The following is a 72,089-nucleotide window of genomic DNA, read 5'->3' on the forward strand; positions in this document are numbered from 1 at the left end:
GTCTGTTAAGCATATCACAGCGGACATACACGGAGGAAACATGGGATAGAATCAAACAGGCCACAGGCTTTGAGATAGGCTGGCTTCCCAAGCTATTGCCTCCACTTAGCCCGAATGTCATAGACCCCCCCACATCCTGACAGAAAGATGTATTTAGTTGTATTTTGTTATCAGGGTGATCGTCCGTTCGCAGGCCACTTTGGCCATATGGTGTAGTCAAACCGTCGCGGATGTTTACCCGAAACCGGGGCATCAAACAAAGAATAAGGATTCCTTGGACAACCCATTTCAAAATATGGCAGCAACAAACGGAGTGCCCAGTTATTTCAAATAAACCATGACGTTTTTTTAAAGTATTGAAGCACTTTTCTACCAATGTGAATAATAAAGTAAACATTTTAGACCAAAAAAAATCAACGAATAACGCTGGTAATTCGTTGTCAAAATGACCGTACGGCATTAGCCCAGAAGAGGGGTGGCAATTTGCATATGTGAAAGCCTATGTGAATGAGACACAGGTGCCAAACTTTTAATTAGAGTAGGGTGACCAGATAATCCATGTCAGGGAGGACACTCTGAGCTAGGACAGGAATTGTAAATTACCATTTCAATTAAACGGACCTGGATTTCACTTGAGCACTGAGTTCTTGCTGTGTGCTGATTGGTCAGTCTCCTATAATCATGCATGTGTCACTAATGTTAATGTGAAACAGCTGGATGAGTCTTTCAGTCAAGGAAATAAACCAGTCAAAGCACAAGAAGAGCTGAACTAATTAGCCGAGCACAGGAGCCTTTCAATTTGAAAGTAGTTTGTAAAACCTGAAGTAGCTCAAAGTGTCCTCCCTGACATGGATTATCTGGTCACCCTAAATTAGAGACACAATATTTAAGTAGAGGCATACCCAAGCGAAACAAGAGAAAATGTGAAACAAGCACAACTATTTTAGGGGTGAGGGTAAAATGCGGACCGTTTACAAACAGCGGATTCCGTGTTTAATGGTGTTGAGCCAATGTTTTCTAGCCATTTAAGAAAGGCAGCAAAAGTTTTTTTATACCTTTAAACATTAACAAAAACCGCTAATGTCTTTTCTTTAAAATTTTCAAGTCTATTTCTGTCTGGTTTTTCGCGATAAGTTGCGTGAACGCCTGAGTTAGTGTGTTTTTGGGGCTTGGATACACATCGAGGTCCTGACAGAAATAATTATGTCTGCTTTCACAAACCTAAAGTTAAACTTTAAAGCCCATCGGCGTGTGTGTGTGTGTGTGTGTGTGTGTGCTTGTGCACATGAGCACAAGCACATGGTTCAATGTAACTGTAGCAGCTTATTCCATTCATTCATTGTGCACATACACACATACACTCACCTAAAGGATTATTAGGAACACCATACTAATATGGTGTTTGACCCCCTTTCGCCTTCAGAACTGCCTTAATTCTACGTGGCATTGATTCAACAAGGTGCTGAAAGCATTCTTTAGAAATGTTGGCCCATATTGATAGGATAGCATCTTGCAGTTGATGGAGATTTGTGGGATGCACATCCAGGGCACGAAGCTCCCGTTCCACCACATCCCGAAGATGCTCTATTGGGTTGAGATCTGGTGACTGTTGGGGCCATTGTAGTACAGTGAACTCATTGTCATGTTCAAGAAACCAATTTGAAATGATTCGAGCTTTGTGACATGGTGCATTATCCTCCTGGAAGTAGCCATCAGAGGTTGGGTACATGGTGGTCATAAAGGGATGGACATGGTCAGAAACAATGCTCAGGTAGGCCGTGGCATTTAAACGATGCCCAATTGGCACTAAGGGGCCCAAAGTGTGCCAAGAAAACATCCCCCACACCATTACACCACCAGCAGCAGCCTGCACAGTGGTAACAAGGCATGATGGATCCATGTTCTCATTCTGTTTACGCCAAATTCTGACTCTACCATTTGAATGTCTCAACAGAAATCGAGACTCATCAGACCAGGCAACATTTTTCCAGTCTTCAACTGTCCAATTTTGGTGAGCTCGTGCAAATTGTAGCCTCTTTTTCCTATTTGTAGTGGAGATGAGTGGTACCCGGTGGGGTCTTCTGCTGTTGTAGCCCATCCACCTCAAGGTTGTGCGTGTTGTGGCTTCACAAGTGCTTTGCTGGATACCTCGGTTGTAACGAGTGGTTATTTCAGCCAAAGTTGCTCTTCTATCAGCTTGAATCAGTCGGACCATTCTCCTCTGACCTCTAGCATCAACAAGGCATTTTCGCCCACAGGACTGCCGCATACTGGATGTTTTTCCCTTTGCACACCATTCTTTGTAAACCCTAGAAATGGTTGTGCGTGAAAATCCCAGTAACTGAGCAGATTGTGAAATACTCAGACCGGCCCGTCTGGCACCAACAACCATGCCATTGTGCTTTTTCAGCGTTTCAATTCTAAATGTATTAGAACCAGTCACAAATGCACTACTGCCGGCCATGGTCTTCCCACACTCTTTACAGTAAATACAGTGCATTATATTATCGGCTTTACTGTATCTTAGCCAGGGAAACTGGTCAAGCCACTCTTTTCGAAATGTATACACTTTACCCCTTTTAATTTCAGTGGGCTCGGACTCGATCGTATGTGGCTCATTATCTAATGCCGTCTCCGGACCAGGGCTTGCTATAACTTGGGAGGTTGATGGCTCCGTGTCAGAGCATTGGTTATGATTTTCGGACGGATCAGGCCCTAACTTAACATTCTTAACGAAAAAGCTGTCAATCGTTCTTTTCATCTTCTCTCATAATCCGCGGCTACATCCACTGTTTACCTGATGGGATACTCACCTCTCTCTGTCTGACTACATCACATGCATTTTCAAACGTACACACACGTACAGGAATATCTGGACCACGGCCAATCAGAGGGGGGGCGGGATCCGCCCTTCACTATCTCTGATTGGTTTAGACCACGATATGGGCCTAATGTGTGTCTGTTGTTGAACAACAGGGAGACTTTAAGAGTCACGGAGTTTCGTTTTTTTTCCCCCTCGAATGGCTGGTCGCACCGGTGCAACCTTTGATTTTTTTTGTCACACCATTGAGAAATTAGGTCGCACTCTAGAGCCCTGTGATTAGATAATTGCATTAATGAGAAATTGAACAGGTGTTCCTAATAATCCTTTAGGTGAGTGTATATGCTATGTCGAGATCTCCTGGGGAAATCAAGAGTGTTGCCCACAAACATTGTTCAGCTTTTGGCCTAACATGGTCCTTACGTGTTTTAAAGTTGCGTGAAGTGGAGTGAGGAGCATTCTGAACATCAAACTATTTTAAGATAAATTGTCTATAACAGGAAATTTAGTTTCTCAATTTATTTCTTATATATTATTTTGTTAATTATTGAGTTCAAAGTTTTGTAGTAAATGGTGATATTGCCATCAATTTGGTGATAATGTGAGCCAAACATTTCTCGAAAATGACATTTGCATAAGTAAAACATTCTGAAATTATATTTCTATTTTATTCTGCTGCTGCTTAGATGTTAACATCTCTCTCTCTCTCTCTCTCTCTCACTCTCACTCTCTCCAGGACAGTGAAAGTATAGCTTACAAGCCGCTGTATCCTGGTGTACCTCTTTCAAAAGGAGAAAATACAGTATATTGATGTCCAGTCTGTTACGACATATTTTAACCAGTGAATCCCTGATTCACTTATTAGAAATGTTTAACATAATGTTGCCTGATCTTATCCCATCTTCACATTACCTTTTCCACGAAGAATTTGCAAGTTCATCAAAATGTAAAGTTCACTTTTATTGTGAAATCTGTCTAAAATACCTTGGCATTAGACTGTGGGCGCATCCGTTGTTCTGATTGGTCGAGGGATTTTTGGCCAATTGGTATCAAAGATGCTTATGCCACGTGTTGCCAAGTATACCTGGCTGCAGCCAGCAGGAGGGCCTACCCTACGTCACCCCACGAGTCTACCTGAGTGCTGCTGCTGACCGTGTCCATCCCTTTATGACCAGTCTACCTGAATGCTGCCGCTGACCATGTCCATCACATTATGACCGCAGCCTACCTGAGTGCTGCTGCTGACCGTGTCCATCCCTTTATGACCACAGTCTACCTGAGTGCTGCCGCTGACCATGTCCATCACATTATGACCGCAGCCTACCTGAGTGCTGCTGCTGACCGTGTCCATCACATTATGACCGCAGCCTACCTGAGTTCTGCCGCTGACCGTGTCCATCCCTTTATGACCACAGTCTACCTGAGTGCTGCCGCTGACCATGTCCATCACATTATGACCGCAGCCTACCTGAGTTCTGCCGCTGACCGTGTCCATCCCTTTATGACCACAGTCTACCTGAGTGCTGCCGCTGACCATGTCCATCACATTATGACCGCAGCCTACCTGAGTTCTGCCGCTGACCGTGTCCATCCCTTTATGACCACAGTCTACCTTAGTGCTGCCGCTGACCGTGTCCATCCCTTTATGACCAGTCTACCTGAGTGCTGCCGCTGACCGTGTCCATCCCTTTATGACCACAGTCTACCTGAGTGCTGCCGCTGACCATGTCCATCACATTATGACCGCAGCCTACCTGAGTGCTGCTGCTGACCGTGTCCATCACATTATGACCGCAGCCTACCTGAGTTCTGCCGCTGACCGTGTCCATCCCTTTATGACCACAGTCTACCTGAGTGCTGCCGCTGACCATGTCCATCACATTATGACCGCAGCCTACCTGAGTTCTGCCGCTGACCGTGTCCATCCCTTTATGACCACAGTCTACCTTAGTGCTGCCGCTGACCGTGTCCATCCCTTTATGACCAGTCTACCTGAGTGCTGCCGCTGACCGTGTCCATCCCTTTATGACCACAGTCTACCTGAGTGCTGCTGCTGACCATGTCCATCCCTTTATGACCACAGTCTACCTGAGTTCTGCCGCTGACCGTGTCCATCCCTTTATGACCACAGTCTACCTTAGTGCTGCCGCTGACCGTGTCCATCCCTTTATGACCAGTCTACCTGAGTGCTGCCGCTGACCGTGTCCATCCCTTTATGACCACAGTCTACCTGAGTGCTGCCGCTGACCGTGTCCATCACATTATGACCGCAGCCTACCTGAGTGCTGCTGCTGACCATGTCCATCACATTATGACCGCAGCCTACCTGAGTTCTGCCACTGACCGTGTCCATCCCTTTATGACCACAGTCTACCTGAGTGCTGCCGCTGACCGTGTCCATCACATTATGACCGCAGCCTACCTGAGTTCTGCCGCTGACCGTGTCCATCCCTTTATGACCACAGTCTACCTGAGTTCTGCCACTGACCGTGTCCATCCCTTTATGACCACAGTCTACCTGAGTGCTGCCGCTGACCGTGTCCATCACATTATGACCGCAGCCTACCTGAGTTCTGCCACTGACCGTGTCCATCCCTTTATGACCACAGTCTACCTGAGTGCTGCCGCTGACCGTGTCCATCACATTATGACCGCAGCCTACCTGAGTTCTGCCGCTGACCGTGTCCATCCCTTTATGACCACAGTCTACCTGAGTTCTGCCACTGACCGTGTCCATCCCTTTATGACCACAGTCTACCTGAGTGCTGCCGCTGACCGTGTCCATCACATTATGACCGCAGCCTACCTGAGTTCTGCCACTGACCGTGTCCATCCCTTTATGACCACAGTCTACCTGAGTTCTGCCACTGACCGTGTCCATCCCTTTATGACCACAGCCTACCTGAGTGCTGCCGCTGACCGTGTCCATCCCTTTATGACCAGTCTACCTGAGTGCTGCCGCTGACCGTGTCCATCCCTTTATGACCGCAGTCTACCTGAGTGCTGCCGCTGACCGTATCCATCCCTTTATGACCCCAGTGTACCTGAGTTCTGCCGCTGACCGTGTCCATCCCTTTATGACCAGTCTACCTGAGTGCTGCCGCTGACCGTGTCCATCCCTTTATGACCGCAGCCTACCTGAGTGCTGCTGCTGACCATGTCCATCACATTATGACCGCAGCCTACCTGAGTGCTGCTGCTGACCATGTCCATCACATTATGACCGCAGCCTACCTGAGTGCTGCTGCTGACCATGTCCATCACATTATGACCGCAGCCTACCTGAGTGCTGCTGCTGACCATGTCCATCACATTATGACCGCAGCCTACCTGAGTTCTGCCGCTGACCGTGTCCATCCCTTTATGACCACAGTCTACCTGAGTGCTGCCGCTGACCGTGTCCATCCCTTTATGACCAGTCTACCTGAGTGCTGCCGCTGACCGTGTCCATCCCTTTATGACCGCAGTCTACCTGAGTGCTGCCGCTGACCGTATCCATCCCTTTATGACCCCAGTGTACCTGAGTTCTGCCGCTGACCGTGTCCATCCCTTTATGACCAGTCTACCTGAGTGCTGCCGCTGACCGTGTCCATCCCTTTATGACCGCAGCCTACCTGAGTGCTGCTGCTGACCGTGTCCATTACTTTATGACCAGTCTACCTGAGTGCTGCTGCTGACCGTGTCCATTACTTTATGACCAGTCTACCTGAGTGCTGCCGCTGACCGTGTCCATCCCTTTATGACCAGTCTACCTGAGTGCTGCCGCTGACCGTGTCCATCCCTTTATGACCAGTCTACCTGAGTGCTGCCGCTGACCGTGTCCATCCCTTTATGACCAGTCTACCTTAGTGCTGCCGCTGACCGTGTCCATCCCTTTATGACCGCAGTCTACCTTAGTGCTGCCGCTGACCGTGTCCATCCCTTTATGACCAGTCTACCTTAGTGCTGCCGCTGACCGTGTCCATCCCTTTATGACCGCAGTCTACCTTAGTGCTGCCGCTGACCGTGTCCATCCCTTTATGACCGCAGTCTACCTTAGTGCTGCCGCTGACCGTGTCCATCCCTTTATGACCGCAGCCTACCTGAGTGCTGCTGCTGACCGTGTCCATCCCTTTATGACCAGTCTACCTTAGTGCTGCCGCTGACCGTGTCCATCCCTTTATGACCGCAGCCTACCTGAGTGCTGCCGCTGACCGTGTCCATCCCTTTATGACCACAGTCTACCTGAGTGCTGCCGCTGACCGTGTCCATCCCTTTATGACCAGTCTACCTGAGTGCTGCCGCTGACCGTGTCCATCCCTTTATGACCAGTCTACCTTAGTGCTGCCGCTGACCGTGTCCATCCCTTTATGACCAGTCTACCTGAGTGCTGCTGCTGACCGTGTCCATCCCTTTATGACCAGTCTACCTTAGTGCTGCCGCTGACCGTGTCCATCCCTTTATGACCAGTCTACCTGAGTGCTGCCGCTGACCGTGTCCATCCCTTTATGACCGCAGTCTACCTTAGTGCTGCCGCTGACCGTGTCCATCCCTTTATGACCGCAGCCTACCTGAGTGCTGCTGCTGACCGTGTCCATCCCTTTATGACCAGTCTACCTTAGTGCTGCCGCTGACCGTGTCCATCCCTTTATGACCGCAGTCTACCTTAGTGCTGCCGCTGACCGTGTCCATCCCTTTATGACCGCAGCCTACCTGAGTGCTGCTGCTGACCGTGTCCATCCCTTTATGACCAGTCTACCTTAGTGCTGCCGCTGACCGTGTCCATCCCTTTATGACCGCAGCCTACCTGAGTGCTGCCGCTGACCGTGTCCATCCCTTTATGACCACAGTCTACCTGAGTGCTGCCGCTGACCGTGTCCATCCCTTTATGACCAGTCTACCTGAGTGCTGCCGCTGACCGTGTCCATCCCTTTATGACCAGTCTACCTTAGTGCTGCCGCTGACCGTGTCCATCCCTTTATGACCGCAGCCTACCTGAGTGCTGCCGCTGACCGTGTCCATCCCTTTATGACCAGTCTACCTGAGTGCTGCCGCTGACCGTGTCCATCCCTTTATGGACAGTCTACCTGAGTGCTGCCGCTGACCGTGTCCATCCCTTTATGACCAGTCTACCTGAGTGCTGCCGCTGACCGTGTCCATCTCTTTTTGACCACAGTCTACCTGAGTTCTGCCGCTGACCGTGTCCATCCCTTTATGACCACAGTCTACCTGAGTGCTGCCGCTGACCGTGTCCATCCCTTTATGACCAGTCTACCTGAGTGCTGCCGCTGACCGTGTCCATCCCTTTATGACCACAGCCTACCTGAGTGCTGCCGCTGACTATGTCCATCACATTATGACCGCAGCCTACCTGAGTGCTGCCGCTGACCGTGTCCATCTCTTTTTGACCACAGTCTACCTGAGTTCTGCCGCTGACCGTGTCCATCCCTTTATGACCACAGTCTACCTGAGTGCTGCCGCTGACCGTGTCCATCCCTTTATGACCAGTCTACCTGAGTTCTGCCGCTGACCGTGTCCATCCCTTTATGACCACAGTCTACCTTAGTGCTGCCGCTGACCGTGTCCATCCCTTTATGACCACAGTCTACCTGAGTGCTGCCGCTGACCGTGTCCATCCCTTTATGACCACAGTGTACCTGAGTTCTGCTGCTGACCGTGTCCATCCCATTATGACCATAAGAACATAAGAACATAAGAACATAAGAAATTTACAAACGAGAGGAGGCCATTCGGCCCATCAAGCTCGTTTGGGGAGAACTTAGCTAATATCTCAGAGTTGTTAAAATCTTATCTAGCTCTGATTTAAAGGAACCCATGGTTTTAGCTTCCACTACAATAGCAGGAAGACTATTCCATACTCTGACTACACGCTGTGTAGAAGTGCTTCCTCAAATTTGTTTTAAAATGTTCTCCCGCTAATTTCCACTTATGGCCACGAGTTCTAGTATTTAGACTAATATTGAAATAGTCATTTGGCTGAACAGCATCCAGACCCGTTAGAATCTTATAGACCTGAATCATATCCCCCCTTAGTCTCCTTTGCTCAAGGCTGAACAGATTCAGTTCCGCTAACCTCTCCTCGTAAGACATTCCTCTAAGACCAGGAATCATTCTCGTAGCTCTTCGTTGCACCTTTTCTAAGGCAGCAATGTCCTTCTTGAGGTATGGTGACCAAACCTGCACACAGTATTCTAGGTGGGGTCTTACCAAGGAATTATATAAGTGTAACATCACCTCCCTTGACTTAAACTCCACACATCTAGAGATATAACCCAACATTCTGTTCGCCTTTTTTATTGCTTCCCCACATTGGCGAGAGTGGGACATGGAAGCATCAACATACATACCGAGATCTTTCTCGTAATCAGCTACCTTTATTTCAGTGGAACCCATAAAATATCTGTACTGTATATTTCTGCTCCCTGCATGGATTACCTTACATTTATCTGTGTTAAATTTCATCTGCCAAGTATCAGCCCATTCGCTAATTAAATCCAGATCCCGTTGAAGCCTCTCTGCTGCTAGATTAGTATCTGCTACCCCGCCCACCTTAGTGTCGTCTGCAAATTTAACCAGTTTACTGTATGTATTCGTGTCAATATCATTAATGTAAATTAGGAACAATAGTGGTCCTAAAATTGAACCCTGCGGTACCCCACTATAAACGGAGGCCCACTGTGACATAGTGCCTCTAATAACTACTCGCTGCTTCCTATCAGTTAGCCAGTTTTTGATCCAAGCTGCCACAGTTCCTAAAATTCCTGCAGCTTTAAGCTTTAACAAGAGCCGTTTGTGGGGGACAACATCAAAGGCTTTCTGGAAATCTAAGTAAATCACATCATAGGCCTTTTTGTGATCAATTTCACTTGTAGCTTCCTCAAAGAACTCAAGCAGATTTGTTAAGCAGGATCTACCTCTCCTAAATCCATGTTGGCTATCCTTTATAATGTTATTTGCATCTAGGTAATCTACCATTTTCACTTGAATTATAGCTTCCATTATTTTTCCAGTAATGCTAGTTAAACTGATTGGCCTATAGTTTGCTGGATTACTTCTATCCCCTTTTTTGAATATGGGTGTTATATTAGCATGCTTCCAATCTGATGGTACCACACCCACAGATAACGATTTCTGGAATATTAAAGTCAAAGGTTGGCTAATAATATCCCTCATCTCTTTCAAGACTAAAGGTAAGATGCCATCAGGCCGCTGCGATTTATTTATTTTGAGTTTAGCTAGGCTTAGTATCACATCAACCTCAGTTATACATATATTGGTCATAGACGATGCTGTATTCGTATTAATTGGTAGTAAATTACTTGTGTTCTCTATTGTGAACACCCTTGAAAAATAATCATTAAACTCGTTTACCATATCAATTTCGTTATCAATTATAAGGCCCTTACTATCCTGCAAATTAGTGATTTCAGCTTTTAGTGCTCTCTTGGAGTTAAAATATTGGAAGAAACCTTTACTGTCATGCTTAGCCTCCAATGCAATTTTTCTTTCTACATCCCTCTTTGATAGCCTAATGTCATTTTTTAACTCTGCCTGTAGACTTAGATACTCCTGCTTGATTTTGAAATCATTAGTTATTTTCCAGTTGTGGAACAGAGCCCTTTTCCTCCTGACTTTATTCTTAATTTCCTTAGTAAACCACCTTGGTTGTCGTTTCCTAGATTTAGTTTTGCTGGAAACAGGTATGAAGTCCTCTTGCACTTGCAACAATGTGCTTTTGAAAAATTCCCATGCCTCTTCAACTGTTTTGCTATTTAACTCTGTCCAGTTTACAGTTTCTAATTTCCGTCTCATACCATTAAAGTTAGCCTTCCTAACAGTGTATACTTTTAATTTAGACTTTGCTCTTCGGACACTAAAATTAACCTCGAATTTAACCATGTTATGATCACTACCGTACAATGGGTCTAAAACCTCTAATTTTCCAATCCTATCCTGGTTATTACAAAAAACGAGATCAAGAAGGGCTTCTCCCCTGGTAGGAGTATTAACAAACTGAGTAAAAAAACAATCCTGTACTAATTCCACCATCTCAAGTTCATTTACAGAAGAGCCAGAGACTGTGTCCCACTGTATCCCAGGTAAATTAAAATCACCCATAACCACCACATCATTTTTATTACTCATAATCCTGATATCATCATATAATATTCTGCTTTCCTCTACAGCTACATTAGGTGCCCTATAACAAACCCCGACAATTAGGCCATTTGAATCTTTAGCATCAAGTTTGATCCATACAGCTTCTGAATTTTTATTTTTATCAGTGAGATCCCTTGCCTGCAAGTTTTCTTTTACGTATACTGCAACACCACCTCCCTTCTTGCCTATCCGGTCTCTACGGAACAACGTATAACCATCCATATTATATTCATCACCATCATTGTCACTCATCCATGTTTCAGTTATTCCTATAATGTCGTAATTGTCTGAAGAAATTAAAGCCTCTAAGTCATTAATTTTGTTTCTAATACTCCTAGCATTCAAATACAGACCACTAATGGTAGGCCTTTTACAGTGTCTACTTTTAATATTTATTTGGGCTTTCCGTCTCTCCCCACATAAATTCATAACTGACCTCCCTGCCCCCCCAGTCCCTAGTTTAAACATTCCTCAACTATTCTGCACATACGCCTCCCCAATACACTGGTTCCCCTATGGTTCAGATGCAACCCGTCCGGCTTGAACAGGTCCCACCTGTTCCAGAAGGTCTTCCAGTGCCCCATAAACCTGAACCCCTCTTTCCTACACCACCATTTTAGCCACGCATTTAATCCCCTTATCTCAGCTAATTTTGCCTGACTTGCACGTGGCACGGGAAGTATTCCAGAGAATACCACCGTGGATGTTCTGCTTCTAAGCTTATCCGCGACTTCTATAAATTTATCTTGCAGAACAGCCCTTCTGCCCTTTCCTATGTCATTGGTGCCAACATGCACCACGACCACTGGATCCACCCCGGCTGGGGCCAAAAGCCTGTCCACTCGATCTGGAAGGTCCCCTACCTGGGCACCAGGCAGGCAAGACACCGTACGGGACCCTCTATCACGGGTGCACACATAACTATCTACACCTCTTATAATTGAATCCCCTACTACCACAACCTCCCTCCTACTGGGGTTAGGTGGCTCCTTGGTGCCCAAGGGCCCACCTGCCTCCCCAGTCTCTTCCGGCTCTAAAGCTGGAAGCACCTGAAAGCGGTTAGAAACCGTTACTTCAGGTGATGCCGCCTCTGTGAACTGTGTACGCCCTTTTCTACGTCTACGACCGTCTGCCTGAGTGCTGCTGCTGACCGTGTCCATCCCTTTATGACCACAGCCTACCTGAGTGTGCTGCTGACCGTGTCCATCCCATTATGACCACAGTCTGCCTGAGTGCTGCCGCTGACCATGTCCATCTCTTTATGACCACAGTCTACCTGAGTGCTGCCGCTGACCGTGTCCATCCCTTTACGACCAGTCTACCTGAGTGCTGCCGCTGACCGTGTCCATCACATTATGACCGCAGCCTACCTGAGTTCTGCCGCTGACCGTGTCCATCCCTTTATGACCAGTCTACCTGAGTGCTGCCGCTGACCGTGTCCATCCCTTTATGACCGCAGTCTACCTGAGTGCTGCCGCTGACCGTATCCATCCCTTTATGACCGCAGCGTACCTGATTTCTGCCGCTGACCGTGTCCATCCCTTTATGACCGCAGCCTACCTGAGTGCTGCCGCTGACCGTGTCCATCCCTTTATGACCGCAGCCTACCTGAGTGCTGCCGCTGACCGTGTCCATCCCTTTATGACCGCAGCCTACCTGAATGCTGCCGCTGACCGTGTCCATCTCTTTTTCACCACAGTCTACCTGAGTTCTGCCGCTGACCGTGTCCATCCCTTTATGACCGCAGCCTACCTGAGTGCTGCCGCTGACCGTGTCCATCCCTTTATGACCGCAGCCTACCTGAATGCTGCCGCTGACTGTGTCCATCTCTTTTTGACCGCAGCCTACCTGAGTGCTGCCGCTGACCGTGTCCATCCCTTTATGACCGCAGCCTACCTGAGTGCTGCCGCTGACCGTATCCATCTCTTTATGACCACAGTCTACTTGAGTGCTGCCGCTGACCGTGTCCATCCCTTTATGACCACAGTCTACCTGAGTGCTGCCGCTGACCGTGTCCATCCCTTTATGACCAGTCTACCTGAGTGCTGCCGCTGACCGTGTCCATCACATTATGACCGCAGCCTACCTGAGTGCTGCTGCTGACCATGTCCATCACATTATGACCGCAGCCTACCTGAGTGCTGCCGCTGACCGTATCCATCCCTTTATGACCGCAGCGTACCTGATTTCTGCCGCTGACCGTGTCCATCCCTTTATGACCGCAGCCTACCTGAGTGCTGCCGCTGACCGTGTCCATCCCTTTATGACCGCAGCCTACCTGAGTGCTGCCGCTGACCGTATCCATCCCTTTATGACCGCAGCCTACCTGAATGCTGCCGCTGACCGTGTCCATCTCTTTTTGACCACAGTCTACCTGAGTTCTGCCGCTGACCGTGTCCATCCCTTTATGACCGCAGCCTACCTGAGTGCTGCCGCTGACCGTGTCCATCCCTTTATGACCGCAGCCTACCTGAATGCTGCCGCTGACTGTGTCCATCTCTTTTTGACCGCAGCCTACCTGAGTGCTGCCGCTGACCGTGTCCATCCCTTTATGACCGCAGCCTACCTGAGTGCTGCCGCTGACCGAATCCATCTCTTTATGACCACAGTCTACTTGAGTGCTGCCGCTGACCGTGTCCATCCCTTTATGACCACAGTCTACCTGAGTGCTGCCGCTGACCGTGTCCATCCCTTTATGACCAGTCTACCTGAGTGCTGCCGCTGACCGTGTCCATCACATTATGACCGCAGCCTACCTGAGTGCTGCTGCTGACCATGTCCATCACATTATGACCGCAGCCTACCTGAGTGCTGCCGCTGACCGTGTCCATCCCTTTATGACCACAGCCTACCTGAGTGCTGCTGCTGACCTTGTCCATCCCATTATGACCACAGTCTGCCTGAGTTCTGCTGCTGACCATGTCCATCTCTTTATGACCACAGTCTACCTGAGTGCTGCCGCTGACCGTGTCCATCCCTTTACGACCAGTCTACCTGAGTGCTGCCGCTGACCGTGTCCATCCCTTTATGACCACAGTCTACCTGAGTGCTGCCGCTGACCGTGTCCATCCCTTTATGACCACAGTCTACCTGAGTGCTGCTGCTGACCGTGTCCATCCCATTATGACCACAGTCTGCCTGAGTTCTGCTGCTGACCATGTCCATCTCTTTATGACCACAGTCTACCTGAGTTCTGCCGCTGACCGTGTCCATCCCTTTATGACCAGTCTACCTGAGTGCTGCCGCTGACCGTGTCCATCCCTTTATGACCGCAGTCTACCTGAGTGCTGCCGCTGACCGTATCCATCCCTTTATGACCGCAGTGTACCTGAGTTCTGCCGCTGACCGTGTCCATCCCTTTATGACCGCAGCCTACCTGAATGCTGCCGCTGACCGTGTCCATCCCTTTATGACCGCAGCCTACCTGAATGCTGTCGCTGACCGTGTCCATCCCTTTATGACCGCAGCCTACCTGAGTGCTGCCGCTGACCGTGTCCATCCCTTTATGACCGCAGCCTACCTGAGTGCTGCTGCTGACCGTATCCATCTCTTTATGACCACAGTCTACTTGAGTGCTGCCGCTGACCGTGTCCATCCATTTATGACCACAGTCTACCTGAGTGCTGCCGCTTACCGTGTCAATCTCTTTACGACCACAGTCTACCTGAGTGCTGCCGCTGACCGTGTCCATCCCTTTATGACCAGTCTACCTGAGTGCTGCCGCTGACCGTGTCCATCACATTATGACCGCAGCCTACCTGAGTGCTGCCGCTGACCGTGTCCATCCCTTTATGACCACAGCCTACCTGAGTGCTGCTGCTGACCGTGTCCATCCCATTATGACCACAGTCTGCCTGAGTTCTGCTGCTGACCATGTCCATCCCTTTATGACCACAGCCTACATGAGTGCTGCCGCTGACCGTGTCCATCCCTTTATGACCGCAGCCTACCTGAGTGCTGCCGCTGACCGTGTCCATCCCTTTATGACCAGTCTACCTGAGTGCTGCCGCTGACCGTGTCCATCCATTTATGACCGCAGCCTACCTGAGTTCTGCTGCTGACCGTGTCCATCCCTTTATGACCACAGCCTACCTGAGTGCGGCCGCTGACCGTGTCCATCCCTTTATGACCCCAGTGTACCTGAGTTCTGCTGCTGACCGTGTCCATCCCTTTATGACCACAGCCTACCTGAGTGCGGCCGCTGACCGTGTCCATCCCTTTATGACCGCAGCCTACCTGTGTGCTGCCGCTGACCGTGTCCATCCCTTTATGACCGCAGCCTACCTGAGTGCTGCCGCTGACCGTGTCCATCCCATTATGACCGCAGCCTACCTGAGTGCTGCCGCTGACCGTATCCATCTCTTTATGACCACAGCCTGCCTGAGTTCTGCCGCTGACCGTGTCCATCCCTTTATGACCACAGCCTGCCTGAGTTCTGCCGCTGACCGTGTCCATCCCTTTATGACCGCAGCCTACCTGAGTGCTGCCACTGACCGTGTCCATCCCTTTATGACCGCAGCCTGCATGAGTGCTGCCGCTGACCGTGTCCATCCCTTTATGACCGCAGTCTACCTGAGTGCTGCCGCTGACCGTGTCAATCTCTTTATGACCATAGTCTACCTGGCTGCTGCCGCTGACCGTGTCCATCCCTTTATGACCGCAGCCTACCTGAGTGCTGCCGCTGACCGTGTCCATCCCTTTATGACCGCAGCCTACCTGTGTGCTGCCGCTGACCGTGTCCATCCCTTTATGACCGCAGCCTACCTGAGTGCTGCCGCTAACCGTGTCCATCCCTTTATGACCGCAGCCTACCTGAGTGCTGCTGCTGACCGTATCCATCTCTTTATGACCACAGTCTACCTGAGTGCTGCCGCTGACCGTGTCCATCCCTTTATGACCGCAGTCTACCTGAGTGCTGCCGCTAACCGTGTCCATCCCTTTATGACCGCAGCCTACCTGAGTGCTGCCGCTGACCGTATCCATCTCTTTATGACCACAGTCTACCTGAGTGCTGCCGCTGACCGTGTCCATCCCTTTATGACCGCAGTCTACCTGAGTGCTGCCGCTGACCGTGTCCATCCCTTTATGACCACAGCCTGCCTGAGTTCTGCCGCTGACCGTGTCCATCCCTTTATGACCGCAGCCTACCTGAGTGCTGCCGCTGACCGTGTCCATCCCTTTATGACCGCAGCCTACCTGAGTGCTCCCGCTGACCGTGTCCATCCCTTTATGACCGCAGCCTACCTGAGTGCTGCCACTGACCGTGTCCATCCCTTTATGACCGCAGCCTACCTGAGTGCTGCCGCTGACCGTGTCCATCCCTTTATGACCGCAGTCTACCTGAGTGCTGCCGCTGACCGTGTCAATCTCTTTATGACCACAGTCTACCTGAGTGCTGCCGCTGACCGTGTCAATCTCTTTATGACCACAGTCTACCTGGCTGCTGCCGCTGACCGTGTCCATCCCTTTATGACAGCAGCCTACCTGAGTGCTGCTGCTGACCGTATCCATCTCTTTATGACCGCAGTCTACCTGAGTGCTGCCGCTGACCGTGTCAATCTCTTTATGACCACAGTCTACCTGGCTGCTGCCGCTGACCGTGTCCATCCCTTTATGACCACAGCCTACCTGAGTGCTGCTGCTGACCGTGTCCATCACATTATGACCGCAGCCTACCTGAGTTCTGCCGCTGACGGTGTCCATCCCTTTATGACCGCAGCCTACCTGAGTGCTGCCGCTGACCGTGTCCATCCCTTTATGACAGCAGCCTATCTGAGTGCTGCTGCTGACCGTATCCATCTCTTTATGACCACAGTCTACCTGAGTGCTGCCGCTGACCGTGTCAATCTCTTTATGACCACAGTCTACCTGGCTGCTGCCGCTGACCGTGTCCATCCCTTTATGACCACAGCCTACCTGAGTGCTGCTGCTGACCGTGTCCATCACATTATGACCGCAGCCTACCTGAGTTCTGCCGCTGACCGTGTCCATCCCTTTATGACCACAGTCTACCTGAGTGCTGCCGCTGACCGTGTCCATCCCTTTATGACCGCAGTCTACCTGAGTGCTGCCGCTGACCGTGTCAATCTCTTTATGACCACAGTCTACCTGAGTGCTGCCGCTGACCGTGTCAATCTCTTTATGACCACAGTCTACCTGGCTGCTGCCGCTGACCGTGTCCATCCCTTTATGACCGCAGCCTACCTGAGTGCTGCCGCTGACCGTATCCATCTCTTTATGACCACAGCCTGCCTGAGTTCTGCCGCTGACCGTGTCCATCCCTTTATGACCACAGCCTGCCTGAGTTCTGCCGCTGACCGTGTCCATCCCTTTATGACCGCAGCCTACCTGAGTGCTGCCACTGACCGTGTCCATCCCTTTATGACCGCAGCCTACATGAGTGCTGCCGCTGACCGTGTCCATCCCTTTATGACCGCAGTCTACCTGAGTGCTGCCGCTGACCGTGTCAATCTCTTTATGACCATAGTCTACCTGGCTGCTGCCGCTGACCGTGTCCATCCCTTTATGACCGCAGCCTACCTGAGTGCTGCCGCTGACCGTGTCCATCCCTTTATGACCGCAGCCTACCTGTGTGCTGCCGCTGACCGTGTCCATCCCTTTATGACCGCAGCCTACCTGAGTGCTGCCGCTAACCGTGTCCATCCCTTTATGACCGCAGCCTACCTGAGTGCTGCTGCTGACCTTATCCATCTCTTTATGACCACAGTCTACCTGAGTGCTGCCGCTGACCGTGTCCATCCCTTTATGACCGCAGTCTACCTGAGTGCTGCCGCTGACCGTGTCCATCCCTTTATGACCACAGCCTGCCTGAGTTCTGCTGCTGACCATGTCCATCCCTTTATGACCACAGCCTACATGAGTGCTGCCGCTGACCGTGTCCATCCCTTTATGACCAGTCTACCTTAGTGCTGCCGCTGACCATGTCCATCCATTTATGACCGCAGCCTACCTGAGTTCTGCTGCTGACCGTGTCCATCCCTTTATGACCACAGCCTACCTGAGTGCGGCCGCTGACCGTGTCCATCCCTTTATGACCCCAGTGTACCTGAGTTCTGCCGCTGACCGTGTCCATCCCTTTATGACCACAGCCTACCTGAGTGCGGCCGCTGACCGTGTCCATCCCTTTATGACCGCAGCCTACCTGTGTGCTGCCGCTGACCGTGTCCATCCCTTTATGACCGCAGCCTACCTGAGTGCTGCCGCTGACCGTGTCCATCCCATTATGACCGCAGCCTACCTGAGTGCTGCCGCTGACCGTGTCCATCCCTTTATGACCGCAGCCTACCTGAGTGCTGCCGCTAACCGTGTCCATCCCTTTATGACCGCAGCCTACCTGAGTGCTGCCGCTGACCGTATCCATCTCTTTATGACCACAGTCTACCTGAGTGCTGCCGCTGACCGTGTCCATCTCTTTATGACCACAGTCTACCTGGCTGCTGCCGCTGACCGTGTCCATCCCTTTATGACCACAGCCTACCTGAGTGCTGCTGCTGACCGTGTCCATCACATTATGACCGCAGCCTACCTGAGTTCTGCCGCTGACCGTGTCCATCCCTTTATGACCACAGTCTACCTGAGTGCTGCCGCTGACCGTGTCCATCCCTTTATGACCGCAGTCTACCTGAGTGCTGCCGCTGACCGTGTCAATCTCTTTATGACCACAGTCTACCTGAGTGCTGCCGCTGACCGTGTCAATCTCTTTATGACCACAGTCTACCTGGCTGCTGCCGCTGACCGTGTCCATCCCTTTATGACCGCAGCCTACCTGAGTGCTGCCGCTGACCGTATCCATCTCTTTATGACCACAGCCTGCCTGAGTTCTGCCGCTGACCGTGTCCATCCCTTTATGACCACAGCCTGCCTGAGTTCTGCCGCTGACCGTGTCCATCCCTTTATGACCGCAGCCTACCTGAGTGCTGCCACTGACCGTGTCCATCCCTTTATGACCGCAGCCTACATGAGTGCTGCCGCTGACCGTGTCCATCCCTTTATGACCGCAGTCTACCTGAGTGCTGCCGCTGACCGTGTCAATCTCTTTATGACCATAGTCTACCTGGCTGCTGCCGCTGACCGTGTCCATCCCTTTATGACCGCAGCCTACCTGAGTGCTGCCGCTGACCGTGTCCATCCCTTTATGACCGCAGCCTACCTGTGTGCTGCCGCTGACCGTGTCCATCCCTTTATGACCGCAGCCTACCTGAGTGCTGCCGCTAACCGTGTCCATCCCTTTATGACCGCAGCCTACCTGAGTGCTGCTGCTGACCGTATCCATCTCTTTATGACCACAGTCTACCTGAGTGCTGCCGCTGACCGTGTCCATCCCTTTATGACCGCAGTCTACCTGAGTGCTGCCGCTGACCGTGTCCATCCCTTTATGACCACAGCCTGCCTGAGTTCTGCTGCTGACCATGTCCATCCCTTTATGACCACAGCCTACATGAGTGCTGCCGCTGACCGTGTCCATCCCTTTATGACCAGTCTACCTTAGTGCTGCCGCTGACCGTGTCCATCCATTTATGACCGCAGCCTACCTGAGTTCTGCTGCTGACTGTGTCCATCCCTTTATGACCACAGCCTACCTGAGTGCGGCCGCTGACCGTGTCCATCCCTTTATGACCGCAGCCTACCTGTGTGCTGCCGCTGACCGTGTCCATCCCTTTATGACCGCAGCCTACCTGAGTGCTGCCGCTGACCGTGTCCATCCCATTATGACCGCAGCCTACCTGAGTGCTGCCGCTGACCGTATCCATCTCTTTATGACCACAGCCTGCCTGAGTTCTGCCGCTGACCGTGTCCATCCCTTTATGACCACAGCCTGCCTGAGTTCTGCCGCTGACCGTGTCCATCCCTTTATGACCGCAGCCTACCTGAGTGCTGCCACTGACCGTGTCCATCCCTTTATGACCGCAGCCTGCATGAGTGCTGCCGCTGACCGTGTCCATCCCTTTATGACCGCAGTCTACCTGAGTGCTGCCGCTGACCGTGTCAATCTCTTTATGACCATAGTCTACCTGGCTGCTGCCGCTGACCGTGTCCATCCCTTTATGACCGCAGCCTACCTGAGTGCTGCCGCTGACCGTGTCCATCCCTTTATGACCGCAGCCTACCTGTGTGCTGCCGCTGACCGTGTCCATCCCTTTATGACCGCAGCCTACCTGAGTGCTGCTGCTGACCGTATCCATCTCTTTATGACCACAGTCTACCTGAGTGCTGCCGCTGACCGTGTCCATCCCTTTATGACCGCAGTCTACCTGAGTGCTGCCGCTGACCGTGTCCATCCCTTTATGACCACAGCCTGCCTGAGTTCTGCCGCTGACCGTGTCCATCCCTTTATGACCGCAGCCTACCTGAGTGCTGCCGCTGACCGTGTCCATCCCTTTATGACCGCAGCCTACCTGAGTGCTCCCGCTGACCGTGTCCATCCCTTTATGACCACAGCCTACCTGAGTGCTGCTGCTGACCGTGTCCATCACATTATGACCGCAGCCTACCTGAGTTCTGCCGCTGACCGTGTCCATCCCTTTATGACCGCAGCCTACCTGAGTGCTGCCGCTGACCGTGTCCATCCCTTTATGACAGCAGCCTATCTGAGTGCTGCTGCTGACCGTATCCATCTCTTTATGACCACAGTCTACCTGAGTGCTGCCGCTGACCGTGTCAATCTCTTTATGACCACAGTCTACCTGGCTGCTGCCGCTGACCGTGTCCATCCCTTTATGACCACAGCCTACCTGAGTGCTGCTGCTGACCGTGTCCATCACATTATGACCGCAGCCTACCTGAGTTCTGCCGCTGACCGTGTCCATCCCTTTATGACCACAGTCTACCTGAGTGCTGCCGCTGACCGTGTCCATCCCTTTATGACCGCAGTCTACCTGAGTGCTGCCGCTGACCGTGTCAATCTCTTTATGACCACAGTCTACCTGAGTGCTGCCGCTGACCGTGTCAATCTCTTTATGACCACAGTCTACCTGGCTGCTGCCGCTGACCGTGTCCATCCCTTTATGACCGCAGCCTACCTGAGTGCTGCCGCTGACCGTATCCATCTCTTTATGACCACAGCCTGCCTGAGTTCTGCCGCTGACCGTGTCCATCCCTTTATGACCACAGCCTGCCTGAGTTCTGCCGCTGACCGTGTCCATCCCTTTATGACCGCAGCCTACCTGAGTGCTGCCACTGACCGTGTCCATCCCTTTATGACCGCAGCCTACATGAGTGCTGCCGCTGACCGTGTCCATCCCTTTATGACCGCAGTCTACCTGAGTGCTGCCGCTGACCGTGTCAATCTCTTTATGACCATAGTCTACCTGGCTGCTGCCGCTGACCGTGTCCATCCCTTTATGACCGCAGCCTACCTGAGTGCTGCCGCTGACCGTGTCCATCCCTTTATGACCGCAGCCTACCTGTGTGCTGCCGCTGACCGTGTCCATCCCTTTATGACCGCAGCCTACCTGAGTGCTGCCGCTAACCGTGTCCATCCCTTTATGACCGCAGCCTACCTGAGTGCTGCTGCTGACCGTATCCATCTCTTTATGACCACAGTCTACCTGAGTGCTGCCGCTGACCGTGTCCATCCCTTTATGACCGCAGTCTACCTGAGTGCTGCCGCTGACCGTGTCCATCCCTTTATGACCACAGCCTGCCTGAGTTCTGCCGCTGACCGTGTCCATCCCTTTATGACCGCAGCCTACCTGAGTGCTGCCGCTGACCGTGTCCATCCCTTTATGACCGCAGCCTACCTGAGTGCTCCCGCTGACCGTGTCCATCCCTTTATGACCGCAGCCTACCTGAGTGCTGCCACTGACCGTGTCCATCCCTTTATGACCGCAGCCTACCTGAGTGCTGCCGCTGACCGTGTCCATCCCTTTATGACCGCAGTCTACCTGAGTGCTGCCGCTGACCGTGTCAATCTCTTTATGACCACAGTCTACCTGAGTGCTGCCGCTGACCGTGTCAATCTCTTTATGACCACAGTCTACCTGGCTGCTGCCGCTGACCGTGTCCATCCCTTTATGACAGCAGCCTACCTGAGTGCTGCTGCTGACCGTATCCATCTCTTTATGACCGCAGTCTACCTGAGTGCTGCCGCTGACCGTGTCAATCTCTTTATGACCACAGTCTACCTGGCTGCTGCCGCTGACCGTGTCCATCCCTTTATGACCACAGCCTACCTGAGTGCTGCTGCTGACCGTGTCCATCACATTATGACCGCAGCCTACCTGAGTTCTGCCGCTGACCGTGTCCATCCCTTTATGACAGCAGCCTATCTGAGTGCTGCTGCTGACCGTATCCATCTCTTTATGACCACAGTCTACCTGAGTGCTGCCGCTGACCGTGTCAATCTCTTTATGACCACAGCCTACCTGAGTGCTGCTGCTGACCGTGTCCATCACATTATGACCGCAGCCTACCTGAGTTCTGCCGCTGACCGTGTCCATCCCTTTATGACCACAGTCTACCTGAGTGCTGCCGCTGACCGTGTCCATCCCTTTATGACCGCAGTCTACCTGAGTGCTGCCGCTGACCGTGTCAATCTCTTTATGACCACAGTCTACCTGAGTGCTGCCGCTGACCGTGTCAATCTCTTTATGACCACAGTCTACCTGGCTGCTGCCGCTGACCGTGTCCATCCCTTTATGACCGCAGCCTACCTGAGTGCTGCCGCTGACCGTGTCCATCCTTTTATGAGCGCAGCCTACCTGTGTGCTGCCGCTGACCGTGTCCATCCCTTTATGACAGCAGCCTACCTGAGTGCTGCTGCTGACCGTATCCATCTCTTTATGACCGCAGCCTACCTGTGTGCTGCCGCTGACCGTGTCCATCCCTTTATGACCAGTCTACCTTAGTGCTGCCGCTGACCGTGACCATCCCTTTATGACCAGTCTACCTGAGTGCTGCCGCTGACCGTGACCATCCCTTTATGACCAGTCTACCTGTGTTCTGCTGCTGACCGTGTCCATCCCTTTATGACCAGTCTACCTGTGTTCTGCTGCTGACCGTGTCCATCCCTTTATGACCAGTCTACCTGTGTTCTGCTGCTGACCGTGTCCATCCCTTTATGACCGCAGTCTACCTGAGTGCTGCTGCTGACCGTGTCCATCCCTTTATGACCAGTCTACCTGTGTTCTGCTGCTGACCGTGACCATCCCTTTATGACCAGTCTACCTGTGTTCTGCTGCTGACCGTGTCCATCCCTTTATGACCAGTCTACCTGAGTGCTGCTGCTGACCGTGTCCATCCCTTTATGACCAGTCTACCTGTGTTCTGCTGCTGACCGTGACCATCCCTTTATGACCAGTCTACCTGTGTTCTGCTGCTGACCGTGTCCATCCCTTTATGACCAGTCTACCTGAGTGCTGCTGCTGACCATGTCCATCTCTTTATGACCACACCTGAGTGCTTGTCAAGTTGTCCCTTTTCCTTTTGTGCAATTTCCCCAACTTGAAAGGAATAACAACATCCACTTGGAGGTATAACTGGATTCCACTCGACAGACTAAGCAAACCCACTATTTCTTTTATCCTTATTTTCCTTTTATTTGGATCTCAGCAAGGTAACCAATGTTGCCACCAGATAACGTAGTCAGGTAGAAAACCTTTAAGCAAAAAAGAAAAGAAATAGACCCCAAACTATTACATACATGTTAAGTCGCGGGCAGTGGAGGAGCCCCTTAAGGCCACACATGACCGATTACAACAAGAGTTTGCTGGGAACAATCCAGTCCTCTATCTGACTCAGGCTGATGAGTCCAATCACTGAGGTTTCACTACAGTTCATTTGCTAGTAGGCGTGAATAGTACAGGTGAGGGATGGGTTTGTTTGGCCCAGGTAATGATCACATGGGCTGCTGATAGAGCATGGGAGGCTGAGGACCCTGACCGCTACGGGGCGCGGGTGCGAGAACTGACTGTAACTGCTCTGCAGTGTCGACGAAGCCCTGATAACTGTACTTATTCTGCTGTGTCCTGTCCATCGGACACACATGTGAGGGCGAAGGGGAAGACCCTGCCTGAGGATGGCTTGGCTGTCATCCCTGTGAATGAGACTGTGTGTTTCCGTCTGTTTAATTCGGCCCAGTCGCTATCCCCTTCCTCCCCACCTCTGCACTGTAGGGCTTATGTCAACTTCTCTGTCCTTGGTGATGTCTTGCTAGTGGCACCACCACGTTCTGCTTTTATCTGTGGCCACACAGACTCTCTTAAGGGTTACATTGTTTTGTCTCTTTCGGCGGCGGAGGTTGATTGGTATTGTTATCTGGCTTATCTTGTTCCTCCTATTCGCGTAGTGCCCAAGGAGCAGATATCTTTGGCTGTGCGTGCATATTCGCGCAGCAAGCGGTCGCTAAGTTGGACTGAACAATGGTTTGGGGTGTTTATTCCATCCCATGGAGTGTCAGACCTTCAGACTGAGGTGGCTGCCCTGCAGACTGCAGTGGAGAAACTGGCCAATCAGACACTTGATACTGTAAAGGCCGTTCAGGGTGAATTATCCGCGGTTAAGCAGGTGGCTCTGCAAAACCGTATGGCATTGCATATTCTATTGGCTGAGAAAGGCGGTGTTTGTGCTATAGTGGGGAGAGAATGTTGCACGTACATCCCTGATTCCTCTGAGGTTGTGCAAGATCTGGAGGACGTGGTGCACAAACGGATGTCTGCGATACATAAGGAGCATGGCCTGTTTGAGTACAGCTGGGACAATTGGTTCTCCTCACTGATTCCGGGTTTATCCGGGGTGTTTAAACCTTTAGTTTTTAGTATATTGATTTTGCTTGTAGTGTTGCTACTAATGACTCGTGGTCCATCCAACCGCTGCCAGCGCCCATCGCCCCACTGCGCTTTTGTCCGCAGTATTACTTTGCTGTGAACTCTGATTCTGTGTGAACAGCGTGGATTTTGCGTGTTCAAAAGGGGGGAGTGTGGAAGTAAAATTGGACATTAGTAGGCCCGGGAGGGGAGGCATATTGGGTCTGTTATGTTTTATGCCTTAGGCAAGAAGAGATTGTTTTGAATACTGTGTGAAGCTCGGACCTTGGAGAGGCAGACAGTGGAGCAAAGGGGGGGAGAAACCACTTGCAGGAAGAGACTCGAAGCCGCCCCAACTGCTGCACAAAAAGTTATAGCTTAATAAAGTAGTTGTTGTTACGCAATTTATGGCATAAGTAATCATGTTAATCATACTAATCATATGTTAACCAAGTATTTTCAGTGATTCAGGGACAATACGTCAATGTGTTATCAGAGAGGTTGATTTATACCACACTTTAATTAAAGTAAGTGAATTAAAGTTTAAGTAGAATCACTGTTGGTGTCCTCAATCCTTTAAATAAATATTTGACAGGGAGTCTTTTCAGTGTCAGCTCTGTGGTTAGCATGATCATGTCACTGCCTCCTGGAACTGGCCTGATTTGTGAATACCTCCTGTGATTGGTGTGCTCAGGTGACTGCCTGTTGTGATTGGCATGATCATGTGACTGCCTCCTGTGATCATATGACTGCCTCCTGTGAATGGCATGATTGCACAACTGCCTCCTGTGTTTGGCGCGATCATGTGACTCCCTGTTGTGATTGGCATGATCATGTAACTGCCTCCTGTGATCATATGACTGCCTCCTGTGAATGGCATGATTGCACAACTGCCTCCTGTGTTTGGCGCCATCATGTGACTCCCTGTTGTGATTGGCATGATCATGTAACTGCCTCCTGTGATCATATGACTGCCTCCTTTGAATGGAATGATTGCACAACTGCCTCCTGTGTTTGGTGCGATCATATGACTGCTTCCAATGACCATGTGACTGCCTCCAGAGAGTGGTGTGATCATGTGACTGGCTCGATTGTGTAACTGCCTCCTTTGGTATGATCACATTACTGCCTCCTATGACTGACATGATCATGTGACTGCCTCCTATGATTGCCATGATCACTGCCCCTGGCTTTTGTAAGAATCGTTTTATTTCATAAGACAGGAGTATTATATGTGGGGGGGGCTGGGCTTCATTTCCACTTTGCACAGCTGCACTCATAACAGCGGGGACGCCACTGCAGCAGCCTCATGCGGCACCTACACCTTCATACGCAGCAAGCAGGTGGCCATGATAATGACTGGCATCAAGTTACTGCTGCAGTCCGACACCAAAATTCATACAGATACAACATACACTCACCTAAAGGATTATTAGGAACACCATACTAATACGGTGTTTGACCCCCTTTCGCCTTCAGAACTGCCTTAATTCTACGTGGCATTGATTCAACAAGGTGCTGAAAGCATTCTTTAGAAATGTTGGCCCATATTGATAGGATAGCATCTTGCAGTTGATGGAGATTTGTGGGATGCACATCCAGGGCACAAAGCTCCCGTTCCACACAGCAAATTTCCATTATCAGAATTAACACTATTAGAGTTAAATCTAACACTTTCCAAGTGTACATATGGGAACCACCACAAAAGTGTTGATTTAACACTTTCCAAAGTGCTGTCCTATATAACACCCATAAAGTATAACATTTTTACACTGCTTAAGGTGCTGCTTTAGTCCTCCTTAGTGTTACTAGTTAACTGAAGTTAAGATCATATATGTATAATATATATATATATATATATATATATATATATATATGTTAGTGCTATAAACACAGATACATTGAACTAATGACTTAATAAACACAATAAATTGTAACAAAAGCCCTTTATTCAGACTTTCACAAAATTATCAGTGCAACAAATCCATATCATCCACATCTGCATGTATACCTGGACTTAAAAAATACAACAGTCAGTGACGATATAAAAAAAGTTGTCACTGCCATATGCCATTTGAAAGTCAAAAGGTTAAAAATGCCTCAATTCTACCTGTTTGACTATAGAGAGCTGCAGGTCTTGTTCAGTTATACAATATGCATGAAGGTGCTCAGTAAATGTTGCTTCCATCTTTGACACAACAAAATATACATCACTTCTCAAAAGTATATGAACAACTTTACAGAACACTGGCATCTCATCTACTACATCAGTGCAAACAATAAGACCAGTGCGAAACTCAGTGCCAACACATTTGACCCAATTTGTTTGACTTATTTCAGTGGACATATCCAACTGAAAATACTCTGAAATCAATGGACCGTTTTCTGTCTCATTCAGCGTTTGTGTTTTAACCGGTCCAGATTCAATGCCTTTGATAGCCAATGATTCCCAGTGATAAGCAATGGCTACTTGGTGTTTTCGTGCAAGGGACTTTGTCAGATTCTTGAAGTTTTTTACACTGGATTTAAAAAATTTATGCTTGGCTTCACATCTCATAGTCCATGCGTGAACCAAAGGACCAATCTGGCGAATACATTCTGGGTAATGAATCATGAAGTGGTGTTTTGGAATGAGATTATTTTGAGGGTATAGCTTTGTGAATAAAGAATGGTGCTCTGCTATAAGATGCTTTAAATAGACAGTCATTCCATCTGTAATTGCAGGAGAAAACACAATATTAATTATGTTTGACAGGAGTAACAACAAATGCCAGTGTCTGTTTCCTTCTGGGACAACATCACCAAATATGAGTGGAATGTTCTTAATAAGGCACATTGTTTGACTGGCACTGAGTCCCACACTATTGCCATGAAGAGTTATCTTAGTTGGTCTGTTTTTTTTGTCCAAATAGCCATAGTTGAATGCATAAACACGTAAAAGAATGTTTTCCATTGAAATGAAGTTTTGGCCCAAATACTCAAAAAGCAGTTTGATTTGATATTGTCCCACCCCCTCCAAGATATCATGCATAATGTTAAAAAACGAAATTATCTGCCACATTGAAATAAGTCAAACTATTGAGAATGCTGCTTCGTTTGATTCCATAGCATGAACCTTCTCCAGCATTCTGATTAAGGATGCTATAATGCTGTTCATTTGTTTCTTGGGTCCGCAAAATAACACGTGGATCATCCGAACTAAACACTGTCTGAGCAGTGACTTTGTCTGTAAGACACCTTCTGCAGTAATAGCTAGCACTGAATGATTCCACATAGCCAAGAATACCATTTAACCCCAAATTGTCTCCTGTAATCTGTGAAATAGTGCCATAAATAGGTTGCTCAGAGAATGACACTTTCATTCCATCGCTTTCCAACATTTTTATATCTTTAATAAAGGGGCTTAATATTGCGTCGATCGTATACTTTTTCACATCTTGTGAGTGAAACAAGGAAATGAGATGAATATTCATCAAAGAAGAATTCAGGTTTGGTGGGAGGTTTCTGAGTGTAAAATATAAACATCCAAGTTTATGAATCCCTAGTTTAGATCCCAAAGGATTTCCCATTTCAAAATCATCATAATAAAGTTGAATTTGCAGCGCATTCTTATATCGAGAATATAGTGGGTGCTTTTTGTAGTAGTTTCCATCACAAAAATCATGGTAGCAATCTCTCTCACTGGATGACACAATGTGATTGCAAACATCCTCATTCTTAAAAATGAACTCTAAAGTCTTCATTAGTGGTATATAAATGAAAGTGTCATTGACTGGTACCTGTTCATACATTCCAGAAACTCTGTCTTTTCTTGAATCATATCTCACACCTAAATTAATTTCAATGGGTTCCACAACGCCCCACTTCTCACCAAAGTATTTCCTCCACTTAGAATCTGTATTTAGGTCACAGAAAGGATTATAAAGATTTCCAAAAACATCTTCTACAGCCTTTCTGCTGGGACTTTCAGAGGGGACCACCTGCAATACCTGGTTTTTAATAGATGTGTGAACATCATTAACTAATTCTTCCATGCTTTCCACTACAGACAAAATTACACTGTTGGCAACCCCACTACCCTGTAGTTTGGCAAATACGGAAGCACACATTTCCTTAGCTGGCTGTTGATATGTTTTAAGCTGGAGCACCTCGTTTCCTGCATTTAAAGCCAAGCTATCAGACTGCTGGGGGCTGTTATTATTGTCTAAGGTGGCATCAACAGAATCCCTATCACCTAATGTGGCACAGACAGTGCCTGGTTTATGAACAACTTTCAAGTGCTTCCTGAAACCAGCAAAACTTTTGAACTGTAAAAAACAACCATCCTGAGCACATACCAAATTAAACTTCTTCCCAGGATACAGACCATGCAACAGCTTAAGATGTCGAACCAAAGTGCCAGGCATATCATGCAATGAATGGCAAATGTAACATTTATACATTGTTCATAAATTTTGCTCTCAATTCTTTAACTTTTGGGCTCTCTTTTGTAACACCGACATCAATATTGTACACAGTTGTCTGGAGGAAAGTGTACAAACTGCTGAGCGACTCATCATATTTTACACCAAAAACAAAATGAACCTTGAAAAGTTCATCAAAGGCCGCCAATGTGGTCCTTCCCTCACAAGGTACAAGCTTCTTGTCCACAACGATGTAGAAGTTGCTAATTGCCCGTTTGTTGGTTCCTGAAGCAAGCAGATATGGCTGACGAGGTCCTTCCATCCTCAGGTGTTCATCCAAACTTCTGCAGGACTGTAGGTAAAAGTAAGAAACTAATCAATCTGTTGATCTAGACTTGTCTAAAAAGACAGGCACTGTAAATTAGTGATGTTTCCACCAATAAAAGCCATATATGAAAGCTTAGGGAAGATATGCCACATACTTTGTGAAACATCACCACATGGTCCACAGCTTGGCATGCACTGATCCTCTGCATTTTCTTCCTCCCATGAGATGGGGGTGGTGCAACAAGATGGGGGAGATGTGCAACAAGAGAAGGAGTGATGCCATGTCACTATCCCACTCTAAGAAATAGGATAAAAAACAGACAATTCTTAGCTTGCAAGCTCATAATGAACTTCAATGTTTAAAATTAATTCAGCTACTTCAAGTACCTGCAGAATAATCGACTGTTTGCTCTCCTTGCTGGTCCTTGGCTGATCTCAGTAGCCGTTGTATGAGGGGGGTGCATGTAAGGGTCTCTGCTTCTTTAATCACCTTTGCCTTGAATGAAGTATGCCATTTCTCCAGGAGTCTGACTGCTATTTCATCACCAAAGAGAAGACTGAAGTCTTGAAGTATCTGAGATACAAATCAAGTAAATTTGATTGTACAAACAAATTCACTAAACATCAACATTCAAGGCTACATTACACAAGACATACCAACAATTTAGCTTTAACATTTAACTTACCAATCCCTGTGTATCTAACAGCCGAGGGAACACTGAGAGTACTGTACCAGATGTCTCAGGATTATGGACAAGCCGCTGCCTATATTCAAACGTCTCGCGCATTTTCAGCAATATAGTCTCTCTGTCACTGATGTGGTTCATTAATGCTATTGCCTCCTGGAAGGACTCTTCTGACGACTGAAGGTGGTGGATGTTCCTATCAAGAGTGGCGCCTCCAGTTGTTTCAACTGGTGGTTGAGATGACTTCACAGGAAGCTTTGTCTTTCGCTGAATGGTTTTTATGCGCCACGCCAAGAAGCCAGATCCACTTTGACTGTCATAGAAATGCTCCTGACAGAGAAAAGTCTGCCTGAATATCAAAATTGCCAAAAAGTAGCTAAACCCTATAGAAATATTAACTCTAAGATTTTAATACAGCTGTTGAGCAGAAATAAAACATGGATAAAGCAACAAACTTTAACTTACATATCCTTTTTTTGAAAAAGGATCTTTAAGTGCTGGAAACAAAGTGATTATTCCAAGAGCATATTTTTCCTTTGTAATTCGCTGTGGAATCCTCCTAAGAAAAAAATATCTAAATTATATACTCCACTTACATATTAGACCATGCATGATAATACATAAGCACAGATAATACATGATAATACATAAGCACGTACCCTTCTGATTCTGTCATTTGTGCAGCAAGGATGTTCACCATTTGCCTTCTTGAGCTGTCACAAATTGTTCCTGTCTCCTCATATTCTGTAAGCACTGCTATCCCTCCAGGTTTTGAGAGGAGAATCTTGTACACCATCTAAACATAAGTAAAAGACGAGTTATAGACCAAAAACTAGGTTATGGTGCCTTAGATATTAACAAAATTACTATCACATTAGATTTGCAACAGTACCAATACCATATCATCATCAGTACTGGCTTTGCCTGTTTTAAGCTATCCATGCTGTCCTGACAGTGTGTCTAAAATGCAAAGCCAAGAACAAGTTTGTCATATCTTGATGTTTAACAAAGAGTATGCCATTTTTGTTGTAAAACTAAAAATAAACAAAAAAAGCATGCATTACATTTAATCAAAATACTTGGGTCAGACGATCTGTTTTAACTTTTTAAAATGAAAAACTTTCTAACCAACAGTTTACTCACGGTTTATAATTTCTCTCAATTTATGGTAAATGTACTTAATGTACTGTACAAATGTACTCTAAAGCTCTGCAAAAAGAACATATTGCTATGCACTATGTCAGATAACTTGAAAAATAGTGATAATGACATTTTTAATTGTTTTATTCTAAAAAATTCTCCTACATTTATCATTGGTATCAAAATGGTAAAGTATTTCCTTAAGTATTGTGATGGCTCTAGTACAGACAAAGTGCATCAATCTGATAGGTGCAAAACATGATCTTACGTCTTTGGCTGCTGAACACTGCAACACCTCCTCCTCTCTTCTTACCCGTTTCTGTGGGTTACAACTTTCACTGTCACTCTCTCTGCTTGAGGAGGACAAGGACGTTGTGTCTGTCAAGGTGGTTGAGGAATTGCTAGTGGAAATACCTGAATACATAAACGCACGTTTAGCTGAATTGCCTAATACAGTAGAGCATATGTGACCTCTGTTCACACAACTATTTAAATAAATACACAACTAATTTTACAAGCCTGTGCAACACAAAGATAAATTGGTTACCATCACTGTCATCCAAGATGACAAAGCATATGTCCTTTGACGTCAGAAGATCAGCAAATACATCTTCATCAACTTCTGTCCCAGTGTCATCAGTAACTTTTACCACTTTGTTAGATGGTATAGTGAATTTTACTTTGACTAAAAAAGAAAATGATTACATATTTAAGTATTATTTACTTCACATTTACATTTCAAAATTACTTTGCAAAAAAAAATACCTTCTGTGATAAAGTCCTCAAAGGAAGCTTTGGGGATTTTGATGTATTTTCTGATCGTCTGGTATTGCACTTTTACAATCATTATAAGCTGTAAAGGCAAAACAACTGCCGTGGACACTGCTCCCTAGAAAAAAGAATCACAGTATACAACACAAAATATTAACTTCGTAGCTCCTGTTTCAAGTGAATGTATACACTCTCATGACCTGCCTTCGGTCAGATGTGCCATATTGCGTTTACTGTACATAGCATCTGACGGACCGAATATGCCCTATGATATAATGATTGCTAGTGTTTTGGCAAAAGAAAACGCAGAATAGCGACAGCTGCTTTTTGACGCTTTAAACATGGTTGAATGCATGATTACTGGTCAACACACAAAACTACAATCTGGAAACTACGATATGGGCTGCAGGTTGGCCTTGAACAGAGGGAAAAGAACGTCAGCCAGGCACCACTACAAAACGCAAATAAAATGCATAGGTCGCTCAGAGTGATTTCATTTATCCTAGACTCAAACGCCCGCGTGGACAGGACCTTTAGCCATATTGTGAATCAGGCGCTAGGAGCAATTCAAGCGTGGCCAAAAATGGCCCATGTCATTAAAGCCAAGCTAAAATATGTACCTTAATCTTAAACGTAATATCTACCTTAATGTTAAAAGTAACTGTATGCACCAGTAAAAAGGTAAAACCTTCGTAATTTAAATAGTAAATTCCCTTACTTTTAAACGTTTTAAGCTATGCAAGTGAACGCTGCGGAGAAAACCCGCCAATCAAGAAAAAAACTTACTGTATAAGGCAAATTGCAGAGGCTAAACAGATATCGCACAACAGTATAGATAACGGGAATCTAACCGTAGTTTGGAAAAAAAAAACAACTGAAACACTGTAAAATCGCATAGTCTACTAAAATATTCGAGTCTATTAACATTGCCTCATGTGCCAGAGACGAACAGGCTAACCGCTTACTCGGCTACGTTTTCTAATATATTAGTTGGTAAAAAAAAAAAAAAAGCAAAAACCCGTCAACCATATGTATTTTGATAGCCTATATGAGTATAATAAACATACTGTATATGACGAAATGGCAAGCTAAATACCAAAAGATGAACTATTTAAGTAAGTAATACTCACCAATTTCGCTACGCTTCGCTTCACGACATATGAACTTGGCGCCTTCAAACTGAAAAGCCGAGTAAGCGGGAAAAATTCCCGGATGTAGAGACTGACGACGTAGTGTGTCAGAAACCGGGATCACCGGAATAGAACGCCGTGTTTAACAGTGTAGTAACACTATGTGACGTTAGTGCAGCCACATTTAACTCTGAAACCTGAACACTGTAACTCTAAAAGCTCTAACACCATGATTTCAACACTTTTGAATTTGCTGTGCACCACATCCCAAAGATGCTCTATTGGGTTGAGATCTGGTGACTGTGGGGGCCATTTTAGTACAGTGAACTCATTGTCATGTTCAAGAAACCAATTTGAAATGATTCGAGCTTTGTGACATGGTGCGTTATCCTGCTGGAAGTAGCCATCAGAGGATGGGTACATGGTGGTCATAAAGGGATGGACATGGTCAGAAACAATGCTCAGGTAGGCCGTGGCATTTAAACGATGCCCAATTGGCACTAAGGGGCCTAAAGTGTGCCAAGAAAACATCCCCCACACCATTACACCACCACCACCAGCCTGCACAGTGGTAACAAGGCATGATGGATTCTCATTCTGTTTACGCCAAATTCTGACTCTACCATTTGAATGTCTCAACAGAAATTGAGACTCATCAGACCAGGCAACATTTTTCCAGTCTTCAACTGTCCAATTTTGGTGAGCTCGTGCAAATTGTAGCCTCTTTTTCCTATTTGTAGTGGAGATGAGTGGTACCCGGTGGGGTCTTCTGCTGTTGTAGCCCATCCGCCTCAAGGTTGTGCGTGTTGTGGCTTCACAAATGCTTTGCTGCATACCTCGGTTGTAACGAGTGGTTATTTCAGCCAAAGTTGCTCTTCTATCAGCTTGAATCAGTCGGCCCATTCTCCTCTGACCTCTAGCATCAACAAGGCATTTTCGCCCACAGGACTGCCGCATACTGGATGTTTTTCCCTTTGCACACCATTCTTTGTAAACCCTAGAAATGGTTGTGCGTGAAAATCCCAGTAACTGAGCAGATTGTGAAATACTAAGGTAAGGTAGCCTGGGCTAAATGTAAGTTGATGAAAATAAGGTCTATTTAGCTCAGACTACCTTAAATCTGGCAAGTTATCCGGCTAAGCAAGTAATCCTGCTTTGTGAAACAGACCGCAGGAGATTGTCTTGACCAGGACCACACCCCTAAATGCATTGAAGCAACTGCCATGTGATTGGTTGATTAGATAATTGCATTAATGAGAAATTGAACAGGTGTTCCTAATAATCCTTTAGGTGAGTGTATATCCAAATGCTGAATGATCTGGTGAAGTTTGTCTCCAGTGGCTACCTATACTTATGCACCACTAGTGACGGTACAGCACATCAGAACACTAAGTGAGGACCCAAAGTGACTTGTGGCCAGATTTTCTGGAGAGCAAACTTAAAACTCGTGTCTTACGCTTGTGTCCCCAGCCTGAAATATGAAAACACTTCATTTGTTTTTCGTCACAGTTAAGTTCAAATACATGCTTGATTTATGCAGTCTTCAGAAAGCACCTGGATCACCTTAAATGAAGCATTAAAATGTAAATAATATAGAGATACAGAAATCTTGTCAACTTCTGGAAGGAACATTAATGAAGTAACAACTACAGTAAGCTTGGATATCACACTCTGGATGATACCTCAGAGATCACTCCCTGGGAACACCTCAGAGATCTTTCTCTGAACAATACCTTGAACAGCACTTGGGCTGCTCTTATGAGAGCTAAAAGCAGAGATTAATATTACTCTGCTTATCTGCTATTGCGCTAAGACTCAATGGTAGTTTCAAATGGAAAGCAGAAAATCATGTCATCAGCATTTTCTTAAAACACCTTAGAGGCATGTGACCTCAAGACACACATAATATTACACCCTCACCCAGTCTGCCCTTGTAGACTTGAAAAGTGCAAGACTGGGTCAACATACAAATGTGGCAACACAAAGAACAAATCCTATGTTCAGAAGCCAAAAGCATGCAGGCCTTCTCTGCATTGGTACATTTATAAAAGAATTTGAGCTTTTTTTTTAAGTCTGAAGTGTGCATCAAAGTGAAAATAAAGAAATCAAATGAGCTAGAGGCTACATTTTCCTTCAGTCTGAGAGCTGGAGGTGCCATGAAATGAAACAAGCATGGGCACTGACACCCTCAGTACATTTTTTACATAAAGAACCCTCTGGGATGTTATTTACAGATGAGGCTGTCATGCTCTCTTAATGGGTCATTTAAAAGCTATTATTACACTAATAATACACCGAGAAGGCTCTCATCTTATTACTACCATTTCTGCGAGCAACAGTCACAAAAGAAGTGTCCGAACAGTTTCTTTGGAGATGGACGAGGGTTTCCATGGAAGTGACAGGACGTGTTGGGGCCACAGAGATGCAGCAGCAGCAGAGCTACCCATCCAAGCGCGTCTAGAGACTTCCACAAGTACAGTGTGAAAGTAGGAGGCCTGGGGGTGGGGGGCAGTCATTTGGCCACATGCCGGCGCAGGCTGGGGTTCTGCTCTGCTGGTTGCAGCTCCGCGTCGAGGAGAATGTGAGGCTGCAGCCCGGAACCTTGCGGCGCTGCATCTGGTGCAGATGTACCGTCTTGAAGCGAGTGCCCTTGCAGCTGTATGGTTTGTGGCACAGCATGCACAGGACAGCACTCGGGTCGACCCCCTGGCCCGGCAGCTCTGGGAACCCCTCCCTGGCACCACCCCTCACCCAGTCTGCCCTGTTTGAGCCACCCTCCCCTTCGCTGGCCCCCTCCACCTCTTGCTGGTAGTCCGAGCTTCATCCTGCTCCAGCTGGAGAATGCTCCTCAGTGCCAGCCCAGGGCTCACCTCATCCCGGCTGGGAGATGCTTGGCTGCTGCCCCCACTGTGGTTGCTGTTGTTGTAAAGGTGGGAATGTGGATGGTGGCATCCCTGGGTGCTAGTCATTCCATTCAGGACCCTGACCCCTTCCTCATCCTCCTCCTCCTCCTCTTTGTCGTCGAACACATCAGCCACGCTGATGACCTCCTTCTCAATTTTCACTGGCATGCTGGATTTGCGGGGCTTCTTCTTGGGTGTGGGGTCAACAAAATGTTCCTGGATGCCAGTACCAGGCAGCTTGTGGCTGACAAGCCCTGCCTCGGCCACTAGAGGATTGCGGGAGCCAGAGGCCGAGGCCTGCTGCTCCATGAGAGACATGTTGTTAGAGGCCGGAGGGAGTATGGAGCTGGTGGGCAGGGAGACCGATGAACTGACAAGATCCCCAGGGGACAACAGCGCACAATAGAATGGGGGTATCGGTTGTACTGGCTGGACTGATTTCAAGGATGGGAAGATCAGAGAACTTTGCAGGGGAGACTGCAGCATGGGCTCGAGCGGTGGGGTAGTGAAGCCAAGAGGTGGCCGTCCCAGGCTGGTCAGAGTGAAACTGCTTTTGGTGCTGGAGATGACAGATGTGCCAGAGCCAACGCTGGAGCGGATGAGGTCCTTGTCACGGTTGTTCCTCAGCATGGGCATGTGTAGTCGGGGGTTAGGGTTGGCGCTGTGCCGGTTGAGGCTGCGCAGGGAGCTGAACACCATGTTGCAGCCCTCGATAGTGCAGCGGTGCTTGATCTTCAGGTGCACAGCATTGTAGTGGATCCTCTGGGTGCCCTTGTCATAGAAGGTCTTGCCGCATGCGTTGCAGCACACTCGGCCCTTGCGTGAGATAGAACCCATGCGCCGCATGCGATGCATCTTGGAGGAGAAGGACGAGGTAACGATGCTCTTGGCTTGCTCACTCTTAACAAATGCATGTTGCTCACTCAGTCCAGCCAGCTGCTGCTGCTGCATTGGTGCTTGCTGCTGTTGAGGCTGCTGGGAGGTGGGGGTCGGGGAGATGGTTGTTACGCTAGCAGGCTCAGGCTTAGGCTCGATCGCCACGGTGACACCGGTGCCCCCCAGGCCTGGGCTTTGCCCATAGCGGAACGGTGAGAGAGACACCTCCGACTCACTGCTCTCGTTGGGGTCACTCAGGTTTGGCAGACTGGACTCCCGTGGCCTGTGACCTGGCTGCTCCAGCATGAGCCCATTTTGGGGCAGACCCAGCATGGGGGCAGACACTGGGTTGATGTACTGGAAAGGAAGCAGGAAGGCCAGGCTGTTGGGGATGTTCTGAAAGTGGTGTATAGTGGAGAGACTGCTGTTCTCGAGGTGCGTCAGCAGGCTGGGGCTACGAGAGCAGTTGTTGCTCTCGATGAAAGTCCTGATGTCAGAGTCAGTCTTTGATGAGGGCACTGCGATGGCCTGGCCTTCTTTCTCCTAGATGGACAGATCTCCTCCTCCCGGGACATGATAGTCCAGTGGTCCAGAACCTTGCCTGCAGCATCCTGAAGGCCATATCAAGGGGAACAAAGGACACCACAATAAGTCATTGATTCTGCATAATTGGCACAGCTGATTAAAGGTAAATAGCTGCCTGCCTGCAATGTCCAGGCCTCCTGGAGCAAAGACCTCGTAGATCTTAACAGAGCGACACCGCACACACCCTCCTTCTCCTAGCTTCCCTTTCAGTCTTCTTCTCCTGTGTCACCATGCAGGAAGTCATTACATTCATGGATAGAGAACAGGAACGTTTTCAATCTTGTCAACCGTAAAAACAACCTAGGGCTTTGGGGCACTGCTATTAGTCAGTCCCTGTGATACACCTCAAAGTCTATTGTTTCTCAGCTGATCCATAGAAATGCCTCACAGAAATACAAATACAATGACTGCCACAACAGAGGAGGAAGACTGACCTCTAACCGGTGTGTTATGGTTTTGCAACGGTCCTGTTACACTTCTGTGATAGTTACCTACCTGCATTATGCTACCCTAGCTGAACCTCACCCCCGTATTGGTCCACACTCAAGCCCCAGCCACCTGTGGAAGCATTTCTCAGGTTGCAGAAGCTTTAAGTAATGCCTGGTAATTGCAATACTTACATTCGGCCAGGAGATGGCAGCAAGAAAATAGAACAATAATTTCCCCACGGTTATTATAATTCACAAGGTAAATTTATTGTGTATGTCTGTGTATGTGTGTGTTTTACTGCACTTTGGGGACAATTTTATCAAATGCGACCTATGCAAACCCACACACACACACAGTGCCCAGTTACAGCACAGACACAGAGTCCCCGGTTAGAGCTCACACACACTCAGGGCACTGTTACAGTGCACACACACACACACACACACACAGCGCCTACTTACGGCACGCACACACACACACACAGCGCCTACTTACGGCACGCACACACACACACACACACACACAGCGCCTACTTACGGCACGCACACACACACAGTGCCCAGTTACAGCACACACACACACACACACACACACAGAGCCCCCGGTCAGAGCTCACACACATTCACACAGTTCCCTGTTACAGCACACACACACACACACACACACACACACAGCCCCCGGCTAGAGCTCACACACACAGACACAGTGCCCTGTTACTGCACACACACATTTTATGCTGCCGTCTGGTGGCCAAAATTGAGTACTACCATTTAAAAACATTAAAAATGATCATTTCTGGTAATTGCAATACTTGCATTCGGCCAGGAGATGGCAGCAAGAAAATAGAAAAATAATTTTCCCACGGTTATTACGATAATTCACAAGGTACATTTATTGTGTGTGTGTGTATGTGTGTGTTTTACTGCACTTTGGGGACAATTTTATCAAATGTGATCTATGCAAACCCACACACACACACAGTGCCCAGTTACAGCGCACACACACACAACGCCTACTTAGAGCACACACACACACACACACACACATACACACAGAGCCCCCGGTCAGAGCTCACACACATTCACACAGTTCCCTGTTACAGCACACACACACACAGAGCCCCCGGTCAGAGCTCACACACATTCACACAGTTCCCTGTTACAGCACACACAGCCCCCGGCTAGAGCTCACACACACAGTCACAGTGCCCTGTTACTGCACACACACATTTTATGCTGCCGTCTGGTGGCCAAAATTGAGTACTACCATTTAAAAACATTAAAAATGATCATTTCTGGTAATTGCAATACTTGCATTCGGCCAGGAGATGGCAGCAAGAAAATAGAAAAATAATTTTCCCACGGTTATTACGATAATTCACAAGGTACATTTATTGTGTGTGTGTGTATGTTTGTGTTTTACTGCACTTTGGGGACAATTTTATCAAATGTGATCTATGCAAACCCACACACACACACAGTGCCCAGTTACAGCGCACACACACACAACGCCTACTTAGAGCACACACACACACACACACACACACACACACAGAGCCCCCGGTCAGAGCTCACACACATTCACACAGTTCCCTGTTACAGCACACACACACACACACACACAGCGCCTACTTACGGCACGCACACACACACAGTGCCCTGTTACAGCACACACACACACACACACAGAGCCCCCGGTCAGAGCTCACACACATTCACACAGTTCCCTGTTACAGCACACACACACACACACACACACACACACAGCCCCCGGCTAGAGCTCACACACACAGACACAGTGCCCTGTTACTGCACACACACATTTTATGCTGCCGTCTGGTGGCCAAAATTGAGTACTACCATTTAAAAACATTAAAAATGATCATTTCTGGTAATTGCAATACTTGCATTCGGCCAGGAGATGGCAGCAAGAAAATAGAAAAATAATTTTCCCACGGTTATTACGATAATTCACAAGGTACATTTATTGTGTGTGTGTGTATGTGTGTGTTTTACTGCACTTTGGGGACAATTTTATCAAATGTGATCTATGCAAACCCACACACACACACAGTGCCCAGTTACAGCGCACACACACACAACGCCTACTTAGAGCACACACACACACACACACACACACACACAGAGCCCCCGGTCAGAGCTCACACACATTCACACAGTTCCCTGTTACAGCACACACACACACACACACAGCGCCTACTTACGGCACGCACACACACACAGTGCCCTGTTACAGCACACACACACACACACACAGAGCCCCCGGTCAGAGCTCACACACATTCACACAGTTCCCTGTTACAGCACACACACACACACACACACACACACACACACACAGCCCCCGGCTAGAGCTCACACACACAGACACAGTGCCCTGTTACTGCACACACACATTTTATGCTGCCGTCTGGTGGCCAAAATTGAGTACTACCATTTAAAAACATTAAAAATGATCATTTCTGGTAATTGCAATACTTGCATTCGGCCAGGAGATGGCAGCAAGAAAATAGAAAAATAATTTTCCCACGGTTATTACGATAATTCACAAGGTACATTTATTGTGTGTGTGTGTATGTGTGTGTTTTACTGCACTTTGGGGACAATTTTATCAAATGTGATCTATGCAAACCCACACACACACACAGTGCCCAGTTACAGCGCACACACACACAACGCCTACTTAGAGCACACACACACACACACACATACACACAGAGCCCCCGGTCAGAGCTCACACACATTCACACAGTGCCCTGTTACAGCACACACAGCCCCCGGCTAGAGCTCACACACACACACACACACAAACACACACACACACACACACACACAGACAATGCCCAGTTACAGGGAACACACACATACACACATACAGGACTCAGTTACAGCACACACACTGACACACTGTGTGCTGATACAGCCCACACACACACACACACAGACACAGTGCCCTGTTACAGCACACACACACGCACACACACACACACACACACAGAGCCCCCGGTCAGCGCTCACACACATTCACACAGTTCCCTGTTACAGCACACACACACACACACACACAGCCCCCGGCTAGAGCTCACACACACAGACACAGTGCCCTGTTACTGCACACACACATATTATGCTGCCGTCTGGTGGCCAAAATTGAGTACTACCATTTAAAAACATTAAAATGATATTTTCTGGTAATTGCAATACTTGCATTCGGCCAGGAGATGGCAGCAAGAAAATAGAAAAATAATTTTCCCACGGTTATTATGATAATTCACAAGGCACATTTATTGTGTATGTGTGTGTGTTTATGTGTGTGTTTTACTGCACATAGTGGACAATTTTATCAAGTGTGATCTATGCAAACCCACACACACACACAGTGCCCAGTTACAGCACACACACACACAACGCCCACTTAGAGCACACACACACACACACACACACAGAGCCCCCGGTCAGAGCTCACACACATTCACACAGTGCCCTGTTACAGCACACACACACACACACAAACACACACACACACACACACAGTGCCCAGTTACAGCGCACACACACAAACTGTGCACTGTTACAGCCCACACACACAGACACAGAGGCCTGTTACAGCACACACATGCACGCACACACACACACACAAACAAACAGAACGCCCCCGGTCACAGCTCACGCGCACACACACACACACTGTGCCAAGTTACAGCGCACACACACACACACACTGTGCCAAGTTACAGCGCACACACACACACTGTGCACTGTTACAGCCCACACACACAGACACAGAGGCCTGTTACAGCACACACATGCACGCACACACACACAAACAAACAGAACGCCCCCGGTCACAGCTCACGCGCACACACACACACACACACAGTGCCCTGTTACAGCACACACACACATACAGGACTCAGTTACAGCACACACACAGTGCCCAGTTACACACACAGTCCCCGGTCAGAGCTCACACACATTCACACAGTGCCCTGTTACAGCACACACACACACACACACACACACACACAGAGCCCCCAGCTAGCGCACGCACGCACGCACGCACACACAGTGCCCTGTTATAGTGCATACACACAGACACAGTGCCCTGTTACAGCACAGGCACATTTTATGCTGCCGTCTGGTGGCCAAAATTGAGTACTACCATTTAAAAACATCAAAATGATATTTTCTGGTAATTGCAATACTTATATTCGGCCAGGATAATTCACAAGGTAAATTTATTGTGTATTTGTTTGTCTGTGTGTATGTGTGTGTTTCACTACACTTTGGGGACAATTTTATCAAATGCGACCTATGCAAACCCACACACACACAGAGTGCCCAGTTACAGCGCGTGCACACACACACAGTCCCCACATGTAGTACACACACACACACAGTGCCCTGTTACAGAGCGTGCACACATACACACACAGTGCCCTGTTACAGCACACACAAACACACACTACCCACATAGAGCCCTGTTACAGCACATACATGCACACAGCGCCCACTTAGAACACGAACACACACACACACACACACACACACACACACAGCGCCCACTTAGAGCACACACACATACACAGAGCCCCCGGTCAGAGCTCACACACACTGACACAGAGCCCCATTACAGCATACACACACAAACACACAGAGCCCCCGGTTAGAGCTCACGCACACTAACACAGTGCCCCATTACAGCACACACACACCCAGTGCCCAGTTACAGCGCGCACACACACACACACAAACACACACACTGTATTAATGAAAGAGAACTGCCTGTATCTACCATTGCCAAAAACTGCTGCCCCCTGATGGTGATTGGTAATGTGAGTGCTTTGAAAGTAATGGACACCCTTCCTTGCATCTGTAAGGTGTTTGTATGGCTAACCTTACTCGAAGTTTGTTTATGTTGTTGGTCAGCTCTTGGGTGGTTGAACTGATTAAGATAGCATTTGACTTCCTGCCAATCCTGTTCAATCAGTGTTCCCACTCTCACTAACTCTTCCACAGTTTTAGCAGTACCTCTCAGTAGGCTTGCCAGACAGGGATTATAATTACGCAGAATAGCATGTACCACATCCTTCTCTGTCATGTCATTCTTCCATCGCAGACACAGTGCCCTGTACTGGAAAGCAAAGTTATGGATGGTCTCTTGGGGTCCTTGTTTCCTCTCATGGATTCTTCTCTCTGCTTCTGCTTCATAATCCTCAGAAAGAAAAGATCTTAGGAAAGCATCCTTAAATTGACTCCATGTTCCAATGGCTCTTCTCTCTGCCAACCACCAATCTTTAGCAGTACCTGACAGAACAGATGACATTGTAGCTAGTACTTCCACATCGCTCATTGGTCTAACAGCTAAGAATTCTTCACACCTCTTAATATATGCCACTGGATCTTCATCTGATTCCTGGCCAAAATGTGGAAACTCAATCTTAATGGCCGTTTTAAAATGACGCCCTTGGCAGCCAGATGGATGGGAATGACAAAAAGATGGGTAAACCTGGACAGGTGTAGAAGATGGCAGAACACGTGTCTGTATTAAAGCCTTCAATTGTCCATCTCTCCTCTGCAAACAATCCATAGACTGACTGACCTAGCTCTTGCATCTGTAAGTCCACAAGTTGTTTTATTCTATCTACCTCTGTACTCAATCTCTACTGAAATCTTTCTTCCATTGCCTTTGCCTTGTCCTCCACTCCTTGTACATATACCTGGCAAGTGTCTAGAGAAGTTTGAAAAGTGCTGAAGTCAGAGTTGATTTTCTCCACCAACGATTCCACTACCTGCAACCGGGTTAACATCTCCTGTAACTGCTCTGGAGAAAAAGGAGCAAGAGGTGCTTTTCCCTTAGGAGGCACTTGTGCATGCTCCTCTGCAAAGGTTCTCGTCGAGTCACAAATGGACCAGCTGTGAAGTCTGAGTCATGGAACTGATCCCGTGTCTCTAACACAGATAAACAGAATGTTGGGTTATATATCTAGGTGTGTGGAGTTTAAGTCAAGGAAGGTGATGTCACATTTATATAATTCCTTGGTAAGACCCCACCTAGAATATTGTGTGCAGGTTTGGTCACCATACCTTAAGAAGGACATTGCTGCCTTAGAAAAGGTGCAATGGAGGGCTACGGGAATGATTCCTGGTCTTAGAGGAATGTCTTATGAGGAGAGGTTAGCTGAGCTGAATCTGTTTAGCCTTGAGCAAAGGAGACTAAGGGGGGGACATGATCCAGGTCTATAAGATTCTAACGGGTCTGGATGCTGTTCAGCCGAATGGCTACTTCAATATTTGTTTAAATACTAGAACTCGTGGCCATAAGTGGAAATTAGCGGGAGAACATTTTAAATTAAATTTGAGGAAGCACTTCTTTACACTAGGGCTGTCGCGGTTAGGAAATTTCCCTTGCGGTTTTTATGGGTGGCTCAATAGCGCGGTATGCGGTATTACCGCCGTTTAAAAATAAATAAATAAATAAATAAAAATCTTGATTTTACTGCATACAAAGCTCTATTGCTGAGTTATGTAGCATATATTGTTGCTTTTTAACTGACAGAGAGACAAAACATTTGTTTATTTTTTTAATGCCAAACAGCAATAAGAACATGCCTTTTCCAATTTAAAAAACGAAATCAAATCATTCTATAGTAGGCTAACAATAAACAAACAATAAGAAATTATTTTTTCCAATTTGAAAAACGAAAAAAGGTTTCTCCACTGTATTGAATGGAACCATCTCCTCAACTAGATACTGTGTAACAGCGGCTGTAAGACATTTATACCGGTTACTTTCACGGTTGTATTTGACCGATTTCGCAAAGGCTTCAGCTACTCCTAACTGTCGGCTAGTACCGGCCTCAGCTGTTCTTTTTGATGTTGCTCCGCGACCTGATGCTGGAAGAGGCAGCTGCGCTTCAATGGCTGGATGACAGTTAGCGAGATGACACCGCAAATTAGATGTATTGCCGCGTGTCACAGGGACCTTTTTGCCACAAATTTTGCAAATCGGTTCATCTAAATTTGCCGGCTCACCCTTTTCATTGGGTTGAAAGCCGAAATGTTCCCAAACTGGCGACGTGACATTAGGTTTTGGGATGAGAGCGCCTGCCATCGTTTCAATATTCAAAATCAACGAAACCCCGGATATTAACAGTTCGCGGGAAAATGACACTCGTAACACTCTGGTATCATTATTAATTTATTTAACATTCAATACAGGTGATGAATTGTAAAACAATAAGGCCACAGCCTCATGAAGAAGAAAAAAAAATTAACCTTGTCCCTGCGGTTGCCGCGGTTTCTGCGGTTGCTTTCCTTCCTCTGCGGTTGGCTTGTCAATAGCGCGATATTACAATATTGCGGTTATCGCGACAGCCCTACTTTACACAGCGTGTAGTTAGAGTATGTAATAGTCTTCCTGCTAGTGTAGCGGAAGCTAAAACCCTGGGCTCCTTTAAATCTGAGCTAGATAAGATTTTAATAACTCTGAGCTATTAGTTAAGTTATCCTCAAACGAGCTTGATGGACCGAATGGCCTCCTCTCGTTTGTAAATTTCTTATGTTCTTTCTTATGTTCTACTTGAGGGCTGCTGCTAGTCATGGCAACACCACTACTAATGCAAGATACAATGAATTGTTAAACCCTGGTCCCTGTTCAGGCACCACTTATGTAACACTGCTGATTCCTGCCTCAGAACCAACCTATTACACACTATACGTAGGGAGGGACATTTCAGGGTGGCGTAAAGAGAAATACACCATCAGTTCACAGACCAAAGAATATTTACTAACAAAGGTGAGCAGCAAATGTACATGTAAATAATGAATTAACAATAACTCAAGAAAACTGGTGTTGAGATGGATAACCATACAACTGAAATGAATAGCACAGTCCAAAGTGGACACCAAACGTCCTCTTCCAGGTGAGGATGGTCCAAACAATGGTAGGATGTGAAGTCGGAAAGAGAAGGTTGGCAGTTGCAAGTAAATCAGGGGGGGAAAAAAAGGCCTTTCTGAAAATAAAAAATCATACATCCCACTTTTTGCTAAACCCAACAAATACACATGTATATCATTCAAATAATTGTTACTAAATTTAACAAACAATACATCCATATCATTCAGAAAATCATCTTACATTGAGCCATGAACGCTTCCCGTTCCTCAAATAAGGACTTACTTCCTTTATTCTGAGCCTCAACAAACATGGCTGCCCTTGCCCTTATATAGGCTCTTGGTCCTTCTTCTTCTTCTTCTTCTGCTTGCTGTTTTATGGCGGCTGGCAAACAACTTTGTGGTGCATTACCGCCACCAACCGGTAGGGAGTGTGAATCAGACAGTCAAACTCAAACTCAAAAAAAAAAAAAAAAAAAAAAAAAAAAAAAAAAAAAAAAAACCTTAAATTCTTTTATCCAGCCCAGTTACCCTTAAATACTGAAAAATATACTTAAACCACACATCGGCAGGGCTGTTCCGTAATAAATCCACAAGTGAGTACTGCACTTTTTCCCGTTCAAGACTCCGTATTAATTCCGTCCTTTCGGTATGGTACCTCCTACAATGAAGCATTACATGTTCCACTGTTTCACTGTCCCCACAGAATTCACACTGTCCTGTGTCATGTTTCCCCATTATGCGTAGTGTAGCATTAAGTCCCGAGTGTCCCAGCCGTAGTCTAGTTATTATCCTTTCGTGTAGTCTACTTCTTCCAGTACTCCGTCCAGCTTCTCCCACCTTCCTTTGAATGCCGTAGAACCATCTACCTTTCACATCACCGTCCCACTGTTTTTGCCAACTTTCTTTAACTTTCCTTTTGATAATACTTTTAACCTCTGATTTACTATAGGATACTATCATGTCAATGTTATTCTGTTTTGCTGTTTCTTTGGCCTTTACATCTGCCATTTCATTTCCTTCCACCCCTACATGTGCAGGTACCCAGAGAAACACAACTACCAATCCCATCATCTGAATGTGATATAGTACCTGTTGAAGTTCTAGTACAATATCAGGACGGCTGTCTGAATGATTTCCTAGTAAACTAGCTAAGGATGAACTGGAATCTGAGCACACTACGGTTCGTAATGGTCTAGTCTCCTCAATCCATTCTACCGCAAGTAGCAATGCAATCATTTCTGCTGTGTAGACAGATAGCCCTTCATTTAGTTTCCTTCCTATTTTAATTTTGAATTCTGGGATTACGACTGCTACTCCCGTCTGACCCGACGGACTCCGGGACGCATCAGTGTAAACTTTTATATAGTCACAAAAACCCTCTATATACTCCTGAACCGTTAATGAATTACAAATGAAATTCTCATCTGTAGTCTTTTTTCCAAGTAGAGTTAAATCCACCACGGCATCAGGTAAAATCCAAGGCGGTATGACGGGCAATGGCACTACTGGGCTTATGTCTAAATTATTTATCCCGACTTCTGCAGCTTCCTGTTCAACCGTCCACCCAAACGTTTTACAAACAGCTTTTTCCTTCTCCCAGCAGGATCGTAAAATTGCCTGTGTAGGATGGTTTTGACTATGGCCCTGCAGGCTAACCCAGTAATTTAACGACAACTGAAGTCTTCTCAATGCTAGAGGCATTTCACCCACCTCTACCTGTAAAGCTGACGTAGGAGTTGTTTTCATTGCACCCGTGATTAACCGCAGAGCTTGATATTGAATAGCATCTAATGTCCTAAGAACCGTGTCGGAGGCTGCTCCATAAACTATACAACCATAATCAACTGTAGATCGTATAAGGTTTATATAAACCGTTTTCAAAGACTGTCTGTCTGCCCCCCATTCACACCCGACTAAACACCTCATGACATTCAATACTTTTTTACATTTTTCAATAATCTTCTGAATATGCACTGTCCAGGTTACCTTGTCATCAAACCATATCCCTAGGAATTTAAACTGCTTCACTCTCTCCAGCTCCTGGTTGTACAATTTCAGTTTAACCTCTTGATTTCTTTTCTTTGTAAAAAGCATTACGGTTGTTTTATCAACAGAAAACTTAAAACTCCATTTATATGACCATTGCTCAATTTTAGAGACTGCATCCTGTACCTTTTTAATGAGAAATTTAACATTCCTACCACGCGTCCATATAGCTCCATCGTCTGCAAAAAGTGAGCAGCCCAAGTCGTCCTCTATCTCCTTAAATGCATCATTTATCATAATTGAAAACAGTAAAGGACTCACTATACTGCCTTGTGGTGTGCCATTGTCAATGCCATATTTTCCCGATACAGACTTCCCAATCCTCACCTGTATTACTCTATCGCCTAGAAAGTTTTCCAACCAGTGATACATTCTGCCACCAATACCCATTTTCCTTAGTTTAATCATTAGTCCTTCTCCCCACATCATATCATATGCCTTTTCTATGTCTAGAAAAACAGCTAACACACTTTCTTTGTTAACTTGAGCTTTTTTTATTTCATGCTGCAAACACAGTGCAGGGTCCATAGTGTTTCTTCCCCTCCTAAATCCACTCTGATACTTAGACAGGTATCCCTCGGTTTCAACAAAATATGTCAGTCGTTCATTTATCATTTTCTCCATAATTTTGCACAGACATGATGTCAATGCAATTGGCCTATAATTTCCAGGGTTTGCGGAATCCTTTCCTGGTTTCGGTATTGGTACCACTATAGCCTCCTTCCAACTTTTGGGTAATTTCCCACAGTCCCATACTTTGTTATATAAGTCTAATAATACCAATTTTGAACACTCACTAAGTTTACTTATCATTACATAACTGATCTGATCATTTCCCGGAGTTGACAGTTTGGTGTACCTCAGGGCTCGTCTTAATTCAGCTATGGAGAAAGGCATATTCATACTATCACTTCCTTCTTGATGTGTTATCTCCCCGTTGTGTAGTATGGTTGCTGCCCTACCCTTCCTCCACTCTTCACTAATATTATTTGAACTATGTATCTCAGTAAATGCTCGTGCCAACATTATTGCTTTCTCTTCACTGGTCACTGCCGTTGTTCCCTCATTAACTAACACAGGGTAATCATAATCCCTTCTCATGCCATTCATTCGTTTGATCATCTTCCATACTTGTCCTATATCTGTGACTCTTCCTAAAGAGTCACAGAATTTCCTCCAATAGTCTCGTTTTGTACATCGTATAATCTTTCTAACCATGGCTTGCAGTTTTTTATACTCAACCAAATTCTGAAAACTCAGACTTCTTTTTAACTTTTTATAAGCTTTATTTCGAGATTTTATAACCTGGTCACATTCTTTTGTCCACCACGGCACGATCTTCTTCTTGCTTTTCCCTTCTTTCCTCGGAATTGATATCTGAACAGCTGCTATAATAGAGGAGCAAAAAACGAGATTTAATTCATCAATACCACAGTTCATATCTATTTCCCTAAGTCTTCGTTCACTTTCCATCTCATATCTCTCCCAGTCAGCTCTGCTAAAGGACCAAGTATGCCTCCCTCCAGTATCTTCCTCTTGCTTATTCATTCCGACTTCAACCATTATTGGATAATGGTCACTTCCAATAGTCGTATCTTTTGTAACGATCCAAGAACATAGCCCCGCCAAGGACTCAGAGACTAATGTAAGGTCAATGGCTGTCTCTGTACCTGTCCTAACATCCAATCTTGTCCCTTCTCCCGTATTAATGCAGACCAGATTTTTAGACTCCATTAACTCTTCAATAACCAACCCATTCCCATCAGTCCTACTATCCCATATTGTATTGTGGGCATTAAAATCGCCACACCATATCACCCTTCCATCTAAATACATTACGACCTCCTCCAATAGTGCAAGCGATAACTTTGTACAAGGATTGTAAAAGTTAATTACGTTAAATTTCCCTTCCTCCGTCCATATTTCAACCACTACGTACTCCAGTGATCTCCCTTTACCTATACATCTATATTGCAGACCTTGCTTTACAAAAACCACACACCCACCTCCACTACCTTCTTCCCTATCCCTCCGAAGGCCGCAATAGCCATTAATAACAAAATCTAACGACGGTTTCAACCATGTTTCTTGAATGCATATAAGTTCAGGTTTTATTATAAGTTTTTGTAGAAACCCTTTCAACTCCTGACCATTTGCTATCAGACTTCTTGCATTCCATTGTAACAGGATCATGTTGCATTGTCACCTGCACCCTGTTGTTTGCCATCCGCTTCCAGTTTGTCCTTGATTTGCTCCCAAGACACATTCCTCATTCCTAAGAATTTTTCGGCCCCCTTTACAATGATCTTAAGCTTCTCAGTTTTATGTTTAACCTGGTCAGTGCAGTTAATGACAAAAGCAATAAACAAAATTAGTTTGTCAAACTCTATCAGATCACCGGTCCTACCAATCCGCTCTGGTTCTCGACTCAGTACGATGTTACCCCCTTGCGTCTTTTGTTGTTCTTGAACTGTCTTCACCGCCTCAGCATAGCTGAAATTGTTTGTCGATTTTACTTTTTGGACCTCGACCGCTCTCTTCCTGAACTCACACCCTCCATACGTCGCTCTGTGTTGCCCACCACAATTACAGCATTTTTCCTGAACTTCATCTCCACAATCTTGTATCTTGTGCTCCCCTCCACATTTTAAACATCTCTGCTTGCCCTTACACACCGCAGCAATATGGCCATACCTCTGACACTTGAAGCACCGAAGCGGAGGAGGAACATAAGGCCGAACTGGATAACTTAAACATCCTATCATAACTTTGTTTGGGACAGCTGGAGCATCGAATACCAGAAGTACCGATAAGCTGTCAATTCTTTCGTTGTTTACCGTTCTCTGCAATCTTTTAACTCCACTCACTGCTACATTATTAATACCACGTTTCAACTTGTCCAGATCTTCATTAAGCGGAATGCCAGAAATAACCCCTCGAGCTACCTTGTTGTCCCCCAAGACTCTTCTATTTCCCACCCTTTTCTTACAAATACTCTCAATGTGCACAGCTTTATGTTTTTGTTCCTCCGATTTGCAAACTATCAATAACTTCCCATCTCGCAAAGTTTTCGCCATCTCGACATCCCCTATTTTCTTCCTCAGCTCCCTGGATAATGTTATTGGGCTCAGAGTAATGTGGTCATCTTCCGGCTTGAATTCTAGTATGATCTTAATTTTCTCTTGCATAAGCCTTTTACGCACGCCATTATTCCCATCATCCGAACTATTTTCCTCCAAATATCTTTTATTACTTAAAGTCACGGAACCTTCACCTGTCTGACGATCATTACCTTTCCCGCTTCCCCGGCGCCTAGTAACCGTCGTCCAGCTACCCACATCCATGTCACTACCTACTTCATCATCATCCTCCACAACCTGAGCCGCCATCCTGATTCAGTCACAAACCGGGTTATGCCAGCCGCCGCCGTCCTCCAAGCACGAGTCCTAAACTCCGTCCTCTTTTCTGACATTAGTTGTGCTCTCTGTAAGTTGTTTATTCTAAGTTCGCCTTCAAATCGTAAACGTGTTTGGATTCCAATATCCCGCCTCTCGGCTCTTGGTCCTTATAGTCCTCTATTAAATTATACTGACCCTTAGAGGACAGGAGTATAATTGCAGACATCTGGTAACAAACCAGTGTTTGTTACAGTGCCCAGTTTCAGCGCACACACATAGACACACACAGTGCCCAGTTTCAGCGCAAACATACACAGTTCCCAGTTACAGGCTCCCCAACATCCTGTAGCGGAAAAGCAGTAACGGAGGGTGGAGACACTGAGTGACTGTAGTCTGCCTGTCATCTTATGAATTTGTATGAATTTTTCATTTAAAAACATTTTAAAGTATCTTTAGTGGGGAGAATAAATTCTGTTAAAATGAACGTACTACCTTAATTTTTGTATCTGTTCCAGTCAATACCTACCTTTATTCCCTAAATCTTTTTTTGTTTCTTTAGATTCAGATATATCCTCTTATATATGGAGAGGAAGGCATCCCCGTTTGAATAAAGCTCATCTCCAGAAATCTAGGCGTTATGGAGGCCTGGCTTTGCCTAATTTCTGTTATTACTATTGGGCAGCTAATATACACTGTATTGCGTTTTGGTTCTATTCCCAAAACAAAGATAATTGTCCATCCTGGGTGTCATTGGAATTGAATTCAGCTAAAGAATCTTCTGTTTTGGCACTTCTTGGATCCTCACTTCCTTTAGCCCGAAACAAGTCAATTGATAATCCGGTTGTCTGGCATACTGTGAGAGTATGGGCTCAGATGAGAAAACACTTCAATTTAACTGGTTTTTCTCTTTTGAGTCCAATTTTATCAAATCATCTTTTTCAGCCCTCTTTATCCGACCCTGTATTTTATGACTGGCATAGAAAGGGAATTGTGTGTTTTAATGATTTGTTTTTCAACAATAGCTTCGCATCTTTTACTCAACTTTCTGATAAATTTGATCTCCCAAATACTCATTTTTTTTAGATATATGCAGATTAGACACTTTCTCAAATCTCTAATTCGGACTTTCCCTGAGTCACCAGTTATGAATGCAGCTGATATGTTTCTTACTTTGCAACCAACGCGCAAAGGGTTAATATCCGTTATTTATGACAAACTGGCTGGTATGAAATGTCCTTCTATTAATAGAATCAAAACTGCTCATTGAGTGAGGACACTTGGGACTCAATATTTAAGTTGGTTAATTCAACATCTTTATGTGCCCGCCATTGTCTTTTACAGTTTAAAGTTGTGCACAGAGTTCATATGTCCAAAGTCAAACTATCGCGTATTTACCCGAATCTGGATCCCCGCTGTGACAAGTGTGGAAATGAGGATGCTTCGCTTATTCACATGTACTGGCCATGTCCTAGTCTTGAAGAATACTGGAGGGGGATATTTCAAACCCTGTCCTTAGTCCTCAAACAGCCTATACACCCCGACCCTTTGATCGCGCTCTTTGGCCTCAGTGATGCTGATACATGTCTGACCCCGGTGAAACGCCGGACACTATCATTTGCTTCCCTTCTAGCCAGACGTGCAGTCTTACTCAGATGGAAAGGTGCTGCTCCACCCACCCATGCTCAATGGATGAGGGACCTTATGTCCTGTTTAAGCCTCGAAAAGATACGCTACTCGATTAGTGATACCACCAAAGAATTTCAGAAGGTATGGGGGCCCTTCCTGGAGTATTTTTCAAGTCTTCGGTCTCAGATTCCGTCTATTAGTAATACCCAGTAAGGTTCCAGAAACAATATTGTCGTCGTGTTCTTTTTAATTAATCAATCTGGCAAGAGGATGTGGTTATTATGTGGTAAGGTTTTTGGGTTTAGAGTTGCACACCTTGTTATCCTTACTGTTTTTTGAATATGTCTAAATTATCATTTTTTTCTATAATACTCTACTGCAATGTTATCTGATTTCTTCATGCAACCCTTTCAGAATTGACTTATTTAGTGAGGTCATATTTAGACTTTACCATGTAAAGCAAATATATTATAATAATTAAATGTTTTTTTTTTTTTTTAATGTGTCCTGTCCGGCAGCTTTTGCAAGCAGAATAATGGTCTGAATGCACTGCTGTGTCAGACATATTTGCTTTACCATGAGGGGCTCTATAAACTCTGTATAGGCCCTTCATGTTGGTCAATTTCTTTTTATTCGTATATTTCATTGTATCTTATTTAATACATGTAAAATATTACAGTTGCCGTGCTGCCCGGAAGGAAGTGATAGATTAGGAAAATGAGTGAAGAAAAGGGGTAGGGAGAGAAATGAAAGAGAAAGAAGGAAAGAGAGAGAGAGAGAGAGAGAGAAAAAAAACAAAAAAAAAAACATAAGGACGAACAAACACGAACAAAGGCGGAGACAACAGTGGGACAGAGAGGCTAAGAAAGACAGGAGTAACGTAAAAAGCACATAAGGCAAGAAAAAAAAGAAAGAAAAAAAAACGCATTTGAAATACAACCAAAAAAGCATAAATACAAAGACACAACCAGAAATAAAGAAAATAAAACAGATATACAGACATACAAAATTGTAGCATGTGCTTGGAAGGGAGCATGTGTGTTCATCTGTTTTGGGGAGGTGTTTGAACATGTATTCGTGTGTTGGGTGCATGTGAAATTCTCCATGGAATGCACTTGATAGCGAGGGTGGGGGGCCGCAACCACACCCCACAAGAACCAGAGGCCGGCGGAGACAGGCCCAGGAGACCCAAGGCGTCCGCAGCCCCCCATGAGCACGGAAGAGCCAAGGCCCCACGTGCCCACGACATCCGGGTCCCCACCCCAGCAGGAGGAGGAGGGAGGACCCAGGCACAGCCCCCGCAGCCAAAAGGGCACGAGCCCCAGAGAACCATAGGCAACAGGCAGCCGACCCCGCGAGGGTGACGGCCGCTCCCGCACGGGCCAGGACCCCAGGCGGCTGGGAGCCGACCGGCCCCCGGCAGAGAGCCCCACCCGCGCCGGAGAGGCCCGAGCCCCCCCCAGGCCACCACCCGGGGAGGAGGGACAGCAACCATGCCAAGGAGGCAGCCGCGCCCAGGAAGGAGCAGCTAGCCCCGGACCCAGGCCCACACCGCCCACACAGACACCTCGCAGACACACTTCTCAGCCATACACATAGACCATACACCCACTCACACAACAGACACATACACAGAGACAAAAAGACATAAGCCCATCCACTCTGGACCGCCCTCCGCCATGCGGGGGAACGGATGCCACCCCCCAGCGCCAGCCGCAACCCCAGGGCGCCGCCAGCCGGACGACTACCCGAGTGCCCCCCCACCATCGCGGGCAGGGAGCAGGGGTGTAGGAAGACCCGCCCACTCTCCTCCCCTGTGTGAGAGGTGAAGTGTTGGATGCATGTGTTGGTGATTGTGAGTGTATGTGGTGTACCGGATGAGTATGACTGTTGAGAAACTTAAGATGGATTTAAAATTGACGGGGGAAGCGAGGAGGAGCGCTGCTTGCACACAGCTCTCCTCCCCATTACCCCCCCCCCACCCGCCAAGACCCTCAATGTATATGGTGTAAGTAAAATTGAGGGGCGGGCAGCAGTGAAGAGGTAAGTGAGACCACCTAAGCGGCCCCACCCACCAACCTCTGAGTAGTGCCCCCACCCCCCAAGGCCCTGTGTGTATACTGATATGTGGTGACTAAAGTACAATTAAAACAAGGGGAGGCAGAGGGCCGCACAGCACAGCGAGTAAGGCCATGTGGATGGCCCCCTCACCGCAGCGTGCGCGGCACATTCCCACCCCGAGATCCTACATGTGTGCGTGGCATGTTATGTGAGTGAGGGGGGAGAGGGGCTGGGATTCATGATACCAGGGGGGAGCTTACTACCCCCTGGCAGAAGAGAGCCAGCTAACCAGCTGGCTCATTAGGCACCCCAGCCCCCCACCGCGGCATGGGATGGAGCGGACCCGGAGCCCCCGGCGACAATGCCCCGGAGCAGTGCCGACGCCAAGAGCTAGCCCCCCCCCACCCCCACCCCGAAGGGCAGCCCGCACTCAGTCACCCACTCATTCGACGACAAAAAAGTGGCAGACCAGCCCGGGCTCGAGACATGCCACCCCCCAAACAGCGCAGGCTGGCCCCCCAGACATGGACCGACCCACCCCCCCTGGCAGCGCCCCGGAGGGACCACAGGCCACCCCCGCGCAGGAAGGCACCCACCGAGGAAACGGCCAGGCCCCAGGCACCAGAGCCCCAGACCCCCCCACCCAAGCCCGCACCGAAGAGGCCAACCACCCATCCCAGGGCCAGCCCCCGCTACCACCGGCGCCCCAGACCCCACGCCCCATGACTGCCGAGCAGCACCCGTCCAAGCCCCCCCCACCACCACCAGCCAGGGCAGACAACCAGACATCACAGGACGGCAGCCACAGCCCCCCCAGCTCCAAGAAGCCACTAGCCGCCCATAGCCCGGGGGCCCAACCCCGCCACCCGCCAGAACCCCGAGGAGACGAGACCACAGCCGACCACCCCCCCTATGTAATGGAATTGGTCAGAATGGACCAGAGAGAATCCAATTTGCCCAATTGATTTTTTTGGAGGGAATCAGACATTCTCTGCAGACTTATGTGGTCTAGAATTAAATTTCTATACTGAGTAACACATAAATTATTTTTTGATTTCCAGTTCATGAAGATAGTTTTCTTTGCAATGCCTAAGGCAGTAAGGATCATGTGCACTTTATTTTCTTCCATATCTAATACACTTGCATCACCTAAAATGCACAATGTAGGTGAGGTTGGGATATAGCAATTAAACCAAATTGATAGATCCTCACATATCCTTTGCCAGAACTTCTGAACTGGGGTGCAGTACCATATGGCATGCATGTAGTTCTCCGCAAATTCACCTGAGCAGTGGGTGCATAGGTTTGAGTGGATAAGGCCCATTTGGAACATCCTTTGTCCTGTATAATGAGTTCTATGCAGAGTTTTGTATTGTATAAGCTGTAAGTTTGGGTTTTTAGTCATTTTGAAGGTGTTTAAACATATTTCTTTCCAAAAGTTTTGATCTGAATCGATGGATAGATCTTTCTCCCATTTTGAGATTGGAAGGGAAATTGAGTCATCCATTTTTGACAATAACTTATACATTTTTGTCAATAATTTGGGGCTAGAAAGATTTAAAAATTCTAGCAGCCATGGAGGTATTTCTAAGTTAAACTGATTAAGATTGAACCTTGCCTGAATAATGGACTTCAGTTGCTGGTACTCAAGAAATTTACTGTTGCTAATTCCGTATTTTGAGACTAGTTCGTCGAATGAAATAAATTTCCTGTTTTGAATATCATGTTCAAGATTTCTAATCCCTTTATCATGCCATAAGGGAAAGTTCAATGTTATCTTTTTTTGGCAAATATCTGGATTGTTCCAAATGGGTGTTAGTTTGCAGGGAATAAGTGGAGACCTAGTAATTTTTAAAAATTCCCACCAGGCTATTAATGAGGTGGTAATACTAAGGCTCTTAAAACATTTATACCGCTTAATAGTAGGACTTATAAAAGGCAAATCAGACAATTTTACTTCTCTGCAGATTGCTTGATCTAAGTCCATCCATGGACTATCTACCGGGCTTGATTTGATCCAATTTGATATATACTGCAGTCTGTTGGCTAAGAAGTAGTGATAGAAACTTGGTAGTTCTAGACCACCATTACCTTTGGCTTTTTGCAGAGTTTTCAAGCTTATCCATGATGGTTTGTTCTTCCATAAAAATGACGAGATGCTTGAGTCTAGTGATTTAAACCAAGCCATAGAGGGTTTATTAGGGATCATTGAGAACAAGTAATTGATTTTAGGCAGGACCATCATTTTAATGATGGCAATTTCTAATTTAAATAAAAGTCAGACTCACACCACAACTCCCGACTGTTTAGCAACATTTAGCTAATTTCACCAACGGATAGCTAATCAAAACGAGTAAATAACTTAAAAGACGTATTTAGTTGTATTTTGTTATCAGGGCTTTAGAGTTTAACTTCAGGTCTGTGAAAGTACAGGACCGCGATGTATGTCCAAGCCCCATAACACACTAACTCAGGCGTTCACGCAACTTATCGCGAAAAACCAGACAGAAATAGACTTGTAAATTTTAAAGAAAAGATATTAACTGATTTTGTAAATATTTATGGGTATAAAAAACTTTAGCTGCCATTCATAAATGGGCAAAAATTGGCTCACCACATGTACATTTTAAAGGAGGCACCAAAGCTGGTCAATAGTCTTTAAAAGTATAAAATACAAGCAGTTTTACGACCTATACATCTTGAAATGTTACGAATTTCATTGCTGGGGTCTTCCCATCTAGTACTTAAACAGCAACAGTCTCCGCTAGTGTTAGAACCTGGTCTTTGATAAACCTCAGGATAGGGCCCCAAGTCTTATGAAAGGTCTTTAAGGACCCTCCAATTCTGGTTGCCGTTAGGGAAATGAGGAAACAGCTTTTGCACAAAGTGTCTGCTTTGAAATAAATGAAACAGATGTTTCTTTGGCAGGCTATACTTGACTGATAGGATTGTGACTGTTGCAAAGACCCCATCCTCATATAAACTATTAATAGTGTTGAGCCAATGTTCTCTAGCCATTTAAGAAAGGCAGCAAAGGTTTTTTATACCTTTAAACATTAACAAAAACCGCTAATGTCTTTTCTTTAAAATTTTCAAGTCTATTTCTGTCTGGTTTTTCGCGATAAGTTGCGTGAACGCCTGAGTTAGTGTGTTTTGGGGGCTTGGATACACATCGAGGTCCTGACAGAAATAATTATGTCTGCTTTCACAGACCTAAAGTTAAACTCTAAAGCCCATCGGCGTGTGTGTGTGTGTGCTTGTGCACATGAGCACAAGCACATGGTTCAATGTAACTGTAGCAGCTTATTCCATTCATTCATTGTGCACATACACACATACACTCACCTAAAGGATTATTAGGAACACCATACTAATATGGTGTTTGACCCCCTTTCGCCTTCAGAACTGCCTTAATTCTACGTGGCATTGATTCAACAAGGTGCTGAAAGCATTCTTTAGAAATGTTGGCCCATATTGATAGGATAGCATCTTGCAGTTGATGGAGATTTGTGGGATGCACATCCAGGGCACGAAGCTCCCGTTCCACCACATCCCGAAGATGCTCTATTGGGTTGAGATCTGGTGACTGTTGGGGCCATTGTAGTACAGTGAACTCATTGTCATGTTCAAGAAATCAATTTGAAATGATTCGAGCTTTGTGACATGGTGCATTATCCTGCTGGAAGTAGCCATCAGAGGATGGGTACATGGTGGTCATAAAGGGATGGACATGGTCAGAAACAATGCTCAGGTAGGCCGTGGCATTTAAACGATGCCCAATTGGCACTAAGGGGCCTAAAGTGTGCCAAGAAAACATCCCCCACACCATTACACCACCACCAGCAGCCTGCACAGTGGTAACAAGGCATGATGGATCCATGTTCTCATTCTGTTTACGCCAAATTCTGACTCTACCATTTGAATGTCTCAACAGAAATCGAGACTCATCAGACCAGGCAACATTTTTCCAGTCTTCAACTGTCCAATTTTGGTGAGCTCGTGCAAATTGTAGCCTCTTTTTCCTATTTGTAGTGGAGATGAGTGGTACCCGGTGGGGTCTTCTGCTGTTGTAGCCCATCCGCCGCAAGGTTGTGCGTGTTGTGGCTTCACAAATGCTTTGCTGCATACCTCGGTTGTAACGAGTGGTTATTTCAGCCAAAGTTGCTCTTCTATCAGCTTGAATCAGTCGGACCATTCTCCTCTGACCTCTAGCATCAACAAGGCATTTTCGCCCAACGGGACTGCCGCATACTGGATGTTTTTCCCTTTGCACACCATTCTTTGTAAACCCTAGAAATGGTTGTGCGTGAAAATCCCAGTAACTGAGCAGATTGTGAAATACTCAGACCGGCCCGTCTGGCACCAACAACTATGCCACGCTCAAAATTGCTTAAATCACCTTTCTTTCCCATTCTGACATTCAGTTTGGAGTTCAGGAGATTGTCTTGACCAGGACCACACCCCTAAATGCATTGAAGCAACTGCCATGTGATTGGTTGATTAGATAATTGCATTAATGAGAAATTGAACAGGTGTTCCTAATAATCCTTTAGGTGAGCATATATGCTATGTCTAGATCTCCTGGGGAAATCAAGAGTGTTGCCCACAAACATTGTTCAGCTTTTGGCCTAACATGGTCCTTGCGTGTTTTAAAGTTGCGTGAAGTGGAGTGAGGAGCATTCTGAACATCAAACTATTTTAAGATAAATTGTCTGTAACAGGAAATTTAGTTTCTCAATTTATTTCTTATATATTATTTTGTTAATTATTGAGTTCAAAGTTTTGTAGTAAATGGTGATATTGTCATCAATTTGGTGATAATGCGAGCCAAACATTTCTCGAAAATGACATTTGCATACAGTAAGTAAAACATTCTGAAATCATATTTCTATTTTATTCTGCTGCTGCTTACATGTTTACATCTCTGTCTCTCTCGCTCTCTCTCTCCAGGACAGTGAAAGTAGGACTATTTACCCTTGTTTATGTAGCTGTAGGATGGCCATAATATAGTTTCAATCCGATATCGATGTAATGCTTGTCTGTGATGATTGGTTAACATATTGATTGGTGTATTAATATAGCCGGAAAGTAATAAAACCCATTGCAATCAAGTATACAGTGCCTTATAAAAGTATTCGGTTATCATAATTTTACTCAATTACAAAGGATAGTTAAACGTTTTCCAAATGAGCATTTTATTGCATTTCCAAAGGCACTGTAACTTATTTCTGTGCCAACATTAAAATTAAATAAACTTATGATTTAATGTCGATATGAGATGACAAATTATTCACAAATGATACAGAGGTGCCACTCATTTCCACATACAGTAACTCATCACAATTGGGTGCCACTGTGCTTTTTAATGAAAAGCTGATAAAACTTAAAATGTGGTTCGGTCATGTGTGTAGTCTGTGTGTAGACAAGGAAACAGAGGCATAGTAGCTGTTATTTTTTTATTCCAAAGTCATCCAATTTGCTATTTTCCTTACATACCCACCCATTCACTCACTCACTCACTGACCCACCCACCCATTCACACACCCAAGTCTTCCGTAAGGTGTTTGCAGAACTCGCTGCAGAACCCAGGCTGTGTGAAGTTCCCTCGTCTTCCACGCCCAATGTAGCCTATGGGACAATAAATAATAAGCAAGCATACTTAGTATCAAAACAGAGCAACAATGTTTTTCATTGCATACTTTCAAGAAAATATTCAGGACCTGACACACAATAAATTGTTCTGGTGACTTTCTTTTTGCAACCACTGACTTCAGCAACAATTGTCAACATTCTTACACAGTATGCATACCTGGTAAGCTGTTCTTATAAGTCTCTAGACAGTGCTGGCAGCATTCCAGGCGATACAATCGTCGGAATTGTGCTTGATAGGCCGCACTGTACAGTTTCCATGGGACTACACCTGTAGGTTTCAAATTTAAGAATGATTCATTAGAGTAAAATCCCTTGTTAATGGGAATACAAACATCCTAACTCAAAGGGTATTCAAATATCATAATATGTTTTATACCTACTGTCAAGCCACTGAAAATGCGCTCGGGCACGGAATGTTTCCCTTCCGACTAAGTCCCAAAAAAAGGTGACAAACAAGTGACAGCTTTAAAAAAGCTTTGTCACCCTCGAACAGGACTACTTCTAAAAGGATATCCTCCAGGACGTCGAGGGGGATCTGTGAAAGAAATCATACAAGCACGCAAATATTATTTTACAATAGTTCTGTAATATAACAAAAACAGACAAAAATAGCATGACTTCTACATTCCAACTCCAACTGCTTAAAATGAAGCTCATTGTTTTCACATTTTTGTAGGGTACAGCACAGTAAGCACAGAGAAAAAAAGAGAAAAACAGCAGGTTCAGCTGTAAGATCAGCTACATAAATACCTGTTCAATGGAGATGGAACCCATTCCTCCTCCTCTACCATCTGTGCTTTCAACACATTGAATTTTCCTAAAAGAAATGATATTGTCACAACTATTGTAAAACTATGACATATTGTAATGGTATCACATAGAGTTGACTCCACCTGAGGGCACAGGTGTAAAACAATTTGATCACGTTGGGCACCAGACCTGGAAAAAGGCAGTCATGATACTACCAGCTTGTCAGACTGAAAGGCTTATATGCATATGGGTCAGAACAATGCATCAGAGTGATAAATATTACAGCATCAACTTTGTAAGGTGTATCAATCCCCACTAGGGTTGTAACGGTATACCGGTATGGCGGTTTATTGTGATATTGACATGTACGATTATCATATCATGCACATTTGCCTATCCGCGGTTTGGAAAAAAAAAAAAGAAACCAGATCTCACCTGCGCTGCTGTGTATATGCAACTTCTTTCCGCTTTACTGCTTAGACTCCACCCATAAATGCACAGCGGCGAAAATGTCCGATAGTGGCTGCAAATTCTAATCTCTATTTCCCGCCGAAAAAAAAATTAAAATCTGCAGTATGGGAATATTTTGGGTATCCGAAAAATGATCGTGGGGTGGATATCCAGTTTGCAAGAAATGTGGACGAACAGTGGCCGCAAAAGGAGGAAATACGTCGAACATGTTCTCCCATATTCGCGAACACCATCCCTCCGTGAAGATAAAGGTAAGTTCCATTTATAACTTAAAGCCGTATTATTTCTGTGATGCAGAGGGAATCCCGGAATCCAGTCATGTAATTGGAGTCAATTACAGTATAATTCAGATGCCACGTAAAATGTCCGATTTGATAGATAGATGGATGAATAAATCAAAATATAGCTGTGCAGCAAATTAAATCGCGATGTGCGTCTGTGAATATACAGCGCAAAAAGGCTGCCGCTTGCTCATTAACCAACTACCCCCCCCCCCCCCCCCCCCCACCCCCACACACACACACACACACACACACACACACACACACACACAGCGGCACAGATGATTATTTTGTCCTCCAGGTTCGTGTGCCGCCCCCCATAGAATCCCTCCCGGCGCCCTCCCAACTTCATCCCTTATCGTCTCCGCTCGCCCATCCTCTAGAAAAACGCTTTATTTAGATTATTTTTGTTTTCCTCCAAGTTCGTGTGCCGCCCCCCACGTGACATGAAAAAGTGCCGCCCCGGGCGGCTGCCCCGTTCGCCCATGCCTAAAACCGCCACTGCATGATGGTCATGGTTTTTAAAGCGTCTGCTGTCTCATTCACTATGTGAAGACGTGAACACATGAACATATCCAGAGCTACTCTCAAGAGAACACTTAATGATCATTTTATAATTTTATTTAAAAGAATAATCATCAAATACACTAACTGAAAACTCATAGGTGTTTAGTACAAGTGGACACATTCTCTCACCTCAGCGGTCAAGATTGAGCCCTGAAAATCTCAACATGCTTACATTTCTTCATCATAATCTGACCTGAAAAAAAGCAAAGAAATGCATGCTGCTATGATAATCTCAGGAAAATATTAACAAACATGACCCTGCACATATTGCTCTCCCATATATGCTGTTAAAGAGGAAGGACAGTTTGATTTATTCTTGTCTAATATAAAGAGAAATAACTTATTCCTTATTTTGTTCAAATGGGAGATGCGCAGCTTTATTTTATTTATTTTTCCCCCAAAAGTTAGACTCATACTTCCATAAGTTTTTTTTATTTTCATTAAAAAAAAGTTTGTTACAATAAACCATGTTCATCCAAAAACCATATCTCTTTTTATTCATTTAAGGGTCATTGTAGCTGATGATTATACTAATAATAATGATAGTTTAATACCGTATACCACGAAACCGTGATATTTTCTGAGACGATTATCATACCGTGAAAATCTCATACCGTTACAACCCTAATCCCCACCTTCAGATCAGATCACTAAGACCAATTAATCTGACTCCATTAAATTATGCTGCTGTTTGTAATAGGGTCAGTGGTGGCCTAATGGATAGGGAAGTGCACTTGTAATCGAAAGGTGCCACTGAAGTACCCTGAGCAAGGTACCACCCCCAAGCACTGCTCTCCTCTGCAATGTCATGGTGTCATATAGGTTAAATGCAGAGTACACATTTTGTTGTTGTGCACTGTGTGCTGTGGTGTGTCAATGACAACTAATCACTTCACTTATATGCCATGCACTACGAGGCATCACAGAAAATATTTAAAAAGTATGACACAAAAGGAATTGTATTACTGATTAATGAATAGTTTGTTTCCAAGTTATAAATAATATAATAACCGATACATTAGATGTTAAAAGTTATAACACCCATAAACAATGACAACTGTATTACATGAAATGGTTGCCAATTGTTAAATGGTTTCCAAATTTGCGACTAAGAGAGCCCATGCGGCAATCAATCAAATGAGTCAATCAATATATAAACAAACAAACAAATACGGAGGAACAAAACATAAAACATGCACCTCTGAGTCTCTGATTTCCGATCGGGCACTTGTGTGCTCCAGATGTGGTAGTCCCCAGCAGTCATCACTGCACACTGGTAGATCTCCTGTCATACATATCAGACCATGCATGAAAATATTAACCAAATAAGTGTTTCACCACATTTCTGTGATACTGAGCCATCTTATGAAGCATATAACACTTTCTTAGGGTGGCTGAAGGTTGGTATACATTTAGCTGCAGATCAAGTACCCACTGCAAACATACATAAGTATACATATTCTAAAAAACATGGATGTGTTAAGGTTTTTATTAAGTTGTACAACCAGGCCCTCAAAAAATATATATTGTCTTCATACCAGGGGATGCTGCAGTTGTCATACCATGAGCTGGTGCTGCTGTTGTTGTTTGTGCTTGTTCGGCTGGTGCTTCAGCTGGTGCTGCAAAAAAGCACATTTTAAACCAAATGATTTAGAATGAGTTAAATCGGTTGTACTGCATGCATTTCTCATCAACGCTATGCTGTCTAGCATTTCTGACAGATTTGTAAGTTATAGCTTTATGATCTTTCAAATTGCAAAATAAACATGAGGAATCACCTACAATTAAAAGACAAATATAACTTCACGGCACCGGACAGCAAAATTACATAAACATGACATAAACATGACATTACCACTAATAATTTAGAATGAGGGTGGAATACATACCCAAAACTGTCTGACCATTGGAATTTAACTGTATGTCCACTCCTTTGCCCAATCTCTTCTTCATGCTTTCTATGGTTCTTGAATTTCTAGCATTGTTGTAGTGACACAAAATATTTCGCATCAAAAAGACATGCGATGAGGGAGTCATCATGTTGAGAAAATGATTGTTTTTCCTCATTCCAGCAAAGAGCTGTTCAGCACACGGGCTGTTGATCCAACCACGTAACTCTGGGACCAGTTCCACCTTTCGCAAGACATCCCTGGCATCTTTTGAGTTTGCCTCATGAAATCTATCATAAAGAGCATAATGCTCAGACGATCCAGTTATAGGGTGGCCATTTTCATCAGGAACTGGCTTCTTGGTGACTAGCCATGGCAAGCTCACTTTTATCTGTCCAGTAGTGGCACATCTGATGTTATCTTCAGTAGGCTCAAGTAACCTACCCCCATGAGGTTTGAAGGGTAATGATTCTGGATCTCTTAGGTTGGTATGTGTTGCCAACCCTCTCGCAAAATCATATAATACAATGTTTGGAAAATGTTTCATCGACAATAAAAGGTCAGCAAAGTCCCGGGGGCTCTCAGCCCTTATGTTGAACTTAACACCATACACCACAGCACAAGGACAGGTGACCACAGCCCATCCACCTGTTTAAGGAAACTGTAAATCAGAGTGCAACCATTCCAAGTAATGAAACTAAGAACTGTCTGTAAAAACGGTCTCTCAGTAATAGAACACAACTTACCAGAAGCTCCCCAGATCTGTGAAAACACCTTATCATAGCTCGCTCTGTTCTTCATTTCTTGTTGAAGTCTCGTTACCAGGTCCATCCGTGAGCCTTTGGGGTCTATGCCACACTGTCGGCACAGAGCACGCACAGCTTCCATCTATAATGAACATTAGTATAGTTGGTCTGGCGTGGTTCAAAAACACACATCTTTGACAAAACTGACAAAAATTGACTTAAGTTCAGTACCTTGAGCTTAAGAAGTTCATCAGTCAGTCGGTCCTCTGTGAGGTTAAACTCAGATTCCTCCTTTGCACTACAAGCAGAATACACTTCTTTGTATTCAGTGTTGAGTACAACATCCCTATCTCTTGTGTGAGGACCAATCCACGGAGCCCAACTATGGTAACTGGGATGGACGACAAATGGGTTTGACTTGTTGCCTTTAAATGATGTTAGAAAATATTATTAACATAACAGTACATTATTCCACGATAAACAAAGTAAATGCTAGAATACTGTCATCCCACCTAGAACATTGTGCGGACTGTACTTACTTGGGACCAACCCACGGCTGATCATTTCAAGGGAAACCATCTCCCAGAAATTTTCAACACTTACCTTTCCATCAAAAGTCTGAGATGGTTCCTCAATGCTGCTCACTAAGGAAAGCAAGACTTAAGTAAGCATGTTCCAAACAGTCATAGCTGGATATGTGGTGCTTGAAACAATGTAAGACTAAGAAAATGAATAAATGTGTTCACTTACCAGGCATGCTAAAAACGCCCTTCTCATGAAGGTCCATCACAACAGATACTGGATGATAACCACACGATACACAAGCATATGTGTAACCGAGGTCTGACAGTGCTTCAAAGCTTAAATAAGCCTGCAGGACCCTTTCCCTGGATGGATAGGTTTTACCAGAGGTCTTCTCCAACACATCCATGGCACTCCCTACTGCCTGATGAGTCTGTGAAATTGATGTATGACATTTAAAGGCTTTACAATATATTATTTTGATAAAGTATTCGTAATTGTTTTAAATGATTAAAACAACAGAACATGGTTCCTACCTGAAGTGTATTGCGTAGAAAATGGCACATGTATATGGACAGAAGTGTGTGGTCATCGAAATTGTGGACACCATCAGTCCACTCCTGGTATCGATATGCCATACCACACCTGTAGCACCATTTTCTGTACACTGAAATTCCTAATGGACACAAGCACCAGTAAATGTTACACATTTATCTTTCACCATTTTACACTGTGACATGTCTCTATACTTTGCACAGTACTAAAAGCCAGTGTATGAAATTATCTCAGTAAGCATACAAGTGTGAATTGCTGGGAAGGAGGCTAAGCTGCTGATAGTGGAAGTCATGGCTACACTGACATTTACAGTACATGTAGTGAGTAATGAAATGTTAAAATATCGATAATAAATATTTAAATAAAGAGAGAACATACCTTCTATGACATCAGTGATTGTTAGGATTTTAGCCTTAGATGTAATCAGCACAGGTTCGCTTAGAGGAGTGGGCTCTAAACATTCTGAGCAAAAGGTTTCTGATGGTATGAAGTGCACAGGGAAATGAATGGTCTTGACCACGTCTGAGGGGAAAATCGCAGGCAGTTTCTTCTTATGAAAAATGTATTGAACCATCCGCGACAGATTTTTGCCTTCAGGTGAGTATGGAGCTCCTTCTTCTAGGTCAAAACTTTCCATGTCAATTGGAAAATGTTCTGTGATGTTCTCCTCCACACTTCTGGTTTTTCTGAAGAGTGCCTGGTCTGTTTCAAATAAATGCCACTTGGCAACATATTTAGGTATGCATGACTGCCTTGGGTTCGCGCAAGGACAATGCCATGAAATGATTTTAGAATTGTACCTTACCACCACTCTGCCAAGCCGGCTGTAATAGGAGATAGTTGACTCGTATACAGAAATGTGCTTTTTGTAGGGGGGTCCACACACAGTCACCAGACAGGACAACGGGACTCCTGCATCATTTGCTTCTCTCTGACGTACCAAACACCTTTCCTTTTTGTCTTCCCCAAACCACTTGTCATGTACCATCACCTGCAAAACATCCTCTGTAAGTGATGGAGTGTCCATTCTGGCTGGAGGGCAGTACACGAGGGACTGAATGTGGTGGCACTCAAATGGACGAAGGTTTGACCTCTCTGCAAACTCTGCATTAATTCTGCAGATATCCAGCTCACACATTGTTTTTTGTTCAGGACCCCATGTCCTTTTAATGACACGTACTGGTGTGCTGGGTGCTATAAAAGACTTTGCTACTGCAAACACTCCATTTGTGTAATCAACACACTGAGCACTGAGGTGGTTCTGTGCCGTAATGTCCATTTTGATGGGAGTGTGACGTCTTCGAAGATGTATCCGTAGGTTCCGTCTATTAAGGATTAGGCCACAGCTAGTACACTTCACTGTTTTCTGCTTTCTTTGGGTGAGAGGGTGGTAGTGCTGGTGCTGCTGAGGAGCCAGGATCAGAGGAACATGAAGAAAGTGAGGGGTGGAGGATGGGGACTGGGGGAGGGGGACATGCAGCTTCAGAAGCAGTAAAGGAGGGAGCAGGAGAGGCGGGAGGTGACTGATGCGCTTCCGTTGTGGTTGGCTTGGTTTCACTGATGCATTGGGATACATGATGTTTAAACTGGTCTTTGCGTATTATTGTTTGGCTGCAATAAAGACAATGAAAGTGTCCTGTGGGTCTGCAATAATTGTTGCATTTGCTGATGAAGAAACCTGCAAGACGGCAACATGAAGACCAAAGCTATCAACAGAAAAGAAAGGTATACACAGAACGGGACTGGGGGAGTGAGGTCAGGAGTAGCTGATCAGAAAGTTACAGTGTCAAACAAAACACAAACATAGGTAAATTAGCTTACCAATATTCACATGACTTCAGGGACTCCCACTAAGGAACTCCACATCATTTTGTCTATCTTGATTGTAAGAAGTGCATTCTACATTTAAGCATGTGTATGTTTTAAAACCACCAAAATCAATAGACCAATAAACATCATTAGGAATTACCTCTATGCTGTACTGCATGTCTCACGTGGCTCTGAATGTGTGTTGTAAATTTGAATTGTTGGTCAGTTGCATAAGTGCAGCATGGGCATCTGAACACACCGTCTAGGCAAAACCATGTTGCATCAGGACTGGCCTGTAAATGCGTTGGATGCTTTAAAACATAAACAATAAAACATTGTGTAAACTTACTGTTACTCTGAGGTGCACGCTCATTCTAACAACATAACATGCATGCAGAAGTAATGCAGCTTGTAAGGTTATCAGGCTGTGATATCGATAAAATATCTTATAGAGCATTCATATCATCAGCATTAACTTGAGTATCCTGAGCATCATAATATAGCCTAAACATCTGCATAATTAACAATCATAATATACTATTTTTACATAAATACCATTGAGGTTGTTGGTGTAATTTAATAATATATCGGTCACATACTCCATAACTCTTAATAAAACAATTCGGTCATCATAATCAGAAAAACTCAAAAGCACCTGTCGTAGTCTGTTTTCTACATATGCATTTGTGATAAATATTTTGCAATATTGTCATATAATTTTTAGGACATAAGGCCCAGACCTGCGGTCCCTGAAACAAAAGAGAAACAACCTAGCAGCAAAACGTACCGTCTGCGTTTTCTAGTGTTACGCCCTAAAACAAAACATATATACATGATTTATTTATTCAAATTTCATTTTAGTCTATTCAATGTGTTACCCTTCTCATGTTCTGAATCTAAGGGCATTTCAAGTCCGGAAATTTTAACTAGAGACACAATATTTAAGTAGAGGCATACCCAAGCGAAACAAGAGAAAGTGTGAAACAAGCACAACTACTTTAGCCCAAGTTTTTAAAAATGAGAAAAAGCCGTAATCAGTTTAACAGTTTTATTTCAATGTCAAAGAGAAAAAAAAACACTTCACCAAAGGCGAAGATCCATCCATAGCGGCTCTGGGTCCCGTCAGTGTAGCACAAAGCTAGCGTGATCTAGGCTGCCATTATCCAAGGAGCAGGGCCAGGCGCGTGCCACCCGTTTGAACAATGCGGGCGAAATAACTGCCTTATGGGATGCGAAGCTTGCGCATGCGCAGTGACGCAGACGCGCCTTTCAAAATGGCGGCGGCAGCAACACACGCGAAAGATCGATCTCCTGTATTTTCTTAGTTTTATTCTAAACAAGATGCCCCGATTTCATTTAAATACATTTAATAGCTGTAGGAACTAGTGAGCGGTATCTAGCAACATGCTATGTTAGAATAATGCCATCAAACGTGTCTGTTAAGCATATCACAGCGGACATACACGGAGGAAACATGGGGTAGAATCAAACAGGCCACAGGCTTTGAGATAGGCTGGCTCCCCAAGCTATTGCCCCCATTTAGCCCGAATGTCATAGACCTCCCCCCCCCCCACATCCTGACAAAGATGTATTTAGTTGTATTTTGTTATCAGGGTGATCGTCCGTTCGCAGGCCACTTTGGCCATGTGGTGTAGTCATAAACCGTCGCGGATGTTTACCCGAAACCGGGGCATCAAACAAAGAATAAGGATTCCTTAGACAACCCATTTCAAAATATGGCAGCAACAAACGGAGTGCCCAGTTATTTCAAATAAACCATGACCTTTTTTTTAAAGTATTGAAGCACTTTTCTACCAATGTGAATAATAAACATTTTAGACAAAAAAAATCAACGAATAACGCTGGTAATTCGTTGTCAAAATGAGCGTACGGCATTAGCCCAGAAGAGGGGTGGCAATTTGCATATGTGAAAGCCTATGTGAATGAGACACAGGTCCAAAACTTTTAACTAGAGACACAATATTTAAGTAGAGGCATACCCAAGCGAAACAAGAGAAAGTGTGAAACAAGCACAACTACTTTAGCCCAAGTTTTTAAAAATGAGAAAAAGCCGTAATCAGTTTAACAGTTTTATTTCAATGTCAAAGAGAAAAAAAAACACTTCACCAAAGGCGAAGATCCATCCATAGCGACTCTGGGTCCCGTCAGCGTAGCACAAAGCTAGCGTGATCTAGGCTGCCATTATCCAAGGAGCAGGGCCAGGCGCGTGCCACCCGTTTGAACAATGCGGGCGAAATAACTGCCTTATGGGATGCGAAGCTTGCGCATGCGCAGTGACGCAGACGCGCCTTTCAAAATGGCGGCGGCAGCAACACACGCGAAAGATCGATCTCCTGTATTTTCTTAGTTTTATTCTAAACAAGATGCCCCGATTTCATTTAAATACATTTAATAGCTGTAGGAACTAGTGAGCGGTATTTAGCAACATGCTATGTTAGAATAATGCCATCAAACGTGTCTGTTAAGCATATCACAGCGGACATACACGGAGGAAACATGGGGTAGAATCAAACAGGCCACAGGCTTTGAGATAGGCTGGCTCCCCAAGCTATTGCCCCCATTTAGCCCGAATGTCATAGACCTCTCCCCCCCCCCACATCCTGACAAAGATGTATTTAGTTGTATTTTGTTATCAGGGTGATCGTCCGTTCGCAGGCCACTTTGGCCATGTGGTGTAGTCATAAACCGTCGCGGATGTTTACCCGAAACCGGGGCATCAAACAAAGAATAAGGATTCCTTAGACAACCCATTTCAAAATATGGCAGCAACAAACGGAGTGCCCAGTTATTTCAAATAAACCATGACCTTTTTTTTAAAGTATTGAAGCACTTTTCTACCAATGTGAATAATAAACATTTTAGACAAAAAAAATCAACGAATAACGCTGGTAATTCGTTGTCAAAATGAGCGTACGGCATTAGCCCAGAAGAGGGGTGGCAATTTGCATATGTGAAAGCCTATGTGAATGAGACACAGGTCCAAAACTTTTAACTAGAGACACAATATTTAAGTAGAGGCATACCCAAGCGAAACAAGAGAAAGTGTGAAACAAGCACAACTACTTTAGCCCAAGTTTTTAAAAATGAGAAAAAGCCGTAATCAGTTTAACAGTTTTATTTCAATGTCAAAGAGAAAAAAAAACACTTCACCAAAGGCGAAGATCCATCCATAGCGACTCTGGGTCCCGTCAGCGTAGCACAAAGCTAGCGTGATCTAGGCTGCCATTATCCAAGGAGCAGGGCCAGGCGCGTGCCACCCGTTTGAACAATGCGGGCGAAATAACTGCCTTATGGGATGCGAAGCTTGCGCATGCGCAGTGACGCAGACGCGCCTTTCAAAATGGCGGCGGCAGCAACACACGCGAAAGATCGATCTCCTGTATTTTCTTAGTTTTATTCTAAACAAGATGCCCCGATTTCATTTAAATACATTTAATAGCTGTAGGAACTAGTGAGCGGTATTTAGCAACATGCTATGTTAGAATAATGCCATCAAACGTGTCTGTTAAGCATATCACAGCGGACATACACGGAGGAAACATGGGGTAGAATCAAACAGGCCACAGGCTTTGAGATAGGCTGGCTCCCCAAGCTATTGCCCCCATTTAGCCCGAATGTCATAGACCTCTCCCCCCCCCCCACATCCTGACAAAGATGTATTTAGTTGTATTTTGTTATCAGGGTGATCGTCCGTTCGCAGGCCACTTTGGCCATGTGGTGTAGTCATAAACCGTCGCGGATGTTTACCCGAAACCGGGGCATCAAACAAAGAATAAGGATTC

At 45.8% G+C, this 72,089-nt stretch overlaps 2 protein-coding genes across 3 annotated transcripts; both read right to left on the bottom strand.

Annotated features, from left to right (window-relative positions):
• Positions 1–26,675: 26,675 nt before the first annotated feature.
• LOC140591727 (uncharacterized) lies at positions 26,676–33,343 on the bottom strand. Of its 2 annotated transcripts, XM_072713198.1 has the most exons (10): positions 33,202–33,343; positions 32,066–32,189; positions 31,848–31,985; positions 31,569–31,714; positions 30,820–30,956; positions 30,626–30,719; positions 30,161–30,490; positions 29,862–30,048; positions 29,630–29,771; positions 26,676–29,499 (listed from the first exon to the last, which is right to left on the bottom strand). In XM_072713198.1, the coding sequence occupies exons 2-9, from the start codon at positions 32,145–32,147 to the stop codon at positions 29,641–29,643; spliced, it is 1,245 nt and encodes a 414-aa protein (XP_072569299.1). In that variant the 5' UTR covers positions 32,148–32,189; positions 33,202–33,343; the 3' UTR covers positions 26,676–29,499; positions 29,630–29,640. The 2 variants fall into 2 exon arrangements, with proteins under 2 accessions (XP_072569299.1, XP_072569300.1); XM_072713199.1 differs by lacking the exon at positions 31,848–31,985 and having other exon boundaries at positions 33,202–33,342.
• A 2,605-nt stretch (positions 33,344–35,948) lies between these two features.
• LOC140591841 (zinc finger protein basonuclin-2-like) lies at positions 35,949–46,186 on the bottom strand. The gene is made up of 2 exons (XM_072713271.1): positions 46,155–46,186; positions 35,949–37,591 (listed from the first exon to the last, which is right to left on the bottom strand). The coding sequence occupies exon 2, from the start codon at positions 37,311–37,313 to the stop codon at positions 35,949–35,951; it is 1,365 nt and encodes a 454-aa protein (XP_072569372.1). The 5' UTR covers positions 37,314–37,591; positions 46,155–46,186.
• Positions 46,187–72,089: the final 25,903 nt, after the last annotated feature.

This window comes from Paramormyrops kingsleyae, chromosome 6 (genome assembly GCF_048594095.1).
Source record: "Paramormyrops kingsleyae isolate MSU_618 chromosome 6, PKINGS_0.4, whole genome shotgun sequence".
Classification (NCBI taxonomy): domain Eukaryota; kingdom Metazoa; phylum Chordata; class Actinopteri; order Osteoglossiformes; family Mormyridae; genus Paramormyrops; species Paramormyrops kingsleyae.

Bases quoted from the DNA above. Each gene is read 5' to 3' on its own strand.
- LOC140591727 (XM_072713198.1), bottom strand. From the start codon at position 32,147: ATGATTGTAAAAGTGCAATACCAGACGATCAGAAAATACATCAAAATC. The intron at 30,720-30,819 runs GTACGTGCTTAT...TTTTTTTCTTAG, and splicing joins CAAATGACAGAATCAGAAGG to GAGGATTCCACAGCGAATTA. The intron at 30,049-30,160 runs GTAAGTTAAATG...TTTGTATCTCAG, and splicing joins TGTTAGATACACAGGGATTG to ATACTTCAAGACTTCAGTCT.
- LOC140591841 (XM_072713271.1), bottom strand. From the start codon at position 37,313: ATGCTGGGTCTGCCCCAAAATGGGCTCATGCTGGAGCAGCCAGGTCAC.